Below are 60,948 nucleotides of genomic sequence, written 5' to 3'. Positions count from 1 at the left end.
GAGTGTAATTAACTAAATGGTAGGTTGAGGTGAGGCAGAAGTCTTCATTTATATGTCAGACTCACAGGGAAAAATTACTCCTAAAAGTCTGGTGTGATAGTTTGATAATCAGTAATATTTCACGCTTGCAGTAATTGCTGCAGTGTAGCCAAGAGTGAACCGTGCCCAATAGTAACCGAAATTTTTTAAATGCGCTTAAAAAAAGGTCTACTCTGGAAAAATTGCAATTTTTAGCTAGTTCATGAATGATAACTACAATTTAGACCAATCTTATTAATTATCTGTGATTTTGAAAACAAAATTATAGGATTTTCGGAGAAGAGCCTAAAACCCAAAAGTGTATCCAGGGAATTTCTTTGGGTGAGGTATTTTTTTGGTTTCTTTTTAAGAAAATAAACTTTAAAAATGTATGGAAAATTTGTTTATATTGATTTTTTATGCTTAGAACAAAAATTTCGGAGAGGGGGTCAAATCCAGTAACCCATCCTGTAGGTACGGCCTTACTGAATCCCGTAGAAAATGGTGACGGATCGAACAATATCCCACCTTTCAAATTTCAATTGTCGAAAATCCAATTCAAAACACTCACATTCCCCCACCTTGAACAAGAAGGAAAACCCCTTTTCCACGGGTAGAATTGATGTGTCTTTTTTTCGTGAACAGAACTGTTTTAAATTACAAATGAAGCTCGTGTCTGGGAGGTCCTTACAATCTTGATCTAACTAACAAACACCCATTTATAACACCGTTTTGTTTTAATTTATTCCTTTTCATTGAGAGCTCCATTTCAGAAGTTTTGCCTATTTTTCTGTATCATCGAAAGGTAGTGTAGTTTTTGCCAATGTTGTCGCATTAGCAAATTGATATACAACTTCGCAATTACCTTTTGCAATCCCGTCATGTTGATTTTGATGTGAGATAAAATCTTATCATAAACTTCCAAAGTTGATCTCTACCTGGTTCATTTACTGAGAGATTCTTTTGAAAGCGATATTTTCACTTTCAGTTTTCATATCTAAGGACATCTATCCTTGAGCTTGAATCACCCTTCAATTTCTTTTACTATTGCAAGGGTAGCAGATTTCCAAATGAAAGTACAAGCAGCTGGGTAGTAGGATTGCAAATGGTATAAGAAGTGTAAAAAGTGGGGGAGGGGTAAACTAATACTATTTTTTTTAGTGTCTGGTGGCGATAGTCTTTTGTTTTTGTAAAAAAAAGTACTTGTTAATGATACAGAACATACTCAAGAATTGCACTTCTGTTACATCTCAGAAAACCGGTTTCATTGCTATAAAAACGTAACGGATAATACAATGTACTGGACTTAGACAGAATGAATTGTAACTTCATAATTCTGGGTATATATTTGCAAATTAGGAAGAGGGTAGGTTAGGTTCGGTCTGTTTACGTTAGGTTTACACCCACCCTCACCCCCTAGTGTGCAAACATATTGCCCAAATTAAATTATTATATAAACTGAATTTTATATGAATGTGATGTTTCATTAGGGTTAACCTAACTTTACTTCTCGGGTGTGTTACGTATTATTAACAAGTACCGAAATACTTTCTGGAAAGCTCCTTGTTTTCTTTGGAAAACAAACAATAACAATTCAATAGCAAAGAACTCAATAACAGAAAATTCAATAACAAACAATTCGATTGCCGTTTTTAACTCATCAAAACTTAAGGAATATCTGCTAAAAGGTCAGTAGTTGTGCTGACAATGCTGCCTTTTTTTCTTCCGCGTCGTTTATAATGAGCTCAAAAAGAAACTTAATTTTGGGAATGCCAAGAGGCTCAACAAAACAGGATGGAATGTGGGAACAGAGAATAACCTGTGGAACAGAGAATAACAGAGTGAAACCTGTAGGTCTCGGAAATCAATATGAGACTGGTCCGTTGCCATAGTAAAACTTATTTTACATTACTTTATATTAAGTTTTTCTAAAAAAAAATTTACTATGAATGAAAAATATATAAATAAATATATAAAAATATATATAAATAAATTAAAGAATAAAATTTGTGGAATAGAAAAATAGAACAGTAAGTAACAGCAACAAAAATAAATAAATATGTATGTTGTAGAAGACCAAAGTGCAAATTGACTACCTGGCCCTATCCGCATTTCTCAGGGCCCTATACTACACTTGAAGAAAATATTTCGTAAATCGGTCTAATGGACAGCTTCCATGGCATCAATAAGGTTAATAAAAGTGTTGACAGGGCTAACAAAGGGTTTTCTTAAATGACATCGTTGACTTTATTGCAGTTGGAAAAAAGATGAAATTTATTTAACTTTTTTAAGAAAGTAAACTCAATTTATGCAATAGTAGATGACTTGTGTGAAATTTCCAATAAGCTAGTAAAAGCTACTAGATAGATTGTTTTGTCTTAAATGACATCGTTGACTTCATTTGTTTAATGTGAGATATTTATGCAAGTAATACTATGTGATTAATAAGCTAGTAAAACTACTAGATAGATTGTTTTGTAGCTATACTGTTATTCATTTGTTTAATGTGAGATATCACCTAGTCTATATGTAACAGCTTAATGATGTAATTAATAACATAATAGATTAATGACGCAATATATAACGTGAATAAGTACTATACTAATGACATAATCAATAATGTTATGGATTAATGACGTAATTCTGTTCTTATTTTATTTCTATTTGTTTATTGAAAAAATCATAATCAGTTACTTAGCTTCAACTCAAAAGCATAGCTAGTGTGTACCGAAAAACAAAACAAAGAAGAGAAAAAAAATAGCAAATAAACACGCAGACAGAGCAAGTAAGTACCAAAATGGTCAAATTAAAGACGGTAATGTTAAAATTTGAAGCAAACAAACACACTTAATAAATTATACAGACACTAAATCAAAGTGAATTTTAAAATTAATATGGAAGGGAAATTTCAATATGTTGTAAAGAATTATTTTTTAGGAGATGAGAAGCTCTCAAGAGACTTCAATAAATTCAAATTAACTCAATTTTTATTAAACAAAAATTACAAATAAAATTAAAGATGATCTTACAAAAACGAAAGAACACAAACACATTGAATAAATCATAGAAACCAGGCCAATATGTCATAGAAACCAGTTTTAAAAAAACAAATGAAAAATTTATTTCATTTTTGTTCCCTTTTTTTGAGTTGGACAAAACAATTTGGAGGAGGGGGTCAAAACCGCCTAATCCCCTTCCACAGATACGGCCTTAAAAACAGGCCTTGAGCCTGGTGGTAAATGATTTGCACTATCATTTCATCTACGACCCAATGCCGAAATCTGAAAGCTGTTAGTCTTAGCCATTTTTACCCTAAGTTAGGACTGGCTCTTGTTTTGATACTGTGTCACTGAAATTTTGAAGATTGTGTTACCCTTAGCCGCTGATTCTTGCACCAAGTTTGGACTTTGCTTGTTTGTGGAATATAGCAAAAATTAAATCAATTTCGTAACAAGCCATAGCTTAACTACTTTTAATTTATGCCTTTGAAATTAAAAGAAAATCTCTTTGATCTTCTGACTGTCTCGAAGGGTTGAGCTATTCCAAGCTTTTGATTTGACCCTAGATAGTGGATACTGGCAAACCCGAAAAACCTAAGACATGGGAGAAGTCTTGTTGGTCTCTCATGAATTTTAATCCTTAATAAGAGCTATAAAATTCTTAAGTTCTAATATAATAAGTCCTCTGTTAAATTTCTTGTAATCATCTGTTCTATATGCGCTGGCAAAATAAAAAAGGACATAAGAGAAATGAGGCATAATTTGTTAAAAAACCTTATTCCAGTTCATTCCTTACTTTCTTTTGTTTATTAGAGAATGATTATAATTCTGGTTATCTAAAGATGAATGAAAAAATTATTATTTGTTAAGGAATATTCACTCATTGTCGGACTTGTTTGAGAAATGACAAGGACTTGCTACATCAGCTTTTTCTTTTCAATCCTTAACTTGGCTAGAAAGGGAAGAAATCATTCTTTTTTAAAACAAGAAAAGTTTACCTATTCATTTTTGATTAAACTAAGGTTTAAATCATTTTTTAATAAAACATTTAGAGTGAGGAATGAGCATGAATAAGGCATCCTCAATAAAATAAGCGTATAACAACTCTGTTGTATAGGCTCTAGATCAAGGACACATTTTGCAAAACGTTTCTATCGGGTTCGTTCACCTGGAACCCACTGAGCTTTAAGGATGAAATTTTCAAAACTGTTTAGTTAAAGAATTAATAGGAACTAGTGAGAATTATGTCTGTATTTTATTTAACTTCTTCTTCTTCAACAATGTTCACGGTTGACTTTTATATGTATAAATGAGTCAAACTGCAAATAATCAGGATAGCCAAGTAGTTTTAGAACTTATTTATGGAAGTTTTCTATCTAACCGCATAAGGTTGGAATTCCTTCTGTTTCCTATGAATTTCAGGCCAGTTCCAGTTCCAAAAATTGCGCCAGTTCTGTCGCAGGATAGCAATTTGTAATTTGGGTTACAATGCAATAAATTTGAATGAAAGACAATTATTAACGCTGCACGATCAAAAAACGCAAAAATTTAAAATCACAATCACGTCAGTTCGCTGACAGTGAAGAAATTGCTATTATTGCTGGTCAGGGTCTTTCTAGGACATTTTGTAATGGTGGTTTTCTTCGACATATCTAGAAAGGAATTTTTCATATTCTTTTTGTGCCATTATATTTAAGATCTTCTATTATTGGCAGAAGGCTAGGCATGTATTAAGTTGTTTTTTATGTAACTTGTAGGTAGTGTATAGGTACAGCATATTCCAGCAAATTTTTTATAGTTCATATAATTAACTTACCAATAAAGTGAAAATAGCACTTGATGCCTTTTTTTATGCTCTATGAAAATAATAATTGCTTCTACTGCAAATTCAGTTAAAGCACTTTTTGACCTTACCTAAACTAACCTTATTATCAATAATTTTGGACTGAGAAAATGTAGTCTTATTTTTTCAAAACAACCAGAAAAATAACACTGAGAAAATGTATTATTTTTTCAAAAACAACCAATAACTCATACTTTAATTCATCATTTTTAAGAGCTCAAAAATTTGCAGTAGAAGCAATTATAATATTTGTAAAGGACATAAAAAAGCATTGAATGGTATTTTCACTGTGTTGGTAAGTCAATTATATGAGCTGCAAAAAATTTACCCATATTCTAACCAATGTAAATAAATTTAGTTCTAGCCAAGGCTTGGGGTTTGATTTGCATAGAAGTGCCAGAAAAGACAGACCCAGTCAAAGAAACACACAGGTATTGGACTGTTGTTTTTTGCTTCTAGCATGATTTTGGTGATTTTGAATGATGTTTTATTAACTAAAGTTTTTGAAAAAGGCTAAATTACCCTTTAGACCTTTTGGTTGAAATGTTGACAAATTTCCAAAAAAATTTAAACAACTTAGGTTGACCCAGTTAAAATGAGTCCCCATCCTAGACATTAAGCTAAGTGAGCAGTACTTCCAGGGATCAAATTTTTAGGCAACTGCCTCATATGGTGGATACAGATTTTGTTGCATTATGCCACTTTTGTGATGCTCATGGTCCTGCAATTATTTGGTGCACACAAAGATTGGAAGAACATGAAGCCAGTACCTATAAAGACCATTTGAGGCACCAGGCTCAGAACAGAGAATTACTGTCAAGCCAGTTTTTTGACTCAAAGGCTCCTAAGTGTCCATGTAAGGTAGTAAATCCATTCTTTTTCTTATTATTTTATTCCTTAGTTATATCATTGTGTTTTAAAAAGAAATGCCACAAAGAGGAACAAGAAAGAAAATGTTGACTGTGACAAAATGTGTGAACTTTTTTTTAGATTTTTCTTAAATTTCTTTTCAAAGCCAAATTGTCAGTTAAATTTTAGTGGTATTTTCTTAAGCTTATCCTACTGTTTGGTACTCAAAAAGACTCTCCCCCCTCCAAATATTTGTGTTTTTTGTTTCTCTATAGTTATCACTCAATTTTGAACCTTGGTAAATTTTGTCTACTTAAATGTGTTTCCACCCCCACTTGGAAACCTTTTGCATGTGGGCTTGAATAGTTATTTCCCTACCCTATAAGAGCAAGTTTAAGACATTTTGTACTTATAAGTCTTTAATAAAATGGTAAAATTAAAATAAATGTATTCTAGGAAGGAGAAAAAAAGTATTTTTTTTTGTCTTGTTAGTCATCAAAAAAAAATCTTATTTTCAAATCTTTCACAAAGCAAATTCAATTTAATTTTTGGAGAAAGTAAAACCATTGGAGTATTTGACCTTTGTATATTTGTGATGTCATTCATTCGAAAAATATTTTGTCCAGAAACAAGGCCCTATATACCAATATAATGCAATAAATTCAAATTTCAGAAAAAAACACAGATACATAAAGAAAAAGAAATACATATATACAATTGTTATTAATTTTTTTTTTGCAAAGTAGATTTAATTTTATATTATTCACTATGCAAAGTGAAACCATTAGAGTATTTGGACATTTATTATGGACGTTCAGGTTTTTGTGATGTTGGTCTTATCAAAAATATTTTTCTAAAATTAATGCCCTAAATGCCAATTTTCTGAAAATATTATAGTGCCATTTTTAAGTTAAAATTCACAGATAAATAAGTAAAAAAGCATATATATAGGGTACAGTTATTATAAAAGAAAATTGTTTTTAGAATTTTTTACTCTCTTTTGCAAAACAATTTTCATTTATTTGTTTTACTGTGTAAAATCCACTAGGGTTGTTGACATCTGGGTATTTTAGTGGTCTTTCATGTGAAATTATTTTTTCTGAAATTAAGGCAATTTTTCAAATTTGGAGACCTATCTAGATTGTTCTTCATATCATGTAAATGTAAGTATGCTAATTTTTAGAAAAAAATATTGTGTGGTTTTACAGATAGAAATAAATAGAAAGTCTGCAGATAGAAATTAGAAATATAGAAAGTCTACAGATAGAAGAATAAATAAATACACAATTATTGTTAGTTTAATAAAAATTAGGTAACAGATTTTGTTGCTCCTATGAAGATAGTGGCACCGTTAATATATATTATATTTATCACATATCACACTGCACCAGGCAATTCATTGGTGCCCAATATGCTGTAAGTCTTTTGCCAAGTTTAGTTGCTTGGTTTTGTGCATTTGTTGAACCATCTCTAAAGGAATTGTCAAATGACTTTGATAAAATAACCCCTTTTCCAGGGATTGCTTCACATGAATATACACTACTGAACAAAGCTGATTTTAAGTTTTCTTCCTTGTGAGTTTCTGATCTCAGGTGTCATGTATAACAGTAAAAAGAAAACATTTCAGTCTTTTAAACAGACATATCATAAAAAAGACACACGCAATATAATTAATAAAGAAATGCATGTTCAATACTTTAACTAGAGAACTCTACACATATCAATTAGCTCTGATGGTAAACAGGACACGTTTAAGTACCAGCTCCAGGCTAGAACTGCAAAACAGTAGGTGCATACAGGTCTGTTACTAAAGAAGGGGGGCACAAAGCAAGCAGTCTGGGTGGTTAAAAATAAGAATTCTGGGTTATTCCTTGACATAACAACCTTTCCCTTAGATGTATTTCAATATGGCAGATACAGATCAGAACAAATCTAGTTTGTAAATGATTTGTCCCCATCCCTCAAGTTGGCTAATGGAACACAGTATATCCTCATAAGGACTTAAAGTTGATTCATCCAGGTTGCTGTAACCATCTTTTAAAAGCATAAACTGGAAAACAAATTAAATTACTGAATTTTTGTGTCCAAAATAAAAGTAATTTTTTAAAACTACCTTTTCCTTAAGATAAATTGACTAAAAATTGACATGAATGTTTGTTAGAGGGAATTTTAGACTGACCATAGATCCCTGCACTAAAAAAAAGCAAACAAAAGTAAGTAAGTATGATGGTACTAGACCCTCAAGTTCCAAACCAGCAGGGCTGATTTCGGTTTCGTGGCCCTTCAGCTAGGAATTGCAATGGGGGGGGGGTAGCCATCCAGTGCTTTTGCACACTCTTCCTGCTTAACTTCCCCACATCTCTCCAGGTGCCCATTTAGACCCGGGGCCAACTCTGGCTGTGCTTACAGAAAGCCTGTTCTTTTGCTCATCATTGTGCTATGATCTTACATCTTGAACAAAGGGCACTTAAAAAGTGAAATCTTTGGCCTAAGATTTTGCTTCATATACCATTTTTTGCAAACGTCTTTCATCATTCTGCTCTGTTCAGCAGCCTAAGAACAATGATGATTAAATTATCAAAGTTCTCTTATCATTGTTCCAAGTGGCAGAAAAATGGTATTTTTCTCACTTTTTGCTAACGTCAGTGAGCTGTAAGATCTTAGAGCAAAAGAACAGCCCTAGAGTCATGCCGCTGACCCCCATCCCAAACCCAATAACTGGCCACACAAGGAATTGAATTCGTACCCCTTGGACTAAGGATTCCCAACCCAGTGCACCAACCACTTAGCCAGCTAAGCTCTCATTTTAAGCCTAAAGGCAGGTGCATATTACTGTACACTTGTTATGAGGACTATAGAAGGTTCCCATTGCCTTTGCTGAGGATAACAGTAAGGCTATTTACTGCTCATTATTATATGATGTAGAGATGTCTTAGAATTTTCTGTGCTTTATAGGCGAAACACCTATACAACTGGTAACTATCCAATTGTTAGGACCATTTGTCTATCTTCTAATAAATAAGGATGCTGCAAATCTTGGATCAAAAATTTATTCACCTCAATGTAATTTAGTCCAAAGCCTAGTAAAAGATGCTTTTGGTGATATTTTTCAAAAGTGATTTTTGTAATTTCGGTATTGCAATGTTTTTTGTAATTTCGGTATTGCAATGTTTTTCTTGTGGAATAACTCATATGATTAATCCTTTTTTAAATTTTACTAATATTTTAAGGTTCATAATGTGACAGCCCTTTTACTGAATTTTGTTTGATAATATCTTTATTCTTTCAGGCGTGTTCACCCAAACTGAAGGGGAAAGAAGACTGGTTGTCTTCAAAGACAAGAGTTCAGGGTGAGGATGTTTACTTCTCTACACAATTACCTTTTGGAATCAGTCAAAAACAAGCAAAGGATCTAAGTATCAGATGCCTTAGCAATGATGTAAGCTGTAAAATCACTTCTCTTTCTTTATGAATCTAAATTTTGAGTAAAAATGAGCAAAAGTTAGGGTTGTGACTACAGGGTGTCCAGAAACTCTGGATACATACACATTTTATTTGATGATTAAATGAAAAAAACTAGTTTTTTCAATTGAAACTAAGGAGTAACTTTAAAACTGAAAAAGAACAGAAATTATTCCATGTATGAAAGGGATTGCCCCCTTCTCAATATCTCGCTCTTCATACTGAAGTTTTTTATAGCTTTTAAAAAAACGCCTTATTGTTCTAATTAAATAGCCTTTGTGTTTCAGGAGTTGTTCATAGAGAATTGGTATGAAAATCAAAACTTTAGCGTAAAGAGCAAGGTAATGAGGAGGGGCTAGACCCTCTCATATGCATAATCATTTCTGTTTGTTGTAAGTTTTAATGTTGTTCCTTGCTCTCAGTTGAAAAAACTTTTTTAATATTGGATCGTTTTTAGATAATACCAGGAAATTTTGCCCCCCCCCTCCTTCCATGGAAAATTGCATCTCCCAGCAAAATCCCTCCATGAAATGTTCCTCCCACGTAAAATAGCCCCCCCCCCTCCGGAAAAATTCACCCCAGACAATTCCATTCTTGCTAAAAATTCCAACCAGGAAAAAGTCTTTGCAGACGATTCATTTTCATTTGAAAAAGAAGTTAATTTCTTATTGTTTTTCAGATCATGCTGGAAATCATCCTCCATGGAAAATTTCCCAAACGAAAGTTGCTTCCACAGAAACCTCCTTCATGGAGAATTTCTCTTGCAGAAAATTCCCCTTGGAGAATATCTTATGCAGGAAATTTTGCCCCCCCCCCTACAGATAGATCCTTTGCACAATTCCAGTCCAGTGAAACTTTCTGCTGGACAATTACCCTTAACATGTTCACATGTAAAATTGAGTCAGCAAAAAGAAAGTAAAAGAGATAAAAAAAAACTTTGTATAGAAATTCTGGCAAATTTCCCCAGGATAAAATTTTCCCTGGAAAGTTCACCACATGCAAACTTCCCTCACCACTCAAGAGTAGCAGCTCAATTCTTTCTCCTTTGGACATAGCTATTATTTGATCAGGGAATGAAAAATGAATAAAATAAATGAGTAAAAAACAACATTTGTATGTATCCAGACTTTGTCGACACCCTGTATAAGAACCAAAAGGGGGAAAATTGTATTAGACCAGGGTTGTCATTTCTGTTTTCTCTTTTTTTTCAACTGAAAATTATTTATCTGTTTTCTTCTTTATTATTCACTGCAGTATCAAGCCGCCTGAGGGCAACACAGCCACGCACACTCCTCCTCCACCCCAATCTATTCAAAGCCTCTGGCTTTGAAAAGATCTGGCCTACCTGACAATGGCACAATACTTATTTATTTATTTATTATTTTTTTTTTTTAACGATCAACCCAGATAGGTCATGATTAAGGGAAACTTTGTTTCTTCCTTCCAGCCACCTTAATTTTTTTTTGTAAATTGTGGGCTGGCTGAAATTTGAGACCCTCTGAAGGATGAAAGCCTTGAACATAAGTAGAATGAGTTTCGTAACGCAATTTGTTTGTTGACAAATTTTCTTTTACAGCATTTCCTGTACAAGGATGATTGAATAGCAATCGCGTCGTTACTATTCTTAAACGTTCCGACCTCGATTAATAAAATCCGTGTGCTGCAAAAACTTACAATATTAGCCGCCTTGCTCAGTGCTATGTAAAACAAGAGCTAAGAGCTCATATGGCACTTGTGACGAGGTCGGAAGAGCCAAGAGCTCATTTGGCATGAGCTCTAGCAAAATTTCAATCACGTATCTAGAACTTGTGCTTATTCTTCCCATCAGGTTTCATCCCGATCTCTCCACTCTTAAGTGTTTTCCAAGAATTCCGGTTTCCAAGATTTCTGTTTCCCCCCTCCAACCTCATATGCCCCGGATCCGATTCGCAATGAAAATGGAGCATCTGGTACATAAAGACTTTTCTATATTTCAAGTTTCATTAAGATCTGATCACCCATTCGTAAGATAAAGAAACCTCAATTTTAAAGTTTTCCAAGATTTCCAGTTCCACCCCCCTAAATCCCCCCCAATGTCACCGGATCTGGCCGTGATTTAAAATACCAGCTCTGAGGCACAAGATCGTTCTAAATATCAAATTTCATTAAGATCTGGTCACCCGTTCATAAGTTACAAATGCCTCATATTTTCTAATTTTTCTCAATTACTCCCCCCTCCCCCCAACTCCCCCCTAGAGAGCGGATCTGTTCCAGTAATACCAATCACGTGTTTAGGATTTGTATTTATTTTCTCCAAGTTTCATCCCGATCTCTCCACTCTAAGCAATTTCCAGGATTTCATGTCCCCCCCCAACTCCCTCCAATGACACTGGATCTGGTCGGGATTTAAAATAAGAAATCTGAGTTACGAGGTCATTTTAAATATGAAATTTCATAAAGGTCCGATCACTCCTTTGGAAGTTAAAAATACCTCATTTTTTTAATTTTTCAGAATTAACCCTCCCCCAAAGAGAACGGATCCGTTCCGGTTATGTCGATGACGTATCTAAGACTTTTGGTTAGTTTTTCCACCAAGTGTCACCCCGATCTCCTTACTCGACGCCATTTCCAAGATTTCTAGTTCCCCCAATTCCCCCCAATGACACTGGATCCGGTCGGGATTTAAAATACGAGATCTGAGTTACGAGGTCCTTATAAACATGAAATTTCATTAAGATCCGATCACTCCTTTGTAAGTTAAAAATATCTAATTTTTTCAAATTTTTCGGAATTAATCCTCCTCCCCCTAACTTCCCCAATAAGAGCGGACCGTTCCTGTTATGTCAATAGGACTTGTGCTTATTTTTCCCACCAATTTTCATCCCGATTCCTCCACTCTAAGCGTTTTCCAGGATTTTTGCCCCCCCCCCAACTCTCCCCAGTGTCACAGGATCTGGTCGGGATTTAAAATAAGAGCTCTGAAACATGATATCCTTCTAAATATCAAATTTCATTAAGATCCGATCACCCGTTCTTAAGTTAAAAATACTTCATTTTTTCGAATTAACCGTCCTCCCACTCCCTCCAGATAGTCGAATTGGGGAAAAGACTATTTCTAATTTATTCTGGTTTGGTTCCTGATACGCCTGCCAAATTTCATCGTCCTAGTTTATCTGGAAAGACCTAAACTAGCAAAACCAGGACAGACAGACAGACCAACCGATATAATTTGCGATCACTAAATGTCACTTGGTTAATACCAAGTGCCATAAAAACAGGTTAATTGAAGTTTGATTGAATGACAAGAGCAAGAGAGTGATCATTTGGAGTTTTACATTTAGATAATTGGTATTCAACTCAAGATATTGTTATTTTTGGCTGGATTTGCACCAGACTTTTACCGTGCAAAGTTCGGTCTCTTTGTACTTCTCCTAATAACCAATAATCTTTGTACTTCTCATAATAATAGCGAAAGTATTTATCAGTGAGCTTAGACGATTCTCAAGACTGAAGAATTTGAGCTTATATCTTCATTTGATTCCTATTATTTATTAGGGACTCAATTATGTAATTTTTTTACTCCTGTATAATATGGAGTCTTAGTAAGCATAATTTATAGAATCCAATCATTAAATATCTTTCTCCTATAATTTACATTTTTATAATAAACCTATGTGTCTGTCTATTAAATAAAAAACAAGTTTTTTTTTTAACTGAAAGTAAGGAGCAACATTAAAACTTCAAACTAACAGAAACTATTCCTTACATGAAAAGGGCTGTCCACTCTTTGATGCCAAGCTCTTTACGCTAATTTTTTTTATTGGTTTAAAAGGTAGAGTTGTGAAAAAGAGTCAAACTTTTGAAAAGGCTACTTGAACTTTTAATTTTATTTTCGAACGTTTTTATTAGTAATAAATGTACGTAACTTACGAATTAACTTCGTAAGGAACTTCTATATTCGTATATTTTTATTATGTATATGAGGACATCCTCCTCGTCAATCCTTGGTTCTTGACGCTAAAGTTTGAATTTTGTTCCAAGTCTTTAAGAATGACTCCTGAATCACAAAGGTCGTTTAAATAGAATCCATAGCTCTTTTGAAGGAACTAAAAATACTTTAGCGTAAAGAGAGAGGTATTGAGGAGGGGACAAACCCCCTTATATACGTATTAATTTCTATTCGGTTTAAGTTTTAATGTTGCTCCTTACTTTCAGTTAAAGAAAAAACTATGCTGAACAAAATGGCTATCTAAAATTTTGATCCCTTGACTTTAGGACGAAAATGAGTGTGGGAGGGGGCTTAGTTGCTCTCCGATTTTTTGTTACTTAAAAAGGGCTCTAGAACTTTTAATTTTCCTTAGAATGAGCCCTCTTGCGACATTCTAGGGTCATTTGCTCTGCATTTAGCATTATTTAGATAACTGCTGTCGGGGGTGATTTTCATAACATTTTATTCAAGGCTTTCGGTAATTCATTTAAAATAAATGAAATACGTCACGGTTTAACAAGCTGGGGAGCTAACGACTTTGTCACTACCGGTTTAAATTAACGATCATAAAGCTAGAAGATATAACAGTTTTTTTTAATTAATCATTGTCTTGTTAATCTGATTAACAATTTGTGGACTATTAGCGTTATTTATTTAATATCTAATCATTATAATTATTGGATATTAGCACTCTGGATAAATATGTACATCTGCCAAGATAAATAGAGAGTCAATCTGAACCATGAACTTCTTTCCTGTAGTAATAGATTACCCATCTTTATTTATCTTAATTATTTAGTTATTTAAAGCTATTGGCTATCAGTATTGTAACATTTATTATCTAAGCATCAATTGTTTAGATATTGTCAACAATTAGTAATAATTCAGCACATAATGAATTAGTTTTCATTTCTTAATTTAACTATTAAATTAAATATAAATGACGATTTGATAATCATTAATATTAAATATTTTTGTGTTTATTTAAAATAAGTTAAATAAAAGCACATTTTATTTCTTGTGGTTGGTTCTTTCTAGGTTTCTCCAGTAAAAGATATAGCAGTATTTTCTCCAGTGGGGGGTTAGCAGCTATATATCTATTATTTTAAATTGAGGATCATGCAACTAGAGGCTATAAAATATTTAACTAACATAGCATGGTTTGATAATCATCAGCATTAAATGTTCTGTTTATTTATTTAAAATAAATTAAATGAAGGCACATTTCATTTCACATGATTTTGTTCTTTTAAGGTATCTCCAGTCAAAGATAAGCCAGTGTTTTTCTCTGATGGGGAGTTAACAGCTATGTCTTTAACATTTCAAATCAAAGATGGTGAAGCTAGGGGCTATAAAAGACTTTATGCCTTGACTGTTGTGTCTACTAATCAGAGGAATATTATGGACAATGCAACTATTCTAATTGAGTTACTTGGGACCATACGAAGAAAGTTGGTTAATGCTGCTGATGTGGTAAGTAGCCTACTGATGCTGAAAACGCTTACCATTGCGATTGAAAAGGATTAAAACGCACATGCGTATAGGAGCTCCCATAAACACCAATCTTGGCCCAAATAGGGCCGAAATTCCTTAGATCCATAAGATGAACATTAATAGATGCTGTAGATGTAGTAAGTAGGCTACTGATGCTGAAAACGCTTATTATTGCGATTGAAAAGGATTAAAACGCACATGCGTATAGGAGTCCCCATAAACACCAATTTTGACCAAAATAGGGCCGAAATTCCTTAGATCCATAAGATGAAAACTGATTGATGCTGCTGATGTGGTAAGTAGGCTACTGATGCTGAAAACGCTTATTATTGCGATTGAAAAGGATTAAAACGCACATGCGTATAGGAGTCCCCATAAACACCAATTTTGACCAAAATAGGGCCGAAATTCCTTAGATCCATAAGATGAAAACTGATTGATGCTGCTGATGTGGTAAGTAGGTTTCTGATGCTGAAAACGCTTTCCATTGCAATTGAAAAGGATTAAAACGCACATGCGTATAGGAGTCCCCATAAACACCAATTTTGACCAAAATAGGGCCGAAATTCCTTAGATCCATAAGATGAAAACTGATTGATGCTGCTGATGTGGTAAGTAGGTTTCTGATGCTGAAAACGCTTTCCATTGCAATTGAAAAGGATTAAACGCACATGCGTATAGGAGCTCCCATAAACACCAATCTTGGACCAAATAGGGCCGAAATTTCTTAGATCCATAAGATGAACATTAATAGATGCTGTAGATGTAGTAAGTAGGCTACTGATGCTGAAAACGCTTATTATTGCGATTGAAAAGGATTAAAACGCACATGCGTATAGGAGTCCCCATAAACACCAATTTTGACCAAAATAGGGCCGAAATTCCTTAGATCCATAAGATGAAAATTGATTGATGCTGTAGATGTAGTAAGTAGGCTACTGATGCTGAAAACGCTTATTATTGCGATTGAAAAGGATTAAAACGCACATGCGTATAGGAGTCCCCATAAACACCAATTTTGACCAAAATAGGGCCGAAATTCCTTAGATCCATAAGATGAAAACTGATTGATGCTGCTGATGTGGTAAGTAGGCTTCTGATGCTGAAAACGCTTTCCATTGCAATTGAATAGGATTAAAACACACGTACAGATATGAGCTCCCATAAACACCAATTTTGGTCTGAATAGGGCTGAAATTATTTAGAATCATAAGAAGAAAGTTGACTAATGCTGCGGATGTTGTAAGTACTGATTCTAAATACGTTTACTAGTACAATTGAATACAATTAACGCAATTTTGGCCCAAAAATGGCCAAATGTTGGCCAAACAGAGCCGAAAAAGATGTTTATGTGGCCCTCCAGTCTCAGGGGCTATGCTGGTGCACAAAATTGGTTGCAAAAAAGACCTTAGGGAATTTAAGATAGATTGGTAAAATTTGGTGGATAAGATTTATTAATGAAATAAATAATCATCAGATTAATTAAACTACCTCAGCAGATAGCAAGTAGAATAAAATTACTTGTTATAAATAAATAATAAAGGAATAATTAACATAAATCTGCAAATAAACAACTATTTCATTCCGTATTCGAGGCTTTTCATTTCCTTATCTAATATATTTTATTTCGGAATGAAATCAAACACGATGTGGAAGATATACACTTAACACGTTTTGATTTTGAACTTGTGGGCCAAGTACCACTTGTGAAATTTGCACTTAATCTGTTTTGATTTTGGGCTTCTATGTTATGTTATTAGCATCAGATTCGTTATGAGCTGGCCCCAAATAATATCAGAACTTGAAAAGAAGAAAATATTTATCGTAATTGGTAGTATATTACTTACTTACCTATGTCCCGGACGTCCTCATGGATCGTGTTGGGGCTCTTTTGCACACTGGCAGTTTAGCTGTTGGTAAGATGCATGGTCATCCACTTGCTTTAAAAGCTTCCAAATTGTGTCGTCATCTGTTCCTTGGTCTGCTAGGACGTTTGCTGCCGTCTACTCTACCTCCAAAAACCCATTTTTGGTAGTTGTGACTTCTTCATCTGGTGAACATGACTATGGCACTTAAGTTAGTGCAGTTGCACTTTCTGAAGTATTGCTGCTTCCCGCTCCAGATGTTCTCAAAGTGATTCAAAATTTTTGCTTTTTCTCCAGTTTCAGAGTCCACGTCTCACAGCCTTCTAGAGCAGCAAAAACGACTAAGAAGTCGAGGATTCGTATCCTCATTTGCATTGGTAGATGAGGGTAGATATTTGGTTGCCAATATATTGGTAGATATTGGTTGATTGGTAGATGATTGGTAGATTTACTCTTGAAGAGGGGTAGTAATCTCTTGAAGATAGCAGATCGATTAAGCAACGACGATTGAAAAGTCGAGGATTTGTAGCCTCATTTGCATTGGTAGATGTCTACTCTTGAAGAGGGGTAGTAACCTTTTGAAGATTTCAGTTCGATTAAGCTTAAACGATTAAGAAGTCGAGGATTCGTAGCCTCATTTGCTTTGGTAGATGTTTACTCTTGAAGAGGGGTAGTAACCTCTTGAAATTTGCAGTTCCTAGAGCAAGTCTTCTTTTTTATGCCGTTTGTGCAACTATTGTCTGAATTTAGTAGGCTCTCAATTGGAATACGAACTGGGTATACGGGTTTTCTGGATATACGGGTATACGAACTGGCGACTGACTCAATAACATCGCCGCTAACTATAAAATGAAAGGGAAAATGTTGGGGAAGCTCATTGTACCAATGACTTTCGTCTTGCCGAAGCTATTTACTGTGGATTCTAGCTTGGAAGCTTGGGCCTATAAACTAGGTACAGTTTTAGCTAGCTTATCGAGATCTTCAGCATAAGCTAGGGTGTCTGTGGTGGCTCTGCAAATGTTCCAGCCTACTTTGTTTTCTAGTGGGGGTAAAGTGATGTGCAAAAACAGCTTGAATAGCTGGGGAGAAACTGTGCAATCCTGAAGCACACCCAAAGTCGTTACAAATTATTCTGTCTGGCCCTTTCGGGATCTGAACGTTGCTGCGGTAGATGTCATATATATGTTGATGATGCTGCTTAAGTTTTCGGGCACACTCGTAGTTGACCAGAATATGCCGCAGTTCGGCTGCCCTCTCTAAAACCCTCTGTAAAAACCTAGTATCTCTGTAAAAATATAGTTTTGAGTTAAGCATCGACACATCGAAATTTTGAGACGAAGAGTCCAATGGCACCGTCAGGATTTTTTCCAATGTGCAATGATTTCTGAGATGCGGCGTAGCATTTATAGGAGCAAAAACAGATTCTATTGGTTCCCCGCAGCCTAACCCTTCAACGAATATCTAAAATTACAAAACTAAGTCTACCAGAAAATGAAGTGGCAAAGACAGGAAGAAAACGTCAAGATCCAACAAAAAAATGGATTGGGGAGGACAGGGTGAAAACGCCAATGTCCAACGTTACTTCCAACTGAAAATGGAGTGGAAAAGAGAGGAAGAAAGTGGTAATGTTTAACGTTACGTCTGACAGAACGGGGTGGTAAAACAAGAAGAAAACTCTCGCGTCCAACTTCTAACGGTAAAAAGAAATGGCAAAGACATGAAGAAAACGGCAATGTATAATACAAAATTGAAATGGCAAGGACAGGGTCAAAATGCCAACATCCAACGTGACTTCCAACAGAAAATGGATTGGTGAAGATAGGAAGAAAACACCCTTTGAATCAGAATGATTTATTTCAAAACAGCTTAGGTAGTCTTTAAAAAAAAAAAAACAAAAAAACAAATTGCAAACTAAATGGCGTATTTTATACAATCCTTGCCCAAGGGTATTTTATTAAAGGTACTAGTGAAAAAAAAAGCATGAATGAACTGTGAAACTGGTCAGTCCTGCAAGGCACTGGAATTATTTTGTTCTTCACCCTGGTTTTAATGACTGAGTTGGTAGCAAGGAACAGAATATGCTGGTAGTGTGGACTAGTTTGAAGAAATCGCCCGAAACGCATTATCAAGAGTAAACGGGGATCTCTTTCCCCGTTTCTTTGCTGTTGCGTAATCTTTATGACTGCTTAAAAAAGGAAATAAAACTTACAATTTCCATCCGAACTTGCCGTTTCCCAGTGTTCTAGGACTGTTTTTCCGATTCTGTCAATTTTTGAAGAAAAAAAACAACAACAACAAAACCATAAGAATATCTGTAATTCTCCTCCTTGAAACAAAAATTCAATTTTTGAAAAAATTCATATTTTTGTAGAAGGGAACTTGAAATCTCAACAGTAGGAGTCTCTAATCTTTACAGACTCAAGAGTAGATTTATATTTAAAAAGTTTTTCTCCAAAGATAATGTTAACTGTTCTATAGGATTTATGTAGGAGATACTTTTTTTAATTGTAGGAGATACTTTCTTTTTCGTTATGATTGCTCTTGTTTTATTCAATACTTACATATCTCTAATCCTGAGTATTCTTTATTTTCTTTTAAGAGGTGTTAATTTCAAGGTTTTTTATTTTTTTTAACAACGCTTTCAGTGTCTTTCAACCATGTTCAGTACAAAATACAATAATAAAAAATACAGATAAAAGTTCACAGGACATTATAAAAAAGCACTTAACTTGTTTTTCCTGTGAACTCTTATCTGCATTTTTATTGCTTTACTCTGCACTGAAGAGGGTCAAGCCGAGGTTTCGACGAAATTTGTACAGTTTTCCTTCTATTTTTCACTGGTTGTTATTATCCTCGTTTTCTCTTCTTTACGATTTTTTAGTTTTGTTCTAATTTTGATTTTACCCAATTCTCGGTCTTTTCGGTAAATCGGGCCTACAATACATATCAAAGAAGACTAACTGTCAGAATATAACCATAGATAGGTTTTATGAATGAAAGACTACTCTTCGTGAAGACAGTGTATCTTCGGAGAACAGAATCTCCATGAGAACAATACGAAATTTCGACAAGGTTGTGGAAGAATAGCAAAAATAATTGTTTAGTAGGTTGGCGGTTCTAAAACAATATCTGTTTTATGGTTCTGACTTTAGTGTCATGACTGAACAGGTTTGGCTAAAACTGAGTCTACAAAATTACTGTTTATCACAACTTGTTAACTATGCATAACAAATGTCTGCACTTGCTAACAACAAGCTTTCTAAATAAAAACTAGGTATGGTTTTAAAACGAACTCCCTTCTAAGATTTCAGAAAAGATTGAAGTCACTTCCCTCTCTAAAAAGTAAACAAGAATATGCTGCGCTGCACGATAGATTCTAAAACAAAGATCTTATTTTTTCCCGAATTTCTTTTTTTTGTCAAAAATTTTTGCGCCCAAGCAAAATATACGAAGTTGAAATTATTCCAAACCGAACGCACGTCTTATGTTTAATTTGATACATTCATATTTTTGTTTTGGTTTCTAGGTATTTTTGCGACAGTCGGTTGATAATCCAAAACTTTCAACGTCTGGTAAGATGTTAGGCTCACACTATTCTTCGTCTTCTACAATTTCAACTACTGATTGTCACCGTTTGTCCAAGGGTCTCTGCGATGTCCTTGAAGATGATAACATATTTGAAAAGTAAGGATATGTACACACCGCTATATACATTTTTGTTGGGGGGGGGGCTAAGGAAGTCATAGGAATAAAGAAGTCATATTTGTTAAAATATGATTACATTTTTTTACTTTATATGCCTTTTGATTTCCTGATAAGGAGCTATTATCTGCCTTCCCCGGGATTGTCCATGGTATGACAATCCTGCTTAATTTAGGGGGGAGGGGAAAATTTGAAAATGTGTCATAATCTAGATATTTAAGTGTAAAAAAAGCCTAGAGCTCCCATGAGGGTACCATCAGATGATCTTAAAGAAGCACTTTAACCCTTAGACTGCAGTCTAAGAGGAAGGCCAATATATTCGGACTTGTTGTGCAACAGTGATGTTAAGGGGGTGCCAGCTCCCCTCTAAGTGTAAAATTTTTTTAAGTGTAGAACTTTTAGATGAAATCCATCTCCCAGGAAAAATTGAAAATTGACGGCTACAAAAATGTATCTTTTTCAAGTTAAATGGCTTTACCCAAAGAACAGTTTAATGATTTCGTTTCACAGAACTAAAATTAGTTTCCTTGGTACAAAGGCTCCCAAGCATGTATTTTTATGTTTGTTAAATCTATTTTTGAGACTTTTGTATCATTACACATGGCAAAACAGCGAAGAAATGAGTAAAAATACTTTAGAGACAAAAAACGAGGTTAATATTTTGTCAGGGAAAATAATGAAGAAGTGAAGCAGATATTTTGGCAAAGGTCTCCGCTAAGTCGTCCTCAGTGCGAAAGAACAAGACAAAATTTTTTACGAATTGTTGAGCGAAGTACTGCTGGTTCAATTTACCTGCCACTAATATAATAGAAAAACCCCTTCATTATCGCTAAATAAGGGGGGAAGTGGATGACAAACTTGACCTTAGACCGTGAATTGACCTTAGTGTCTGCGGTCTCGATTTGACCAGATATGTTGTGATTATGGTCTGATTATGGTCCGCCATAAGATTCAAAGAGATTGGAAAAAGGCCTGGAGCCCGAAATAGAGAGATATATTTTTTTTATATTTATTTATATTATATATATATATATATATATATATATATATATATATATATATATATATATATATATATATATATATATATATATATATATATTATATTTTTATATTTTTTAATATATGCTCATTTAGTCAAGTGACGTGGGAAAAACAAGAAAAAATAAAATAAAATCATGAATCAGCTACATTTATATTATGTAATAGTTAGCCGCCGGTATGAGTAGTAGACTACTCAATTGACATGTAAACCATGAAGGGGAGATACACCCGTAAACCCATGAAGGGGAGATGGGTGTCGTATGGTTCGTACTGATTCGTACCAACGAATCAGTATCATGAAAAAAAAAAGCAAATTTCAACGGTAAAAAAATGAACATAACCTCAAACCTTCTGGAGGGCTATTGTCCTGTTCGCAGTTCATGTACACTGGGTTTTGCTGTGCCTATCCGATCTTTAGCGTGTAGTTCTTGTCAGGGTTGCATCTAGGGTTTTGACTTTGGAGGGGGATGTAAAGAATGTGCTGACTAAATTATTCTCTGTGCCGACAAATGTGGACACATAACCTAAATTAAACTAAAACCATAAGCTAAATTCCGAGGTGTTGGTGCTGCTTGGAACTTCGGGAGAGTCTCCGCCTCTCCCCTCCCCTTAACTGCGGCACTGATTCTGGTTGTATGTTTACATGTTTTTCTTTACTGTCAGCAATACGTTCTGTTTTCAAATATTAATTCAGGTTATTTTGTTGCTTATTGTTATTGTTATTGTTATGTTTATTTTTCTGTTTATTCTTATTTTTATTTAGTTTATTTTGATTTTATTTTATTTTCAAACATGGTCTACGTGAAACGCAATAATGTGTAAAATATAATACTTAAAAATAATATGATAATAATAGTAAAATTTTATAAAATAAGATATAATTAAGATTTAATACCAATAATGGCATGATTTAGGAAGTTACAAGTTTTGGATGTGGGCCCACTAAATGATTACCAGGCTTTCTGGTAATTATAATGCTTTCTGGTAATAATAAGCTAATCAAAAAATTAATTACTCTTTAAAATAGATTGCAAATTGGAAAAATATATGTTTTTTTCAAGAAGCTTTGAATACAAGTGAAAATGAGTGGACTCAAAATGGATTGGATTTTAAATAAAAATAATTGTGTTTTCTTAACGCGTGTTCCTCAATTCATTGACTTTTTTCATTTATGCATTTACAACTTAAATCAATTTTATATCTATGCTAATTTATTAAAATTTATTATTCTTATGCTTATAAAAATATTTATTATTTTCGACTTTTTAGTCACAATCACCCCATTTTACTATCAGGATTTTTTTTTTTTTTTTTTTTTATGCAAAAGTTTTTAAAATAGTGGGCTAAAGTTTTAAAGTTTCCAAACTTTAAAGTTTTAAAAAAAGTTCAGTTTTAAAGGTCGAGTGTTAAAAGTTTTGGATTGTGGGACAACTTAATGATTACCAGACTGCCGTGTTCACATACTACTATCTTGTCTCTTTCAGTGTTTTAAAATCGTTTTAGATCAAAACAGTTCTCTGCATGTTTTTTTTTCAATAAAAATGCTACTAACCTGGTGTCAGAATAAAGGAGGGGGAGAATGGCAGCTACCATTTTTAGATATGTGGGGTAGTGTGTGCGGTACTCCACAAATGTTTATTAAACGATTAAGTGATAAAATTATTTTTGTTAGTAGGGGAACTACAGTTTAGAGATCAAAGGTAATAAATTTCAGGGTAATTTATTTATTATCTAATTTACTTATATTTTATTAAATGTGTCTTTCGTTATTACTAGTTATTCATGACACAATTGTTTTTCTTGCCGTTTCAAGTTTATTAATTTCTTGATTTTTTTTGTATTTTTTCTCAATATTATTGATTTAAAGGTTATGTTGCCCTACACTTTTAAGTCGTAAAATAACAGCTAGCATTCTATTATTAATACCTAAACAAGACTAAACAAGACTTGGTAGCCTCCATATTCATCATGAGCCCTACTCCCTGCCTAGTACCCCATCTTTTTTGCGTGAGTAATTAAATTCTGTATTATATAATTTTATGTTTCCTGCCCTGTGGTTACGAGTTTCTGAAATTTGTAATAAGTCCAAATCGCAGTGTCTAAATTTCGTCGGTCAAATTGTCAACACGATAGTTGTTTTTTCATGTGTTTTAATTGTCGGAGTCTACTTTCAACACATTTTGTGTCTTCATTGAAAACTATTTGTCATTATAATAATAATTTTGTTTGTAATTAATTAGGTTAATTTAAATACCCTCTTTCAAAGTAAGCTATGATGCTCGGATCATCTAACACTTTGCTCCGGCAAAGTTTTGCGTAAATTTTGACACGGGCGGTGTAGAGGAATTAAGAACTATGTCGTTTTTTTTTGTGATCGTCTATTTGTTTCAAGAAAGCTCAGATAGTAATCGGAATCTTTTTTGGCTGTTGCATATCATCCTTTTACATGGACATAGACACAGTCTGCCTTGCGAGTTTTTATTACAAGTTGGAATAATCTCTCGAATCCTTCATCGCCTTTCAGTATATGTCATATTGTATTTGTATTTCTTCATATACTTAGTCGAAATACATTGTATTCCTTTCATATACCTAGATTCACTTTTTGCTTCGTTAACGCCTGAAAGACCACCCACGCTCAGAAATAATAGGTGTATTTGATAAGAGGAAAAGAAACAAAATTAATCTAAAGATCATTTACTACTACCACTACTAACACCTCACTACAGCACCAAGCCGCCTGAGGCCAAGACAGCTACGCACACTCCGGTATCCCAATCTGTTCAAAACCTCCCCCTATACCCTCACAGGAAGCTTCTATTTCCCTTAAATCTCATGACATCCTCCCACCCCAACGGTGGATGACCTGCTTTTCGTTTAGCCCAATACGGTTGGTCCTTAAATCTCTCTTTACTATAAAATTTCGAAATATAGTGATTTTTGTTTTACATGAGTGGATAAAGATTTTTCATTTAGTATATAACATACCTTTAAAAATAGCTACGTTTAAAAATCATGGCCTAAAAAAATTTCCAGTGAAAATTTTTTAGCCGCTTTCCAGTACAAGTAAAAATCTTTTTGGATATGAAATTATTATTCTTAGCCCTAATAACATAGCATAATAAATTTCGGAATTTACTGATGTGTGTTTTACCTAAGGAATGCCGTGAATTTTACTATAGGGAGATAAAGCGGATTTCTAGGAAAGGCCTTTATCCTTTACTCCGCCTATACCTGAGTCAAGTATTATTTATCCCATGCATAAATAATAAAATAAATCTCAGATTTTGGGACAGGAGCTTAGACTGACGGATTTTAAACAGATCTGTCGAGCAAAAAAAGAGAAAAAATTTTGAAGCTCAAAAATTGTAACTCAAATATGCATTTAAAATCAGCAAATCCCCGGTTTTCCCCAACATTGTTCTTGCCAAAAGATAAAATAGGAAAAATGATTTAACATATCAAAATAATAAATACTAAGTATTAAGAACACAGTTGTTAAACACAAGACCACGGGAGGAGTCAGCTCTCTGGCCTTCTCTTGGGTAAGCTTAAAAAAACGTGTGCTAGATATTTGGTTAACATTTATTGTACTTTTACTCTGTTTCGGGTTAGGTGACTACTAAGGACTAAATTTTCGCGCTAGGATTGATTTTTGTACGCTTTTGACATTCGTAATGAATAATTATATATCAGTAGGGAGGAGGAAATCCTGATTAATTCAAGATTTTTGTAATAGGCTACTCCTGGTGATTTTTGCATGAAACACTATTTTTTTTGCGTAATTTAAAATCGTGTGTCTTTGAATATATACACTGTAGTAACTCATACACTATGTATATTTATAGATAATATATATATATATATATATATATATATATATATATATATATATATATATATATATATATATATATATATATATATATATATATATCTTCTATATATATAAAAATAAGTTGTCTGTGTGTGGATCTGTGTGTGGATCAGGTGACGTCATGTTTGTCCGCATATGACGTCTGAATTATTTCACACTAATACAAAAGAAGAAAAAAACTAAAAAAGGTAAAAACTACAAAAAAAACTAAAAAGAAAAAAAAAACTAAAAAAAACTAAAAAAAGGTAAAAATCTAATAACTAAAAAAAAACTGAAAAAAATAAAAAAAGGCAAAAACTACAAAAAAAATAAAAACTAATAAAAAAACTAAAAAAGCTAAAAAAGCTAAAAAACTAAAAAAACTAAAAAAAACTAAAAAAAGGTAAAAAACTAAAAAAAACTAAAAACTAAAAAAGAAAAAAACTAAAAAAAAGGAAAAAACTGAAAAATAAAAGAGAAAAAGAAAACTAAAAAAATATGAATAAATATATATAAAAATAAGTTGTTTGTGGGTTATGTCTGTCTGTCTGTCTGTCGAGTGACGTCGTGTTTGTCCGCATATGACGTCTGAACTATTTCACACTAATACAAAAGAAGAAAAAAAACTAAAAAAGGTAAAAAACTACAAAAAAAAACTAAAAAGAAAAAAAACTAAAAAAGCTAAAAAACTAAAAAAAACTAAAAAAAGGTAAAAAACTAAAAACAAAAAAAAAACTAAAAAAACTAAAAACTAATAAAAAAACTAAAAAAGCTAAAAAACTAAAAAAACTAAAAAAACTAAAAAAAGGTAAAAAACAAAAAAAACTAAAAACTAAAAAAGAAAAAACTAAAAAAAGGAAAAAACTGAAAAATAAGAGAAAAAGAAAACTAAAAAAATATTAATAAATATAAAAAATATAAATATAAATATAATATAAATTAGCAATCAACAAAGCACCGAGACACAAATGACGACCGGGACACAGGGAGTATAAATGACGACCAGGACATAAGTAAAAAAAAAAAACTAAAAAAACTAAAAAAATGGTAAAAACAACAAAAAAAATAAAAACTAATAAAAAAACTAAAAAATCTAAAAATCTAAATAAACTAAAAAAGAAAAAAAAGAAAAAAGGAAAAAAATAAAGGAGAAAAACAAAACTAAAAAACGAATGTATATACAGACCGGGACACCGGGATACAAATGACGACCGGGATACAGGGAATATAAATGACGACCGGGACACAGGGACACAACTACAATGGGGACGCCGGGGGGCACAGGGGGATATAAATGACGACCGGGACACCGGGACACAAGGAATATAAATGACGCCCGGGACACTCAGAGAGAAATCACAGACTGGAACACCGGGACACAAATGACGACCGGGACACAGGGAATATAAATGACGACCGGGACACAGGGACATAACTACAAAGGGGACGCCGGGGTGCACAGGGGGATATATAAATGACGATGGCGACTCAGGGAATGGTCGATTAGCAATCACCATCAACAAAGCTCAAGGGCAATCATTAGAATCATGAGGTATAGATCTGAATACGGATTGTTTTCCCATGGACCATTATATGTTGCATGTTCAAGAGTCGGTAAACCTGACAATCTATTTATATGCACAGACAATGGGACAGCAAAGAATGTTGTATATTCGCAAGTTTTACGTAGTTAAAAACATATATATATATATATATATATATATATATATATATATATATATATATATATATATATATATATATATATATATATATATATATATATATATATATACTAGCTGTTGGGGTGGCGCTTCGCGCCACCCCAACACCTAGTTGGTGGGGGCGCTTCGCGCCCCCCCCCCCCCCCCCAAGCCCCCCCGCGCGCGTAAGTCGTTACGCGCCATAATAGTTACGCGCCATTGTAGTTGTGTCCCTATGTCCCACCTGTGAATATAGATAGATATATATATATATGGTTTTAACTACGTAAAACTTGCGAATATACAACATTCTTTGCTGTCCCATTGTCTTTGCATATAAATAGATTGTCAGGTTTACCGACTCTTGAACATGCAACATATAATGGTCCATGGGAAAACAATCTGTATTCAGATCTATACCTCATGATTCTAATGATTGCCCTTGAGCTTTGTTGATGGTGATTGCTAATCGACCATTCCCTGTCCCGGTGTCCCGGTCGTCATTTACATCCCCCTGTTTCCCCCGGTGTCCCCGTTGTAGTTGTGTCCCTGTGTCCCGGTCGTCATTTATATTCCCTGTGTCCCGGGTCCCGGTCGTCATTTGTATCCCGGTGTCCCGGTCTGTATATACATTCGTTTTTTAGTTTTGTTTTTCTCCTTTATTTTTTTCCTTTTTTTTTCTTTTTTAGCTTATTTAGATTTTTAGATTTTTTAGTTTTTTTATTAGTTTTTAGTTTTTTTTTCTTTTTAGTTTTTTTGTCCCGGTCGTCATTTATATCCCCCTGTTTCCCCCGGTGTCCCCGTTGTAGTTGTGTCCCTGTGTCCCGGTCGTCATTTATATTCCCTGTGTCCCGGTCGTCATTTGTATCCCGGTGTACCGGTCTGTATATACATTCGTTTTTTAGTTTTGTTTTTCTCCTTTATTTTTTTCCTTTTTTTTTCTTTTTTAGTTTATTTATATTTTTAGATTTTTTAGTTTTTTTATTAGTTTTTAGTTTTTTTTTCTTTTTAGTTTTTTTGTAGTTTTTACCTTCTTTTTAGTTTTGTTAATTTTTTTTTTTACTTGTGTCTTGGTCGTCATTTATACTCCCTGTGTCCCGGTGCTTTGTTGATTGCTAATCGAACATTCCTTTTGTCCTGGTCGCTTTCTCTTTGAGTGTCGTCATTTATTTTTTTCTTTTTTAGTTCTTTTAGTTTTTACCTTTTTTAGTTTTTTTTAGTTTTTAGTTTTTTTAGTTTTTTACCTTTTTTTAGTTTTTTTAGTTTTTTTAGTTTTTTAGCTTTTTTATTTTTTTTATTAGTTTTTAGTTTTTTTGTAGTTTTTGCCTTTTTTTTAGTTTTTTTAGTTTTTTAGCTTTTTTATTAGTTTTTAGTTTTTTTTGTAGTTTTTGCCTTTTTTTAGTTTTTTTAGTTTTTTAGCTTTTTTATTTTTTTTATTAGTTTTTAGTTTTTTTTGTAGTTTTTGCCTTTTTTTTCTCTTTGAGTGTCGTCATTTATTAGTTTTTTCCTTTTTTTTTTAGTTTTTTATTGGTTTTTACCTTTATTTTAGCTTATTTTTCAGTTTTTTCCTTTTTTTTAGTTTTTTTTTATTTTTTATTTTTTTTAGTTTTTTACCTTTTTTTAGTTTTTTTAGTTTTTTTAGTTTTTTAGCTTTTTTACTTTTTTTATTAGTTTTTAGTTTTTTTTTGTAGTTTTTGCCTTTTTTTAGTTTTTTCAGTTTTTTTTTTAGTTTTTTTTTGTAGTTTTTGCCTTTTTTTAGTTTTTTTAGTTTTTTAGCTTTTTTATTTTTTTTATTAGTTTTTAGTTTTTTTTGTAGTTTTTGCCTTTTTTAGTTTTTTCAGTTTTGACGTCACCTGATCCAGTTTTTTCAGGTGACGTCACCTGACACATCCACACATCCACAGACAGACAACTTATTTTTATATATATAGATATATATATATATATATATATATATATATATATCTATATTCACAGGTGGGACATAGGGACACAACTACAATGGCGCGTAACTAATATGGCGCGTAACGACTTACGCGCGCGGGGGGGCTTGGGGGGGGCGCGAAGCGCCCCCACCAACTAGGTGTTGGGGTGGCGCGAAGCGCCACCCCAACAGCTAGTATATATATATATATACATTATAGATGCACTATATATCTGAATAAAAGCCACTATAGGTGTTAAAGTTGTCAAAATAGTATATCTGCAATATTTCGGAAAGGGCTTTAGAGGGGTGAGGGAATTTAGTGGAAACTTTTTGAGCGTTTTAATAGTATCTCTCAAGTATTTTGTTACAGCGAGAAAAGTGGAATATTTTGGAAACAATAAAACTTGAGAATAGCTTAAGAACCAACTGACATAGGAGAAGGTAGATTAAAGAATAGACAGGACCTGCTTAATTTGAGGGATAAAAGTAAAAAGAAAAAAAAACTGTGACATAACGCTTTTCTTATTGCCCCGCTGATTGTAACTGTGTCCCACTTTTTTAAGGTAGTATGCCCAATTTTCCTTAAATTTTTCCTACGTAATAACGATTTTAGTAATAATTGACAGACCTTGCTTAATTTGAGTGAAATTATTATTATTTCGTATAATTTGAGAGACATTGTTATTTGAGGGGATACAAGTTTTTAAAAAATCGGCTAAATAATATTTTTTCCTGCATTTCAGGCCACTTAGCCTCACGGGGGGGGGGTGTGTGTAGAATTTTGTTGTTACATAAGGGAGTATGTTTCACGGGTGGTGTATAGAATATATTATGCTATATATACAAATTTTCTGTGAGATATAAGTTTTAAAAAAACACTGTCACGTGACGCCTTTTGAATCACCCCTCCTCCCTTTGCAGAATACCAGATGGGTTACAGCTTCTGATATTCAGCTATTCGCATAAATCATTTATTTGTATTTATTTGTGCATATATATTTTAGGTTACATACGCAGTTTTCATACCTGTTGGATATTTGTCTGGTCAAACCAACATTATCCTGTGACAAGTCAAGTCTGTTCCATAAAGATGACATAGACCAGGTTAAACAACTTGTTGATCAACTGGGACTTCAAGCCTTTAATAAACTTCTGTTTTTTATTTTAAAATCTGCTGGACCCAAGAAAAGAATCCTTTTCGATAATGAAAACCAAATTTTCCTACGTTGGCCGGTATGGACGTTATTTTTTTGTTTTTTCTAGATCATAATCTTTTTTTGAGGGGGGATAGTAGTCTTAGCCAAAAAAGGATGGAATAATAGAACGATTATAACACCTTCACGAAAAGACCTTCGACATTCGTTACCTGAAGAACCACGATTTAAACCACTTATTTACCATTAAAAGCATTTTTTAGTTCTTAGGTGAAAACATAGATAAAATGTGAAAATTACGGTGTAATACCGATTTCGAGGGGCAATACTAAAAATAATTTTGAGTGGTAATGCCGAGTTTTGCTAGATTCGACCATTCTTCAACTTTCGACAACAGTCGGTAATTTTTTTGGCTTGGACTTGGGAATCGAAGAGTTTTCTTTTTGCCATTTCTTTCATGATTTCACGATGTTAAAAAAAGGTAAATATATAGTAAAAATTATAAAACAAAATGCAAGTTCAGAACTGGAGGTCTAAATGAATAAATAAAACTGCAATACAAAATATAGTTACACTTAGTGTACAATAACCAAAACTTAAAGAACCAAACCATCGGTATCTAAAAGAAATTGACAAAAATCAACAACTCAGTTTTTGATATAAAAAACTTCCATATGCTGGTATACAGTTTTTGGTAGCAGCGAGCGCCGAATTTAAAAACAAAAAACGTGAGTAAAAAAGGAGAAAAAAGTAAGCTAAAATGCACGGCACCAAACAGCTGAGGGTGCAGCTTATTTGTTGATGGTGTACTTATCTTCGGAAACAAGGATGAAAGGCATTTTCAAGTTGAAGTAATTAGTTTTGCTTGTTTGTTTTCACGGCTTGACATGGCAACACTGATGAAAACGTGATGCTGCTCTGAAAACTTCATAATTTAGGTATTTTCGAAGACTATTCTGCCTTTCCATGACAAACAAATAACAGTCAAAATAGGTATAAATCTTTTTATTAGACCGTAAAAAAAAACATAAGAAAAACTTTGAATATATTGATCACTTATACAAAGACTGTCATCAGCAGATAAAGTGACTGTCACTATAGTCATCGAAATATTCCGATTTTGTTGTCAATTTCTGTTACTGTAGTAAAAGGATTTATCCCTCTTTGAATTTAATAATTTCAAAACAACTGAAAGGAAAACTTGAGAAAAAACGAGGGTTTCAGGTATGAATAGACCGAAGAGGCGTCGAGAAGGTCTTTTTTATGTTAATGTACATGGTACTTAAGGGAAACATGTGTATAGGCCAATGGCTTAGAAATCTAAAACCCACTACTGAAAGATCGGTATAAAGACTGGACTGAACTTTGAAAAAAAATTCAAGTTTGGTCAGTTAGACTGCTGTATCTGGTAGGCATAAATTGGACGCAGTTAGGATGTCAATTAGTCGATTAGACTGGTGTAGCTGGAAGGTATAAAATTGATGCAGTTAGGAGATCAATTAGACTATATATCTTGTAGGTATAAAATGGACGCAGTTAGGAGGTCAATTAGTCAATTAGACTGATGAGGTATAAAATGGATGCAGTTAGGAGGTAAATTAGTTCCTCCCAGGACAGTAACTTGAGCTATATATCCATGTGGTTTGGCAATTTCGGTATTTGCTACAAGTCATTCTCCTACAGAAGGAGGGGATTAATACAGATAAGAATTGGAAATACTCTACCGTGACCTACTTGGGCTTTGAGTTTATTCCTTAAATATTTATTGTCCTAGGACAACAGTAGAGGGACTTGAAAACTTCATTTTTCATCTATTTTGACCCTACATCTATTTTTAATGACATCGGATGAATTCATTAACGGTAAAACTTTCATTTTATTCTGGATCTCTTATTTTAGTCAGGGTTCTTTATTTATTTATTTTTAACTATTCTATATCCGCGCAAAATAAATCCGAAGGAAAACAAATTATTTGCACTAATTTCACTTATTACTTACACTAATTATAAAAAATAAAATACATCCACTTATGGTTTTAATCCCAGTTACGAAGAATCTCTTCCAATGACCCCGCTCATCAAATAATCGTGTCAACTATAGAAAAATTATTCTTCTTAAAGATTTGCTAAATTTTCCAAATTCACGACAATTTGCCAACCAAGTCCTCTGTCAATTTAATAACTTAAGCTTGATTTACCAACCAAGCAAAGCTCAATAAATGTGAAATGTCCAAGTAATTTCAATGTGAAGAAAAATATTTAAAGAATTTGCGATTGAATAGGGTGACACTATCCAGCAACTAGTTTATACGATTTTATTGTAAATTTGTTGACCAGTTGGTATTAAGGCCTATTTTACAATGAGATGGGCCTAATTTGAGCCCTCATATTTTCCACTGAATTTTCTTATTGGCTGAAAACTCTACAAAAAATTCTGATTGGCTCAAATTAGCGATAGCTAATTTGAGCTATTGGTAAAATCATGGTATGAATGGGCCCGTAGACATTTGCTAAATTTGTCAAACTGAATTTGCCGAAAATTTGCCTACTTTATTCTCCGTCGCAATAGTAACTCTTACTTGGCTTAACGAGAGGAGGGGAGGCCGGGACCGACCTAGAGCTATTTTTTCTGGTTTGGGCCATTTTTATCCCTCTATTTTTTTACATTAGTTGTTTTTTTTTCGTTTCAAAATGCTCCAAGTTCTTTTTTCTGCAACAGTTTTGTATAAATTCGAAAATTGGAAAAAGACAAAAAAAAAGCCAAATCAAATGAAAATGTGTAACCGATTTTAGAAAAACTAATACTAATTTATGATTTTCTTTCTTTTGAAGTCCACAGTTCTTTTCTTTTTCTTTGTTTTTTATTACATACTTCTTCATTCAGTTCTACATTTTCATTTTTTATGGCAATTGGTATCTACTAAGTGACATATAGCGATCGCAAATTCTGTCGGTCTGTCTGTCCCGGTTTTGCTAGGTTAGGCACTTCCAGATAAGCTAGGACGATAAAATTTGGCAGGTGTATCAGGGATCAGACCAGATTAAATTAGAAATTGTCTTTTCTCAAATTTGACCATCGTGGGGGAAATGGGGGACGGTTAAGTCGGAAAAATTAGAAAAATGAGGTATTTTTAACTTACGAATGGGTGATCAGATCTTAATGAACTTTGATATTTAGAAGGATATCGTGTCTCAGAGCTCTTACTTTAAATCCCGACCGGATCTGGTGACATTGGGGGAAGTTGGGGGTGGGACCTAAAATCTTGGAAAACGCTTAGAGTGGAGGGATCGGGATGTAACTTGGTGGGAAAAATAAGCAGAAGTCCTAGATACGTGATTGGCATAGCCTTAAAGGATCCGCTCTATTTGAAGGAGTCGATAGGGGGGGGGGGAGAGGGATAATTCTGAAAAATTACAAAAAATGAGGTATTTTTAACTTACGGAGGAATTATCGGATCTTAATGAAATTCATATTTAGATGGACCTCGTAACTCAAATCTCTTGTTTTAAATTCCGACTGGATCCAGTGTCATTTGGGGGAGTTGAGGGGGGGGGACCGGAAATCTTGGAAAACACTTAAAGCGGAGAGATCAGGATGAAACTTGGAGGGAAGAATAAAAACAAGTCCGAGATACGTGACTGACATAACTGAAATGGATCTGCTCTCTTTTTGTGGAGTTGGGGGTGGGGAGTAATTTGGAAAAAAAGAACAAATGAGGTATTTGTAACTTACGGACGGGTGATCAGGTCTTAATGAAATTTGATATTTAGAAGGATCTTGTGCTTTAGAGCTCTTACTCTAAATACTGACCAGATCCGGTGACATTAGGGGGAGTTGGAGGGGGACATCGGAATTCTTAGAAAACGTCAAAATTGAGGTATCTTTATCTTACGAATGGGTGATTGGATCTTAAAGAAATTTGATATATAGAAGAGTATTATGTCTCAGGTGCTCGATTTTCAATTTTGATCGGATCCGGGGACAGAGGGAGTTGGACGGGGGAAACAGAAATCATGGAAACCGGAAATCTTGGAAAACATTTAGAGTGGAGAGATCGGGCTGAAACTTGATGGTAGAATAAGCATAAGTTATAGATACGTGACTGACATAAGAGCTCATACCATATAAACTCTTGGCTCTTGGCTTTTCTGGCCTCGTCACAAGTGCCATATGAGCTCTTAGCTCTTGTTCTTTGTACTGACGATCATAAAATAAAATATCCCTTGTTGTTTTGTTGTGTTTTTTGTTGTTGTCCTGTTCTCTAGTTTTTTCTGACATTTTATTTTCACTAATACAAAGCTTATTTTAGAAAAAAAGGAGTATAGTTAACATATTATATTAATAAAACGATTCGTGGTAGAAAGCTGTAAGTTAAAAGTTACTCGTCCTAATAGCAACTGAAATTCTAAAAGATGAAATTTTGTAAGAATATACAAATTTGAAAGGGTCAACTTTCCATAGTGACTCGAATTAATTAAGATTCTATTAAGTTTAAAGTTACCGGTAAAAATTATAAGACTTAGAAAAATTTATCTAATTTTTGACAAGGATCAAAATACCGCCAAAATAGGGAGGAAGAAAATTACACCATCAAGTTTGGCACATAATGGAATTGTTCTTTCGATGGGATACTTTTTAGTTTCCTTAGCATCCTCCCTTCTGAAAATGGCACAGAAAAATAACATGTGGGACTATGCCTTAGCGCTGCCATTAGTAAAAAGCTTTTAGGTATGACCATCAACTGCTCTAGCAGCATTCGAACTTGTACGTCGACATGCGACATAGCAGTGAATTTTGCCGTTTTATTTGATTCTCTGTCGATACGACTGGCCTTTGATTCTTTTAAATGTCGATATCTTGACGTTTTTTGACGACAAAAATAAACTGTCCGTTGGTTTCCTTGTTGACATAGAAATTATAAATTCAAGTGACGAATTCAAAATGCAAGGTGAATTGATGACTTTTTTTGTGCTTTGTCTTTGTTCAATAATGGTAAGGTTTTAGAGTCAATTAATTACCTAAATAAGAGGTGACAGCTGATTAACATTGCCGTCTTTTGACGACAGAAATAAAAGGTCTGTTGTTTTCCATGTCGACATTGAAGTTCTAAATTCAACCAGCAAATTCAAAATAGAAGGTGAATTGATGACATTTTTTTTATGATGGTTTGTTTATGTCCAAGAATGATAAGGGAAATTAGCGTAAATTAATTCACTGAATAAGAGCTGACGGCTGATTAATTTAGTATTAAAGAAGTAAGTAATCGGATTAACGATGCTTCTTGACTGCTAAGGCTCCTGCTTCTGCCCTACAGCGTGTTACCACAGCCGAGTTTGATCTCCGGGTCCCGTAATGACTTTATTAGCTTTATTAGTATCATATTTGAAATTACCACAAACTAGCCGTTCGTTTTGCTAATCCGGGCCGACATCGAAAAGCATAAATAAGAAGCCAAAGAGTACAACGTCGACATGATGTTCGATAGTCTCTCGACCTTGCAATGCTGGAATCAAGCGTGAGTTAAAGTGCCAAAAAGAAGAGACGCGTCACAGCTACCTATTGAAAAAAACAATTTTTGTTATTTTTCAGGATAGGGGCTGTAAATATCTAGTTAAGGGTTTTAAACGATGACGGTTCCATTTTGTATTGATTTGATTTTATTAAAAATTTTTAAATCAAATTTTCGCCATTGTTAAAGGGTTCAAGTGCTTTTTTGAATTTCTCAAAAATTTATTTCTGTGAAAAGTATTGTTCTCTTAAATTTTTGTAATAGTTACTGTTTCCTAAATAGGGTCATTTGAGATTTATTTTATCTAGACAGATTCTTTGAAAATGTGTGTTTTTGTATCGGTTAATATGCGCCGTGGTTTTCTATTTACGAGTTGCAGCTGGTAATGCACAGAACTTGAAAAAAATGACAGAAAAAACAAACAAGAAGAAAAATTATCCAGGTATGAAGGGAGCAGTCCTTACCTTTTTTCAATTATCTACGGCTAAATATTTTTTTTTTTTGGTCAATTATAAGAGTCATTGCCTTGATAGCCACCTCCACATAAGGAAACATGTTAAGAAAACAATTCTTACGTCATAACAGATAGAATAATCATAGTTAACATATTTTGCATGCAGCCCCGCTATATTTACCCCCCCCCACCCTGATGTGCAAATATATATCCAATTTGTACATTTCCTATCTGCTTCTCAGTTGTTTCAACCCGTATAACTGTAAATTAAATCAACTGTGACGAAACAAGAACCGGTTTTTAACAAGAAGCGGTGGCTGAATGCTTTCAAGTTAAATTATTTGGTCTGTATGTTTATACATTGGAGGGGGGGTGTAGTATAGTGAGGCTGCATGCAAAATGTATTAACCATGATTATTCTGCATATTATGAAGTAAGAACTGTTTTTTTAACATGTTTCCTTATTTGGATTTAACGATCTAGGCAATTATCAATTATATCATTAGATTTGTTCTTTCGTTTTCTCTTTTACCATCTTGTACTATTTTTTTGTTGTCAAAAGTTGTGACTTTCAATTTCAGGAATTACTGGTCAATAAATTGTTGGGTCAAAAATTTGGTCAGTTAAGTAAAAATTACTGTGAAACATCCAGCATTCTCTTAACCACGAAAGGTCTAAAAGAAAGGATGTCAACAATAAAAATTGACGGTAATTTCAATCTTTTTTTTAGCAGCTTGTTTATTTCTAAATCTAAATAATTTATATTTATTATTTATATTATTATAAATTATAATAATAATTTATTATAATAACCATTGATTACTCTATTCAAAAATGTGCATAGTTTATAACTAGTAGCAGAGCATGTTCGATGTCAGGCATACAAACATATACTCTCTTCAGAGGATCGGGAAGCTACTGAAAGACTGTTTGTATAATGGAGAAGAGTTGTTGTGTACCCGTTGGGTAAAGCTGAAAAGTTCTCTCTAATTAGTAATTGGCAGGGAGCTACTTACTTTAACACTTGTATAAAGATTATTAGTGATATTTATGTCATTATGTTGATGATCAGATTAGCAGTGAAATAGGAAAGTTGTATAATATCATGCATAACTTTGTACCCTCTGTAAATCTAAGGCCGTGTGAACTTGATTCCCAAAACATGTTTCTTTATTATTTACATTTATATTGTACATTTTTATTGCCCTGTTATTACTTTTTATAATGGATTATGTTTATGTGAAGGTCAAATTCTTTCGATGTGATATATCTATATATATATAAAAACATAGGGTCCGTCTGTCCGTTATGCATCTTTATCGTTACACTGTCTGTCTGTCACTAAGTATGACTTCAATATATAAAAAAAAATAACTAAAATACTTAAACGAATTAAAAAGAAACTAAAAAAAGAAAAAAAAAAGAAAAAAAACTAAAAAAGAAAACAAATAAAATATTACGTCAAAAAATAAAAAAAATAAAAAAACTGTAATCTATCTATATATATATATAAATAAGTTGTCTGTGTGTGTGTGTGTGTGTCTGTCGAGTGACGTCATGTTTGTGTGTCGACTGACGTCATGTTTTCGACTGACGAAATTACAGACCGGGACATCGGGACACAAATGACGACCGGGACACCGGCACATAGGGAATATAAATGACGACCGGGACACTCAAAGAGAAAGCGACCGGGACGCAAGGAATGTTCGATTAGCAATCACCATCAACAAAGCACCGGGACACAAATGACGACCGAGACACAGGGAGTATAAATGACGACCAGGACATAAGTAAAAAAAAAACTAAAAAAAAGGTAAAAACTACAAAAAAACCAAAAAGAAAAAAAAACTAATAAAAGAATTAAAAAAAAACTAAAAAAACTAAAAAAGAAAAAAAAATAAAAAAAGGAAAAAAAATGAAAAATAAAGGAGAAAGTAAAACTAAAAAAAAAAAAATAAAAAAACTAAAAAGAAAAAGGAAAAAACTAAAAAAAAAAAAAAAAGTAAAAACCAAAAAAAAACTAAAAAGAAAAAAGGGGAAAAATACAAAAATTTATTTCATCATATACCATTTCAAAAACGAATGTATATACAGACCGGGACACCGGGATACAAATGACGACCGGGACACAGGGAATATAAATGACGACCGGGACACAGGGAATGTTCGATTAGCAATCACCATCAACAAAGCTCAAGGGCAATCATTAGAATCATGAGGTATAACTAAAAAAACTAAAAAAAAAAAATAAAAAACTAAAACCTAAAAAAAGACCAATTCAAAAACGAATGTATATACAGACCGGGACACAAATGACGACCGGGACACAAAGAATATAAATGACGCCCGGGAAGCTCAAAGAGAAATCACAGACTGGGACACCGGGACACAGGGAATATAAATGACGACCGGGACACAGGGACACAACTACAACGGGGACGCCAGGGGGGAATGGGGGATATATAAATGACGACGGCGACACAGTGAATCGTCGATTAGCAATCACCATCAACAAAGCTCAAGGGCAATCATTAGAATCATGAGGTATAGATCTAAATACGGATTGTTTTCCCATGGACCATTATATGTTGCATGTTCAAGAGTCGGTAAACCTGACAATCAATTTATATGCACAGACAATGGGACAGCAAAGAATGTTGTATGTTCGCAAGTTTTACGTAGTTAAAAACATATATATATATATATATATATATATATATATATATATATATATATATATATATATATATATATATATATATATATATATATATATATATATATATATATATATCTATACTCACAGGTGGGACATAGGGACACAACTACAATGGCGCGTAACTAATATGGCGCGTAACGACTTACGCGTGCGGGGGGGCTTGAGGGCGGCGCCAACCCACCAACTAGGTGTTGTTGGTGGTTGGCGCGAAGCGCCACCCCAACAGCTAGTAAAAGATAAAAATCTATAAATGACGTCATATTCGCAACGCGAAACCAGGCTTGCGGCTAATAGAGATAGTAAAAAAAAGGCGTGTCGCTATATTACAAAAGCAATGCGTATATAATTATCCTACAATGTTACCAAAAAGGGAACACCAGAGCAACACAACAAGGCTTGCGGAGCAAAGAGAAAGGGCCAGATTAGGAATCTCCAATTGACGTCATCAGTTCGATCCAAAAATAGCATAGCGTTGCCGGGACCCAGAACACAAGGGATAATGAGAATCCATATATAGAAGGCTGCCACGTGCAATGCTGGGGCCCGCGGGGCCTGGTGGCAAAGCTGCCGGGACCCAGCACTGTCTGTGGTTAGAACACTAGGGACAATGAGAAACCATATATAGAAGCCTGCCGCGTGCCATGCTTGGGCAGGGACAATGAGAATCCATATATAGAAGCCTGCCGCGCGCCATATATACTAGCCAACTAGTATATATATATATATATATATATATATATATATATATATATATATATATATATATATATATATATATATATATACATATATTCGTCGGTGAACGATGTAATCGAGGCCATACTGGCGCTTGACGAAGGCAGCTTAAATTTTATACTATTTTTTACCCTAAATTCAATAACTCTTCGATTGATCTCCGGACTCTCCTGTGAGTCCGGATGATGAAGTTTCCCTTAATATGGAAAATGCGGAATACGGAAAATGAGTTTCCTTTAAAAATTAAAGACTCACTTAAAATGTTTACTTCATAATTTATTGTTACCTTTCTTTTTCATAAAATAAACTTTAAATTGAATATTAATTAAATGGAAAATTGAATAAACACGTTAAATTGAGGTTTAGACACCCTGTGCAATTTTTAGATTCTTTTTTCTATCGCAGTTTAACGTTTTAAATGTTCTAACATAAAACGACAATTTTGCTATCATTTGATAGTTGAAATTCAGCTTTATCCATCAGCTGAATCAAATGTGTAAGATTTTCTCTAATTTTCTTTTGAAAAACATGCTGAAAATTGGTTGAAAATAGTCAATTTTTTTTTTGAGCAGCTTTTCTAAGGAAATCCTAAACAATATCATAATTATGGTTCTTATGGTTCCGTGAATGATACATATGAGACTAATGAACCACATAAGTATCTTTTCTTTTCGATTCAAGTGACATCTGTAGCTTGCTGCAAAAAACGCATTTTATGGGGACATAAATCTTAAAAATAGACACTAATAGTAAATTTTTAAGAAGAAAGTTTGAAAATAGAAATAAAAGCGTTCTAATTTTGTGTAATTTTTTAAGAGAAACCTGAAATCTGAATTTTTGCATTGGTTAAGTTGAAAGTTGAACAAACATATACATCTTGAAAAGTTGGGAAAAATAAGGAATTAAACTTTTGAAAAAGACCTTCATATGCATTTATGCAGTCTCTGATATTAGCCCCTAGTGGCAAGGACCATAAAATCCATTAAATTATGCAAAATAAAACATAGATAATTAAATATAATGCTTCACATTAAACTTCCAGTATTCGATTTCAAATAGTTCTTCTGAATCTTAACTGAACATTGTAATGAAAACAAACGTACTACTGCGCATAGTTATGCTAGCTTTCAGTTTTTATGATTCAACACAAATATTTTCATTATATATATATATATATATATATATATATATATATATATATATATATATATATATATATATATATATATATATATATATATATATATATATATATATATATATATATATATATAGTGCTATATGTGACGCAAAATTCAAAGTCGGCAGCCAAGCTGTGAAGGAAATTTCAAATTAAATTCTGTTCTATTCCACGGTCAACAGTGGGACATACAGCTCTCACCTACTTTCATTTCAATATTTCAATGAAGTAATCGAATCAGGATACGTAATCAACTATACAGATCGGTTTTTGAGTCTATTTTCATATCTGTTGTGAGTCTTGTGTGACTTGGTCTCAGATTCTTCTTCCATATATGTCCTGAGTCGTTTATGACTCGTGTCTTCTCTTTTACTGGACTTAGTAAATAAATCCATTTTTGTACAACAACGGGCTTTTTCTAACTTAGCCTGCCAATGGTTAGTATATTTTGACCACCATTTGAGGAACTAAGCCAATACCAAGCAAAACTTACATAATTGCTCTCTCACTTGGCAAATAGGCGCAAAAACTAAATTGCGAATGGCATACCAGATGATTCATCGTGCATAGTAAGAAATGGCCAGAACAGACACAAGGTGAAGTTTGTAAAGGAAACTGTTTTATTCGATACTCCTGTTAAACCCAGTTTTTTTGTAAGAATAAGAAATTACAGCACCGGTTGATCACGTCCAATAAAAACAACGTTAAGGAACCAGCTGATCTGCGTTCAACTTGCAGCTTACCTGCAGTTTATCTTGCTACCAAATTTATGGGATAGACAAACCAATGTAAATTAATAGGTAACAGAAAGGGACGCACCTGGTGATAATATATGGCGCATTAGACGTGGGAAAAGCGGAATTGAAACTGTTAGAAAACAGTCTTATCAGGCTGAATAAGCTAAACGCTAGCAATATTAGATGAAGACAGTGCAGTGATTATTGTGTTTATACACTAGTGTTGATTGTAACTTTTGCAAATCAGATTTGCAACTTTTATGCCAAGGAAACACTCATTCTTGACAAATGCTGATGCCAAAAGGTGAGAACTGATTAGTATCGCCAGTCCACCGAAAGGTCTTCCTCTGCCCGATTTCTTAGGTGGCACCGCGAAAAGGTGAGTTTTGTCATTCACTTTTAACAGGGAAAGCGAGTCGGCTGGAAGGAAATGTTTTTGTAGACACAAAACGTCGTTGCTAGACATCAAGCTATCAATCAGTGGGATTTTTATTTACTACATCGCCTTTTAGATTCCGCGAAGACACTTTTAGCTCAGAGTTGGTCATGGCTTCATCATGAGCTTTCTGGCTACGGGACTGTAGCACAGATAGCCCGTCTGCTTACAGAGAGTACACTTCAGTGCAGCTTCGCAAGGTTTATCTGTACTGTTCGCACGATTGTCACTGCAACGGGAACAGCGAATAGCGTTTTCATAGTCCCTACCAGCGTGGCCGTACTCTTGGAACTGAAACACTTCGTCGACAAAGACTGATACATGTATTTTCGGACGCGCTCTTAGCCCAGAGTTATAGGGTTGTTCATTGCAACTTCTAAATCGTCCTTACTTTCAAATACAAGCTTGTATGAGTGAGTTTGTCGAATTCTCTCGGCTTTCATACAATTTTTAGTTTGAACACAGTTCGTTCGGCGAGACCTCATCGGGTACTTGTGTTTATAATACCACAATCAGCGGAGATCTTCAGACAAGCATCAGTGTCTGTAGCACTGTTTAGCGCTTTAGCAAGAGACTTTGCTGCATCTTTGTCATCAAGTATCACGCGCCATTCTTTACTAAGAGGCCTCAGGCTAAATGTATGGGTGCAGCAATTTCCAGCAAGGCCCTCAAGATTCTCTTTGCAACTTTCAGGCTTTTTGAGTCTTGTTGGAGGTTGTTTGAGAATCACAGAGTAATAAGGTATTGCTGAATCCTGAGGGTTTGTTGCTTTAGAACCCAAAGTCACACTAGCCTTATTTTGTGTTGATCTGAAGAAGCCCAGGTGGTCAATAAGGTTGTTTACAGTACAATGAAGCTCATTGACCTGGCGAGTCAGTGTGGCTGTATTTTTATTCCCGTTTTGTTTGCCGGCTCCGACCGGGAGTGAGCCAATTTCTGGCACGGGCCTAACTTGATCCTGAAAGGGGCTGTGAGAATCGTAATGCTTATTGGGACCGGGACAATTGGGACAATATGTCTATGAATATTGGGACCGGGATTTCAGACATATTGAAGTCAATAGAAATGGTATTCTGATAATGTGTTTGGACCCATAATGGGCTAATGATATTGGTCTTCTATGTGTTAAGCGATGTTCACACATAGATCCAGCTAGAATTCCATGCCTCAACATGGATGTCTGGCAAAGTACTTGCCTAGGCATAGAATTCTATCAAAGGAAGCATGCAAACGCCACTTTAAGCACATACGATGAGTATTGTGGAATTAGCTTCCTTATTAGCAGAATTCTAAGGCCTAGACTCAAAGCTCTATACTTGTGAACTGGAGGCTGGAATGTAACTTGTACATTCAAACACAAAATTTTACGTTTGAACATAGGCTGCCTCAACATAAATGTCTATGCATGCACATTCGTGTGCATGGACGTTTATCTAGAAATGTGTGTGAACGCCGCTTTAGATCGTTTTCTAGTATTTGGTATTGCTCACGTATTCTCCTTTGTCTGTGGTTCTTTTGATTTCTGTCTAATTATATTTTGTGCATCTATTTTATAGGTCTAATATAATACGATGTGTATTTATTTACCATTTATCTATTATGTTTAATTTTAGTAATATTTGTCCCTCTTTCTCTTTCGTACTGGCTTTGTTTAGCTTGATACTATTCATTCTTCTAGTTGTTAATTATCTATTATTTTCTATTTGGCTTAATGTATATTATCTTATTGTTGTAATTTTTTTAAACATTTTTTTTTGCACTGCTATTTACTATGTTTATTATAATTTGATAATTATTGTTACTATTTCAGATTCGGTTATTGTTTCTCGTTTAGTATCGATATTTACAGCTGATCCGACAGCTTATGATATTGTTGATCTGCAACTTGAGATTTTATCAAACTATATACAAAAGTAAGTTATATCCTCTTCTATATTATATTGCATCGGATTAATGACGTTTTCTTGACTGCTAAGGTCCTTGTGCCAACCCTGCAGGCTGTTGCTACAGCCGAATTTGAACTCGGTACTTATCATGGAAAAATCTCTGTTTTCGAAAATCTTTTTTTTTTCGGAAATCTTTTTTTTTTATTTAATTATATACAAAAGTAGGTTTCCTTTTCTTTTAGATTGTTTTCCTTTTCTTGTTAGTAACTGCTGTGTCCAGACGCTTTATTTTTACTCGTTTTTGGTTCTAAAATAGCTCTACTTTTCATCAAAAAAAAATTCTTTTTCGTAAACATTTTTTTAAAATTATATACAAAAGTTTCTTTTCTTTTATATTGTTTTTGCCCTTTCTTGTCAATAACTGTAGTGTCCAGAAGCCTCATTTCTTCGCATCTTAAGTTTTATTACACCTCTTAACTTTCTTTCAAAAAACTTCTTATTTTAGGAACGTTTTTAGAAAGTTATTTTTATACAAAAGTATTATATTGTTTGTGCTAACTTTTCTTCTTTTGTTAATAATAGCAGAGTCAAGCCACTTTATTTCTTTATTGGGAGGATTAAAGTGGGACTTTGGCTGCTTCGCGATCCGCCGTCCCCTTCTAACCCACTACTTCTTTGCAGAAAGGCTGAAACGTTGCCCTTTTTTGAGCCTGAACCGTGCAAGACTCTCTTTAAAGAGCAACTGTTTATGTATAAATTTTTTCTTAAAAACGACTCTCTATTTTTTTTTCTTTTATTGGCACCGTTTTGATTTTTTTGTTCTGAAAAGAAAAATCTAGATGGGTCACAAGTTCGAGAAATTTTGTTTTGAGCCTTAATTTTGAAGAGAAAAAATCACGCAAGTGACGTTGTATTTATATACACTTCAAAAGCAAAAATTATGTTGTGGTTGAATCGTCATAAGTATTTGTGACGCATTCAAAATTACACAGGATGACAAATTAGTCTGAACAACTAAAGAAAAAGGCATGAAAGAAATAACAGCAAAAATTACATTGAATTATAGACGAAAATGCTGCACAACGAGATATGCGGTTAGAAGATGAAGTAAAATTTTAATTAAATAAAAGAGCGTGTTAGTTTAGCGTGTGTGAATATGTGAAGGATAAACAGGAAGGAGGAATTGGTTTTTAGAATCTATGACACGTGCAAAATTAGACAAGATGACAAATGACAATGAACAGCTAAAGAAAAAGGCATGGAACAAGATATAGCTAAAATCACATTGAATTGCAAACGAAAATGTGACTTAAAGTTAAGGAATAACTTGATAGTTGTCCTATTGCGTAATTTAGATGGTTCAGAAATTTTCTAAAATAAGGAGCATGCTATTTTAGTGTCTCTATAGGATAAACAGGAAGGAGGAATTGAATTCACGCCAGAAATTAAATGAATTAACGCTCGAAACTAAAGAATAAAACAATAATTATACCAATCTGTAATTTACATATTTAAGTGGGCTTAGGTATTGGAACATTCCTGGTTCCTACTGAATTATATAACAATGCGATTAAAGCAGAAATATAACGACTGGGGAAAAGCTGAGAAAGAATACTTTGATATCTATGTGGTCATACGAAATTGCACATGATTTTGAATTAACCCGAACAGCACGGGCAAAAGGCATGGAAATATTCCTGAAGTAATGATGCACGAAATTTAAGGGCAAGGAGATGTGTGGCTAGAAGACATGCGACAAGAAGCATAATAACGAATCCCAAACGAAAATAATGGACAAAGAAATATGCAGTTAGAAGAAAAGCGATAGGGATCATCACGTCGAATCATAAACAAAATGATTTAGTGAAAATCAATACTGTAAATAGTGAGAGTCACAGGAGAAAACGAATCCTATAAAATGGATGATTCTTGTTGCATTCAGAGGAATGAGGAATCGAATTGACGCCAAAATTTATGTTCAATCGAAATCGTTGATTTGAAACCTCATGACTTAAAACAAAAAAATAGCGCGGTGATTATGCTAAGACGTAGTTAGAAAATTAACGTAATAAGAAATATATACAAGCCTACCAACGGGGCTATTTCGATTGAAAACTGAAAGTCCAGGCGCCCTTTGAAGAGCTGAAAGCGATTGGAGGGCAACAAGTCCCCCTCCCGTGCCCTTTTGTGTTACACTGTGTATCCACGTGTGTTATTATCTGTGTATCCACGAAGGTTCTGTTTTGCTAACGAACTTACTCCAAGAAGCAGATACCATTCTCGTTTTTAGATTGTAGTTTTTGGTTAATTTTCCACCTTGTATGGAATAGTAGCCATTCTTTCAAAAACTGTTTCAGTTTTCTTTAGGCGTGTTTTCATTTTCGCAAGCTGACTTTCTAATTGTTAACAGCTATCACAAAAAAGAGGAAGAAAGATTAGTCAACATTTGAAAGAAGAAAAAAGAAGCTAGTAACTAGGAAACGACCTTAAAAGGCCATATAATTCCGATGACTGACTAATACGAGTAAAAATTTAAGTTAGAATTTTCCAACTTAAAAGGCCATATAATTTCGATGACTGACTTATCAGAGTAAAAATTTAAGATAGAAGTACCTGCCTTAAAAGGCTGTAAAAAGCTGTATAGTCTCGATGTTAGTCTAGTTGTGTTTTACTTCTTTTGAATTTTGATTAATCTTTCTTCTTTTTGTGATAGCCATTAACAATTAAAATATCTTTGACGAAAGTCAATCTATTTTTCACATCATTTAATCTAAATTAATTTTGATTTAATTAAAACTATATTTTTGTATTTAAAACTGTACATTTAAAATTATTATTCAAAACTATATATTTAAAACTATAGATACATTTATTTAAAACTATATATTTAATATGATTTAATTCAAAACTTTCTACGAAAGCGACAAATAACGATTATTTTTAGCTGGTACATGATACATCCAGTATTCCAAAGTATTATTCTTCCTATGGATCAAAAGGTTTTGAATTGATAAAAGTAATTAATTCTAAAGAGAAAAGTGAATCGATATGGTTTCTCTTTCTGTTTTCAATTTCAATTTTTAAACAAAATCTACTAAAAGGCTTTTGATAACAAGATACATAAAAAGAATTTTACCAAATAGGTAAGATCCGCTAATTTTGAGTTTGTGTATCAAAAGCTATTAGCATAAAGAAAGTTGTATAAACTTTTAGAAAGAGTCTATGCAACCTGAAAACAGTTTATATCTGTCCCTGAAAACAGGTGTAGTTTCTATAGAAATTACACCCTCAAATTAAATAATCTTTTCCAACACTGAAGTGGAGGTTTCGAGCCCCTACTTGAAAATATATGAAATTCCATATTTTCCCTAAAAAAGGATTGTCACCGATATGTTTTTGTGGGGGGGGGGGAACTTATCGAACCAGTTGCTGTAGAATATTGAAAGTAAACTTTTATAACTTAAAATGGAAAGGTGTAGTGTCCTTTTAGCAAGAAAAAAGATTCTGTTGCGGCAAAGTGGTTATTTCTACCTGAAGAGAATTTTTACAATTTTGAAATTTTAAATTTCCGCAATTTTGGCCTGAAGAGAGCCAAAGCGCTTTCGAGTATAAACAAAAGACTGCCAATCAATTTTGAACTTTTGAGACCCTTTTTATGTTTTTTTTTTTTTTTTAGTTTTAGAGGCCATAATAGGGCATTTGATCCTAAACAGATACACAGTCTTTACAAAATTGGTGGCTATTCTAACAGTTACTAATACCCAAGAGCAAGATTTTTTTGTAAGACCTCCTCCCTTTGAAAATATGAAAAACATGATTATAAATTTATTTTTGAAATCTTACCCTCGCCCTAGAAAAAACTTCAGGGGGTGCATATTTTCTCAGGGGTGTATGATTTTCACCCCTGAAGCATTTCCAGGAGTGAATGATTATCATTTTCGAAGCATTGTTGTGAAAAACATTACATTTGAAAGTAAACAATGGTGGCTGAGGGGGTCGTCCTGGCCGATTGGGTTGTTGCACTGGATTAAGGATCCTTTTTCTGAGAGGGCAAGGGTTTGGATCCTAGTGTACCCAATTATTTAGTTTGGGACGGGGGTCAGTGGCGTGAATCTGTAAGCTCAGCCAGAGTCGACCCACCTCTAAATGGGTACCTGAAGAAATCTAGGGAAGGTAAACAGGAAGGGTTTCCAAAGCACAGGATGGTTGGCCCTCAACCTCCCATTGCGCTTTTCTGGCTAAAGGGCTAAGAAATGAAGATAAGTACCGCCGGTAGGGACTGTAAAGTCTATTGCCGTATTCTTTACCTTTACCTTTAAGGATGGCTGAGGGGGTGAGTGGCAGCTCCCTCACATTTGACTGAGTCTTGGATATGAAAATCTAACAAAATTAAATTCATATAAAATAACTTCTGTTCGAAGTTATTACGTTGCTACTAACTGTTTCATTCGGAAAGACTCGTTTTTAACGATTTAACTGTATTACGAAATTCAAGATTTTTGCACTAAGAATCGTAGACATATATCAAGGCCCGATCTAGGTGGAGGCTAGAGGGGGTAAGTGTCTTGGGTGGTACACCCGGTGGGCGGAAAAAAACAAACTTAAATTGTAATATTTTTGATCAAAAATTGTGATATTTACAGTATTGATTGTGTGGCAGTGGGGAGCAAATTTTACAGTTGCCCCCCCCCCCTCCTTTGAAAAAACCAAACTCCGTCTTTGACATATATTGACTGGGTATTGAAACAAATAGCTTTGGCTACTCCAATATTTCTACGGTGTTGAATTGCTTTTTATGGAATTTTCATTGGATTTAGTATTTAAATAAATCTTATTTAAACCCTAACTTTTTTTTACGAAAATGTACTTCGATTTGTTTTGAAAGGCAGTGTAGTCTAAGAAATTATAAAAAAGAAGACTACAACCATCTACCATATTTTGGTAATTATGAAATATGTGTTTATCTAGGATCATAGCCACATGGGTATGGCTAAACCAATCCTCTCCTCCCCCTAACTCTTCTTCTAAAGAATGTGTGCTACCAATATATACCACATGTAAGTTCAATATTTCGAAAATTTTATAGCCTCTTGTTTTTTTATACAAAGTAAATGCTCAAAATGCATAAATATGCTGCTTTAAAATGCTTATTGTGAAGTTCTTGGAGCCTTAAGGGACCAACCTTTTTGAACCATTTCGTAAGACCTTAGACCCTCCAGAGTCAGGAATGGTGTACAGGTTGTCTGTGAAATTCCACCAGACATCTTGGAGCTGAGCTGCTACCGTGATGTTCACCCACTGTGGCACCCACGTAGCAGCTGTTCTCTGTGCAGATTGTAAGCTGTTCTCGTAGCAGCTGTTCACTGTGTTCACCCACGGTAGCAGCTGAGCTGCTACCGTGATGTTCACCCACTGTGGTTGAAGAGACAGCGCTGTAGTTTTCTGGTCCCGAGCATACTGCCGTCGTAAGGTGTATCTTGGTCGGCCTTTTTTGTGCCTTCCCTGGGAGAACCATTCATCGAATGTATTTGGTAGTGACATATGAAACCAAGAAAGGATATAATAAATGAAAAATCAAATAGATGAGAAAACGAGGATTTTGTCAGCCAGTCGGAAAATATGAAAATGAAAATCAAGCAAATATTACGACTACGAGCTCCACCAAGACGTCCTCAAGACTCAAGAAAAAAACAATCAACAGCCAAATCTAACCTTTCGAAGTGAATTGTACACGAGGAGAAAAGATACTGAATCAAAAAACCAGCTAGCGATCAATGAAAGAGAATTTACCAATTAGATTGAATTAGTATCCTTTGCCTCGCAGCAGATTGTGCCTGTCTGCAATTTCGGTTTTTATTAGATATGCGGACAAAATGTCTTAAATTAGACTGGGCGAAAATATTGATAGAGTCTTTTAATATTAAATTGCTATAAATTGGACTTAAGGAAATATCTCTCGTGTCTCTATTTATAGCCAAATTTCTGTTTACATATTTTTTTTTATCTCAATTGCCTCTTTAAATGATTGTGGTAGGCCATTTACTGTAGATATTAAAGTTGTCTCCCAGAAAGGAACTAAATGGTCAGGATTTTGTATATATGTTGAGCCAGAGCTGAATCAAAGTTGTCATTTTATTCCCAAATCTCAGGAACTTATCTATTGAAATTTTGTGCTCATGCAATCGTTCCCCTGGTTGTTGATGGGTCCTACTAATGTAAAATTTCCCACATGAACATGGGACTCTGTAGACACCACTACCCAGTATAGGCCAATCCTTTTGCATACGAAGAACATGACCAATGTAGTCTACACATTTTACAAGTTCAGTAAATAATTGCTGACTGGTTTGCGGGCGAACACCCAAGTTGGTGACATTTCCCTGTCACGGTATGCTCAAAATTTCTAAGGCATATGTTTTTAAAGGTCAATAAAAATTACATAATAGTAGGTAGATTCATTCCCTCTCAACACCTGATTCCTAGGTACATCCATATATCTATCAGTTTATATCAGTTTACTGTTAGGAATCTTGTACTCCACAAACTTATTCCTTTTTTTGTTCTAGTGTGCTTGAAGTATGCACTGTTGCCAAAGATTTCAAAGAATATCCAGGATTGAGGAAAGGAGATATGGAAATTATGAAAGCGTTCTTGAACTAGTTTCATACGCCTCGTCTTGATTGATGTTATTCACCCTGCCAGCAGCAGGAAAGCCAATCATAGCCATGTTTTGACGGGAAAGCCAATCATAGCTATTGGAAAATTCGAAGGCTGTAGAGTTGTATTGACTGTTCAATCATAGATGCCTGTTCAGAAATGATCTACCTAAAAATTATATTGCTGGCAGGGTAAATGATATCAATCAAGACCACAGCTTGGATACCATTATACAGTTATGAAAACTCCTATCTCGCCCATGAGAAGTTTTTGGTACAGAACTCTGAACTTGGTGCCTCCTCTAAGCCCGCGCTCCGACGCGTAGATCGTACTACAACACCGTAGGCGGGAATGCAATTTTCTTTTTTTGCATACACAGCTTAGATACCAATATTGGTATCTAAGCTGTGCTGCCAGTTTCCTGTCTCCAGCCGCTAGCATCGCTACCGCTTACTGTGTCCAAGAATAAATCGAGTCTTCTTAACTGTATTGGTATCCAAGCTGTGTATCAAGACGAGGCTTACCATAGAACACAAGTTTGTAGTGTGTTTTAACCAAACTTGTTAAAATTCTAGTCAGCCTAGTCAATATTTTGTGATATTTTTCCGATTCAATAAATGTTTTAAATATACTTAATTCTGCTGTGATAGCTGTTGCAATCTGTGAATATTATATACAACGGAACATATTTAATAAACTGTAAATTTAAATTGTTTTAACGCCAGTACTTGAAAATAGTTCTCAGGAAATGGCTTCAAATTGATAGTGGTAATTGAAAAGGCATTTCTGGTTTATGTGTCATTATGGCTACAGGCCACAGGGTTTATGTGCCACACTGAGATTCATAGCCTACGTTTAAAAGCCATAATAGAATAATAACATTAACAATAACAAATAAGGATAAAGGGAAGTATACAAATAAATAAAAAGATAACAATAGAAAAAATAGTAACAATAATTGCTCAATTTTAAATGAGAACTCGGTGAATCGGGAAAGAGTTAACACATTTTGAAGTAGTGTAGCTGAATTTATGATTGACAGCACTAGTCTTATAGATAAAAGGACAGAAATATCGAGAAGTATGAGATTCTGATATCTAGATTGCTCTTAGCGTTAACCAAGGACTCAACTAGTGGGGCAGGGGGAGGGGTATTTTCTTCCTTAAAATTTTTCTTTTCCAGATTTTTGAAAATATATTTTTTTTTGGGGGGGGGGTATTTTCATTGAAAAGTGTCTTTTAGGTATTTTCATTGAAAATAATGAAAAAAAATATTAATTGCTCCTCTCCCCTAGATTTTGAAAAATGTATTTCACCTTCCTCCACCTCCTTAACTATATTTCCGTAAATTGACGCTTCCGTTGTTACAAAAGGGGTTCATGCGTCAGGCAGCCAGTCCTAAGCCTGGAAAAAAATGAGGAGGATTTGGCTGTGAGCCTGTAACCCACACTGGGGACCTTGAGTGTACCTCAGGGGGGAGAGGAAGAAAATCGCAAACAAAACATCAATATTGAGCCTTGGATGGGACCCCTTAATAATGCAACGCACACAAGGGCACGATCTGTGAAAGCGAATAATAATTAATGTTCGATTTTAGGATATACTAGCAATGTCTCAACTGTCTAAAACTGAGTGAGAATAGAAAGTGATGGAATATTAACACCTAAACCTAATAGCATTGTCGAAAATATGATGGCCTGATTCAGAAATAATGCAGCTAGAAGTTGACCATGTAATCAAATAAAAAGGACCAATAAGTTAGGGAGAAGCTGGAGTTGCAGTGATGATGCCAAACTGGACCCACAAGTCGCTCCAGGAATCCCCACATGCCCCCCCCAAGGTTCTGGGGATAAAAAAATTTTACTTTAGCGAATAGAGTGAGGTATTGACGAGGGGGGCGAACCCCCTCATATACGTAATGATTTCTGTTCGCTTTGAGTCTTAAGGTTGCTACTTACTTTTAGTTGAAATACTTGTGTTTTTATTCAATAATACAAAGAGCGAGATATTGAGGAAGGGGAACCCTCCTCAAACACGGGATAGTTTTGGTTCGATCAAAGGTTTAATGGTGATTCTTATTTTCAGTCGAAAAAACTTTTTAATTTAATTTCCGATCATTCACCAAATAATACTGCGAAATCTGGCTCTCCTTCCTGCAAAAATTCTCCTGCCCCAAAATATTCATCCATGGAAAATTGCTCCAAATTATATTTACTCCTTACCCTGCGTAGAAAAATTTTCCCTGGCACTTCCATCCTCCGCGAAACACCCCGGAAAATATCTTGCGGACGATTCCACCTGAAAAATTCTCCTTAGCATAGTTTCATCGGAAAAATACTTCAAATTCTGATTGTTTTTCAAGTCATTCCGGAAATACCCTGTTCTGTGGAAATTTTTCTAAAAATACCCTCCCAATGGAAAGTAGCTCTAAGGGGAAACTCCCTGCTGAGAATTTGTTCTGCGGAAATCGCCCCCCAACCAAATATCCTCCAGACAATTCCAACCCAGTAGAAAATTTCCCCCCGAACATCTCCATATGCAGACTTGAGTTTGCAAACAGAAAACAGTAATCATAAATCTATAGAATAGTACTGCATTAAAAAAAAATTACAGCTGATGCAGAAAAACTGATTTCACATTTGTGTTCAGTATCCTAAAAAAATATTCGCAAATCATATTCTAAATAGGTATAAATGGAAAAGTTAGCTATAATATAATTCTACGTAATCTATATATATATATATATATATATATATATATATATATATATATATATATATATATATATATACTAGCTATTGGGGTGGCGCTTTGCGCCACCCCAACACCTAGTTGGTGGAGCGCTTCGCGCCCCCCAAGCCCCCCCGCGCGCGTAAGTCGTTACGCGCCATATTAGTTACGCGCCATTGTAGTTGTGTCCCTGTGTCCCACCTGTGAATATAGATAGATTTATATATGTGTTTCAAACTACGTAAAAATTGCGAATATACAACATTCTTGGCTTTCCCATTGTCTGTCCATATACAAAGCCGTATGTACTAATAATGACGTCATATGCAAACGCTCTTTTTACAAACAAACAAACATGCATACACACAACTCGTTTTTATATAGATAGATAGATACATAGATACAATACAAATTAACTACGTAAAACTTGTGAATATACAACAGTCTTCGCTGTCCCATTGTCTGTGTTGCAATCTTTTAAATTGAAAAAGCAGATCCGTTGGAATCATGGGAATGCGAGGAATAAGAACAGCCTCACCCTCATAAGGCCCTGTCAAGATTGTGGCCTCTATTAGGTTTTCCATTGTTTTTTTTACGGCAAGTCGCGTGCCATTGCAAAGCTTTGGTGGGTTGATATTTCTTAAAAGTATTATTGGTACGCCTATTTTTAGTTGTAGCACGTGTGGTGGAAACCCTGAAGGATCTATGGAATTTAAAAATTCAGATGGATAATTAACCGCTTCATTTGGTTCCGAAATACAAATTAACTGCGTAAAACTTGCGAATATACAACATTCTTCGCTGTCCAATTCTCGCTGCATATAAATAGATTGTCAGGTTTACCGACCCTCGAACATGCAACGTACAATTGTCCATGGGAAAAACAATCAGTATTAAGATCAATACCACATTTTTTTAATGATTGACCTTGAGCTTTGTTAATGGTGATTGCAAATGCTAATCGAATTGGGAATTGCAATCTTTTAAATTGAAAAGGCAGATCCGTTGGAATCATGGGAATGCGAGGAATAAGAACAGCCTCACCCTCAAAAGGCCCTGTCAGGATTGTGGCCTCTATTAGGTTTTCCATTGTTTTTTTTTACGGCAAGTCGAGTGCCATTGCAAAGCTTTGGTGGGTTTATATTTCTTAAAAGTATTATTGGTACGCCTATTTTTAGTTGTAGCACGTGTGGTGGAAACCCTGAAAGATCTATGGAATTTAAAAATTCAGATGGATAATTAACCGCTTCATTTGGTTCCAAAACTGTGTCGACTGACTTGTAAAGGACTGCCTGGTCTTGAATCTTGGTCAAAACAATATTGTTGATTTCGTGGACGTCTATATTTTTGGGTGCGAGAATCGCTCTTTCACTTAGCCATTTATTATTTTTATAATTTTTTAGAATATTCGGAAATACTTTTTCAATCAATTCATTTTTGGACGTCACTAAATTAAAGAAAACAGCAGGTAGTTGTATACGTCCTGAAATTGAGTCTACTGGGAGCTTTCCGTTTCCCATTGCCAGCAATTGATCTGAAAATGTTTGACCAGAGTCATCGTTTTGCAATCGGACACGCATATTTGTAGTTAATTTTAATGTTTTTACGTGTGCCCATAGACTCTTTGAGCATCTTCATCAGTCATTGTAAACTTAAACATTAATAGATTTCTACGCGAACATATGTCTTATATAACTTGAATGACGTCACCTTCAAAGCAAAAATGACGGCAACTAATTTCATGACGTCAGCCGAAACATGACGTCACCTGATCCACAGATCCACAGACAGACAGACAACTTATTTTTATATATATACTAGCTGTTGGGGTGGCGCTTCGCGCCACCCCAACACCTAGTTGGTGGGGGCGCTTCGCGCCCCCCCCAAGCCCCCCCGCGCGCGTAAGTCGTTACGCGCCATAATAGTTACGCGCCATTGTAGTTGTGTCCCTATGTCCCACCTGTGAATATAGATATATATATATATATATGGTTTTAACTACGTAAAACTTGCGAATATACAACATTCTTTGCTGTCCCATTGTCTTTGCATATAAATAGATTGTCAGGTTTACCGACTCTTGAACATGCAACATATAATGGTCCATGGGAAAACAATCTGTATTCAGATCTATACCTCATGATTCTAATGATTGCCCTTGAGCTTTGTTGATGGTGATTGCTAATCGACCATTCCCTGTCCCGGTGTCCCGGTCGTCATTTACATCCCCCTGTTTCCCCCGGTGTCCCCGTTGTAGTTGTGTCCCTGTGTCCCGGTCGTCATTTATATTCCCTGTGTCCCGGGTCCCGGTCATCATTTGTATCCCGGTGTCCCGGTCTGTATATACATTCGTTTTTTAGTTTTGTTTTTCTCCTTTATTTTTTTCCTTTTTTTTTCTTTTTTAGCTTATTTAGATTTTTAGATTTTTTAGTTTTTTTTATTAGTTTTTAGTTTTTATTTCTTTTTAGTTTTTTTGTCCCGGTCGTCATTTATATCCCCCTGTTTCCCCCGGTGTCCCCGTTGTAGTTGTGTCCCTGTGTCCCGGTCGTTATTTATATTCCCTGTGTCCCGGTCGTCATTTGTATCCCGGTGTACCGGTCTGTATATACATTCGTTTTTTAGTTTTGTTTTTCTCCTTTATTTTTTTCCTTTTTTTTTCTTTTTTAGTTTATTTAGATTTTTAGATTTTTTAGTTTTTTTATTAGTTTTTAGTTTTTTTTTCTTTTTAGTTTTTTTGTAGTTTTTACCTTCTTTTTAGTTTTGTTAATTTTTTTTTTTACTTGTGTCCTGGTCGTCATTTATACTCCCTGTGTCCCGGTGCTTTGTTGATTGCTAATCGAACATTCCTTTTGTCCTGGTCGCTTTCTCTTTGAGTGTCGTCATTTATTAGTTTTTTCCTTTTTTTTTTAGTTTTTTATTGGTTTTTACCTTTATTTTAGCTTATTTTTCAGTTTTTTCCTTTTTTTTAGTTTTTTTTTTATTTTTTATTTTTTTTAGTTTTTTACCTTTTTTTAGTTTTTATAGTTTTTTTAGTTTTTTAGCTTTTTTACTTTTTTTATTAGTTTTTAGTTTTTTTTTTGTAGTTTTTGCCTTTTTTTAGTTTTTTCAGTTTTTTTTTTAGTTTTTTATTGGTTTTTACCTTTATAGTTTTTTTAGTTTTTTAGCTTTTTTATTTTTTTTATTAGTTTTTAGTTTTTTTTGTAGTTTTTGCCTTTTTTTAGTTTTTTCAGTTTTGACGTCACCTAATCCAGTTTTTTCAGGTGACGTCACCTGACACATCCATCCATCCATCCATCCATCCATCCACAGACAGACAACTTATTTTTATATATATAGATATATATATATATATATATATACTAGCTGTTGGGGTGGCGCTTCGCGCCACCCCAACACCTAGTTGGTGGGGGCGCTTCGCGCCCCCCCCCCAAGCCCCCCCGCGCGCGTAAGTCGTTACGCGCCATAATAGTTACGCGCCATTGTAGTTGTGTCCCTATGTCCCACCTGTGAATATATATATATATATATATATATATATATATATGGTTTTAACTACGTAAAACTTGCGAATATACAACATTCTTTGCTGTCCCATTGTCTTTGCATATAAATAGATTGTCAGGTTTACCGACTCTTGAACATGCAACATATAATGGTCCATGGGAAAACAATCTGTATTCAGATCTATACCTCATGATTCTAATGATTGCCCTTGAGCTTTGTTGATGGTGATTGCTAATCGACCATTCCCTGTCCCGGTGTCCCGGTCGTCATTTACATCCCCCTGTTTCCCCCGGTGTCCCCGTTGTAGTTGTGTCCCTGTGTCCCGGTCGTCATTTATATTCCCTGTGTCCCGGTCGTCATTTGTATCCCGGTGTACCGGTCTGTATATACATTCGTTTTTTAGTTTTGTTTTTCTCCTTTATTTTTTTCCTTTTTTTTTCTTTTTTAGTTTATTTAGATTTTTAGATTTTTTAGTTTTTTTATTAGTTTTTAGTTTTTTTTTCTTTTTAGTTTTTTTGTAGTTTTTACCTTCTTTTTAGTTTTGTTAATTTTTTTTTTTTACTTATGTCCTGGTCGTCATTTATACTCCCTGTGTCCCGGTGCTTTGTTGATTGCTAATCGAACATTCCTTTTGTCCTGGTCGCTTTCTCTTTGAGTGTCGTCATTTATTTTTTTCTTTTTTAGTTCTTTTAGTTTTTACCTTTTTTAGTTTTTTTTAGTTTTTTAGATGAAAATTTTTTTTAGTTTTTTCCTTTTTTTCTTTTTAGTTTTTTATTGGTTTTTACCTTTATGTTAGCTTATTTTTCAGTTTTTTCCTTTTTTTTTAGTTTTTTTTATTTTTTATTTTTTTTAGTTTTTTACCTTTTTTTAGTTTTTTTAGTTTTTTTTAGTTTTTTTAGTTTTTTAGCTTTTTTACTTTTTTTATTAGTTTTTAGTTTTTTTGTAGTTTTTGCCTTTTTTTAGTTTTTTCAGTTTTTTTTAGTTTTTTATTGGTTTTTACCTTTATTTTAGCTTATTTTTCAGTTTTTTCCTTTTTTTTAGTTTTTTTTAGTTTTTAGTTTTTTTAGTTTTTTACCTTTTTTTTAGTTTTTGTAGTTTTTTTAGTTTTTTAGCTTTTTTATTTTTTTATTAGTTTTTAGTTTTTTTTGTAGTTTTTGCCTTTTTTTAGTTTTTTTAGTTTTTTAGCTTTTTTATTAGTTTTTAGTTTTTTTTGTAGTTTTTGCCTTTTTTTAGTTTTTTTAGTTTTTTAGCTTTTTTATTTTTTTTATTAGTTTTTAGTTTTTTTTGTAGTTTTTGCCTTTTTTTAGTTTTTTCAGTTTTGACGTCACCTGATCCAGTTTTTTCAGGTGACGTCACCTGATCCACGATCCACAGATCCACAGACAACTTATTTTTATATATATAGATAGTTTTTTTTTTTTACTTATGTCCTGGTCGTCATTTATACTCCCTGTGTCCCGGTGCTTTGTTGATTGCTAATCGAACATTCCTTTTGTCCTGGTCGCTTTCTCTTTGAGTTTCGTCATTTATTTTTTTCTTTTTTAGTTCTTTTAGTTTTTACCTTTTTTAGTTTTTTTTAGTTTTTTAGATGAAAATTTTTTTTAGTTTTTTCCCTTTTTTCTTTTTAGTTTTTTATTGGTTTTTACCTTTATTTTAGCTTATTTTTCAGTTTTTTCCTTTTTTTTAGTTTTTTTTATTTTTTATTTTTTTTAGTTTTTTACCTTTTTTTAGTTTTTTTAGTTTTTTTAGTTTTTTAGCTTTTTTACTTTTTTTATTAGTTTTTAGTTTTTTTTGTAGTTTTTGCCTTTTTTTAGTTTTTTCAGTTTTTTTTTTTAGTTTTTTATTGGTTTTTACCTTTATTTTAGCTTATTTTTCAGTTTTTTCCTTTTTTTAGTTTTTTTTAGTTTTTAGTTTTTTTAGTTTTTTACCTTTTTTTAGTTTTTTTAGTTTTTTTAGTTTTTTAGCTTTTTTATTTTTTTTATTAGTTTTTAGTTTTTTTTGTAGTTTTTGCCTTTTTTTAGTTTTTTTAGTTTTTTGGCTTTTTTATTAGTTTTTAGTTTTTTTTGTAGTTTTTGCCTTTTTTTAGTTTTTTTAGTTTTTTAGCTTTTTTATTTTTTTTATTAGTTTTTAGTTTTTTTTTGTAGTTTTTGCCTTTTTTTAGTTTTTTCAGTTTTGACGTCACCTGATCCAGTTTTTTCAGGTGACGTCACCTGATCCATCCACAGACAGACAGACAGACAACTTATTTTTATATATATAGATAGATATATATATATATATATATATATATATATATATATATATATATATATATATATATATATATATATATATATATATAAATAAGTTGTCTGTGAGTGTGTGTATGTCGAGTGACGTCATGTTTGTGTGTCGACTGACGTCATTATAAGGATTGAGCTGTATGCGTCATGAAGTTGTTTGTCGACTGACGTCATGTTTGTCAACTGATGAAATTACATACCGGGACACAAATAACGACAGGGACACAGGGAATATAAATGACGACCGGGAACCTCAAAGAGTAATTACAGACTGGGACACCCGGACACAAATCACGACCGGGACACAGGGAATATAAATGACGACCGGGACACAGGGACACAACTACAACGGGGACGCCGGGGGCACAGGCGGGATATATAAATGACGACCGGGACACAGGGATTGTTCGAATAGAAATTACAGACCGGGACACAAATGACGACCGGGACACAGGGAATATAAATGATGACCGGAACACTCAAAGAGAAATTACAAACTGGGACACCGGGACACAAATGCGACCGGGACATAGGGAATATAAATGACGACCGGAACACAGGGACACATCATTAGAATAATGAGGTATAGATCTGAATACGGATTGTTTTTCCCATGGACAATTATATGTTGCATGTTCAAGAGTCAGTAAACCTGACAATCTATTTATATGCACAGACAATGGGACATTGAAGAATGTTGTATATTTGCATGTTTTACGTAGTTAAAAACATATATAATATACTAGCTGTTGGGGTGGCGCTTCGCGCCACCCCAATGTGTGTCAATCGAAGAATGTTGTATATTCGCAAGTTTTACGTAGTTAAAAACATATATATCTATAACGAAAAGAGAAATCTTTTCTCTTTTATCTATACTCACAGGTGGGACACAGGGACACAACTACAATGGCGCGTAACTAATATGGCGCGTAACGACTTACGCGCGCTGGGGCTTGGGGGGTGCGAAGCGCCCCCATCATCTAGGTGTTGGGGTGGCGCGAAGCGCCATCCCAACAGCTAGTTTATATATATAAAGGCATCTCAGAATAATCTTAATTGTGGGCGGTAGTGCTATAATTCAAAAAGCATGTCTGATTGAGAGTTGTTTTTTTTTTTTTTCATATTCGGATTCAGTATCCAAAATTAACGTGAATTATATCCAAAAATAATGGCACCAAAAAAAGAAAAGAAACTTTTGGCCAGCGATTCCTGTCAACATATTTGTAAAATGTGGGCATTAATTTCTAAAATGATGATATTTTGACGGGAAAAAAGTCTGTTGTTTTCTTTATTAGCATAAATGTTAAAACTTTAAGCGGCCAATTCCAAATTAAATGTAAACTTATTATATTTGTTTTAAAAATAATGATGGTTTGCATATGTCCAAGAATGGCAATGGGTATTTGAGTCAAATAATTAGCTGAATGAAAGCTGACAATTGGTTAGTTAGTGTTGAAATGTGATTTGCCTTAAACGGTAAAATCATCAAGGATCCTATACACTACTCCTGTATTTCTTGCAAAAAATCTCTCATGAATCTCTCTCCTAGAGTCTCTTAAAACTAAGTTAAAAAAAATAGAAGCATCTGAAAATTCTAAGCCAATTTTTTTTTTGTCCAGTCAACGTAAATTTATCGTTTGTTTTAGGTTGCTTTGTAGATTTAGTTTTGAATTTTATCAAGTATTCCATCGGCGGCCACTGTTTACATTAAAGTATGTTTTTTGCAGAATAATTTTTTTCTAAGTAAGGCAAGCATAATACCTGTCGACTCACCTGCGGTAGCGCAAAACTGGGTTCACTGGAGAACGATACATCCAGTTCTTTGCTTTCGAATTTTTCTTAGCTTCAAGCCCCAAATATTAATCCCTTTCGAAACAACTCTGGTTTCAGCCACTTTTACTAACAAAATAGTAGAAGTGCGTGGGCTATACCCGTATAGTCTTTGCTTTATTTATCCGGTAGCGCGAAACCGGGTTCACTGGGGAACGATACATCCAGATCTTTGTTTTCGAATTTTTCTTAGCTTCAAGGCAAATATTAATCCCTTTCGAAACAACTCGGGTTTCGGCCACTTTTACTAATAGAATAGTAGAAGTGCGTGGGCTATACCCGTATAGCCTTTGCTTTATTTATCCGGTTGCGCAAAACCGGGTTCACTGGAGAACGATACATCCAGTTCTTTGCTTTCGAATTTTTCTTAGCTTCAAGGCAAATATTAATCCCTTTCGAAACAA

At 34.0% G+C, this 60,948-nt stretch overlaps 1 protein-coding gene across 1 annotated transcript; it reads left to right on the top strand.

Moving 5' to 3' along the window:
• Nucleotides 1-336: 336 nt before the first annotated feature.
• On the top strand, nucleotides 337-50,830 carry LOC136039567 (folliculin-like). Its single transcript, XM_065723408.1, has 9 exons — nucleotides 337-360; nucleotides 5,502-5,721; nucleotides 8,999-9,148; nucleotides 14,393-14,611; nucleotides 20,024-20,181; nucleotides 29,734-29,962; nucleotides 36,428-36,554; nucleotides 43,467-43,569; nucleotides 50,109-50,830. The coding sequence occupies exons 2-9, from the start codon at nucleotides 5,530-5,532 to the stop codon at nucleotides 50,200-50,202; spliced, it is 1,272 nt and encodes a 423-aa protein (XP_065579480.1). The 5' UTR covers nucleotides 337-360; nucleotides 5,502-5,529; the 3' UTR covers nucleotides 50,203-50,830.
• Nucleotides 50,831-60,948: the final 10,118 nt, after the last annotated feature.

Source organism: Artemia franciscana, chromosome 19, assembly GCF_032884065.1.
Source record: "Artemia franciscana chromosome 19, ASM3288406v1, whole genome shotgun sequence".
NCBI classification, from domain to species: Eukaryota; Metazoa; Arthropoda; class Branchiopoda; order Anostraca; family Artemiidae; genus Artemia; species Artemia franciscana.
The sequence above is the reverse complement of the archived record's forward strand: the minus strand, read 5'-3'. Positions and strand labels throughout refer to the sequence as shown.

Coding starts and splice junctions, on each gene's coding strand:
- LOC136039567 (XM_065723408.1), top strand. CDS start 5,530: ATGGTGGATACAGATTTTGTTGCATTATGCCACTTTTGTGATGCTCAT. Junction 14,612..20,023: donor TGGTTAATGCTGCTGATGTG/GTAAGTAGCCTA, acceptor TTTGGTTTCTAG/GTATTTTTGCGACAGTCGGT. Junction 36,555..43,466: donor GTCAACAATAAAAATTGACG/GTAATTTCAATC, acceptor TTACTATTTCAG/ATTCGGTTATTGTTTCTCGT.